Raw genomic sequence first — 72,089 nt, forward strand, 5'->3', positions numbered from 1 at the left:
TCTGACTCGAATTAAGTAAATGATTATTTCTGTTGCATCGGTCTTCCTGTGCCATTTAAGTATACAGGGTAGTCCATTGCTAGTGACCGAGCCAAATATCTCACGAAATAAGCATCAAACGAAAAAACTACAAAGAACGAAACTGGTCTAGTTTGAAGGGGGAAACCGGATGGCGCTATGGTTGGCCCGCTTGATGGCGCTGCCATAGGTCAAATGGATATCAACTGCGTTTTTTAAATCGGAACCCCCATTTATATTACATATTCGTGTATTACGTAAACAAACATGAATGTTTTAGTTGCACCACTTTTTTCGTTTTGTGATAGATGGCGCTGTAATAGTCACAAACGTATAAGTACGTCGTATCACGTAACATTCCGCCAGTGCGGACGGTATTTGCTTCGCGATACATTACCCGAGTTAAAATGGACCGTTTACCAATTGCGGAAAAGGTCGATACCGTGTTGATGTATGGCTATTGTGATCAAAATGCCCAACGGGCGTGTGCTATGTATACTGCTCGGTATCCTGGACGACATCATCCAAGTGTCCGGACGTTCGCCGGATAGTTACGTTATTTAAGGAAACAGGAACTGTTCAGCCACATGTGAAACGTCAACCACGACCTGCAACAAATGATGAGGCCCAAGCAGGTGTTTTAGCTCCTGTCGCGCTTAATCCGCACATCACTAGCTGGCAAAGTGCGAGAAAATCTGGAATCTCAAAAACGTCGGTGTTGAGAATGCTACGTCGACATCGATTAAACTCGCACCACATTTCTATGCACCAGCAAATGCGTGCTGACGACTCTGAACGTCGTGTACAGTTCTGCCATTGCGCACAAAAGAAATTACGGGACGATGACAGATCTTTTGCATGCGTTCTATTTAGCAACGAACCGTCATTCACCAACAGCGGTAACGTAAACTCGCATAATATGCACTATTGCGCAACGGAAAATCCACGATGGCTGCGACAAGTGGAACATCAGCGACCTTGGCGGGTTAATGTTGTTGTTGTGGTCTTCAGTACTGAGACTGGTTTGATGCAGCTCTCCATGCTACTCTATCCTGTCCAAGCTTCTTCATCTCCCAGTACCTACTGCAGCCTACATCCTTCTGAATCTGCTTAGTGTATTCATCCCTTGGTCTCCCCCTACGATTTTTACCCTCCACGCTGCCCTCCAATACTAAATTGGTGATCCCTCGATGTCTCAGAACATGTCCTACCAACCGATCTCTTCTTCTAGTCAAGTTGTGCCACAAGCTCCTCTTCTCCCCAGTTCTATTCAATACCTCCTCATTAGTTATTTGATCTACCCATCTAATCTTCAGCATTCTTCTGTACCACCACATTTCCAATGCTTCTATTCTCTTCTTGTCTAAACTATTTATCGTCCATGTTTCACTTCCACACATGGCTACACTCCATACAAATACTTTCAGAAACGACTTCCTGACATTTAAATCTATACTCGATGCTAACAAATTTCTCTTCTTCACAAACGCTTTCCTTGCTATTGCCAGTCTACATTTTATATCTTCTCTACTTCGACCATCATCAGTTATTTTGCTCCCCAAATAGCAAAACTCCTTTACTACTTTAAGTGTCTCATGTCCTAATCTAAATCCCTCAGCATCACCCGACTTAATTCGACTACATTCCATTATCTTCGTTTTGCTTTTGTTGATACACACCTTATACCCTCCTTTCAAGACACTGTCCATTCCGTTCAACTGCTCTTCCAAGTCCTTTGCTGTCTCTGACAGAATTACAATGTCATCGGCGAACCTCAAAGATTTTATTTCTTCTCCATGGATTTAAATACCTACTCCGAATTTTTCTTTTATTTTCATTACTGCTTGCTAAATATACAGATTGAATAACATCGGGGATAGGCTACAACCCTGTCTCACTCTCTTCCCAACCACTGCTTCCCTTTCATATCCCTAGACTCTTATAACTGCCATCTGCTTTCTGTACAAATTGTAAATAGCCTTTCGCTCCCTGTATTTTACCCCTGCCACCTTCAGTATTTGAAAGAGAGGATTCCAATCAACATTGTCAAAAGCTTTCTCTAAGTCTACAAATGCTAGAAAGGAAGGTTTGCTTTTCCTTAATCTACTTTCTAAGATAAGTCGTAGGGTCAGTATCACATCGCGTGTTCCAACATTTCTACGGAATCCAAACTGATCTTCCCCGATGTCGGCTGCTATGAGCTTTTCCATTCGTTTGCAAAGAATTCGCGTTAGTATTTTGCAGCCGTGGTTTATTAAACTGATAGTTCGGTAATTTTCACATCTGTCAACACCTGCTTTCTTTGAGATTGGAATTATTATATTTTTCTTGAAGTCTGAGGGTATTTCGCCTGTCTCATACATCTTGCTCACCAGATGGTAGAGTTTTGTCAGTACTGGCTCTCCCACGGCTGTCAGTAGTTTTAATGGAATGTTGTCTACTCCCGGGGCCTTGTTTCGACTCAGGTCTTTCAGTGCTCTGTCAAACTCTTCACGCAGTATCATATCTCCCATTTCATCTTCATCTGCATCCTCTTCCATTTCCATAACATTGTCCTCAAGTACATCGCCCTTGTATAGACCCTCTACATACTCCTTCCACCTTTCTGCTTTCCCTTCTTTGCTTGGAACTGGGTTTCCATCTGAGCTCTTGATACTCATGCAAGTGATTCTCCTTTCTCCAAAGGTCTCTTTAATTTTCCTGTAGGCAGTATCTATCTTACCCCTAGTGAGATAAGCCTCTACATCCTTACATTTGTCCTCTAGCCATCCCTGCTTAGCCATTTTGCACTTCCTGTCGATCTCATTTTTGAGACGTTTGTATTCCTTTTTGCCTGCTTCACTTACTGCATTTTTGTATTTTCTCCTTTCATCAATTACATTCAGTATCTCTTCTGTTACCCAAGAGTTTCTACTAGCCCTCGTCTTTTTACCTATTTGATCATCTGCTGCCTTCACTATTTCATCCCTCAAAGCTACCCATTCTTCTTCTACTGTACTTCTTTCCCCCATTCCTGTCAATTGTTCCCTTATGCTCTCCCTGAAACCCTGTACAGGGTTTCAGTTTATCCAGCCCCCATCTCCTCAAACTCCCACCTTTTTGCAGTTTCTTCACTTTTAATCTACAGGTCATAACCAATAGATTGTGGTCAGAGTCTACATCTGCCCCTGGAAATGTCTTACAATTTAAAAACTGGTTCCTAAATCTCTGTCTTACCATTATATAATCTATCTGATATCTTCTAGTATCTCCAGAATTTTTCCATGTATACAACATTCTTTCATGATTCTTGAACCAAGTGTTAGCTATGATTATGTTATGCTCTGCGCAAAATTCTACCAGGCGGCTTACTCTTTCATTTCTTAGCCCCAATCCAATCCATATGTTTCCTTCTCTCCCTTTTCCTACTCTCGAATTCCAGTCACCCCTGACTATTAAATTTTCGTCTCCCTTCACTACCTGAATAATTTCTTTTATCTCATCATACATTTCTTCAATTTCTTCGTCATCTGCAGAGCTAGTTAGCATATAAACTTGTATTACTGTAGTAGGCGTGGGCTTCGTGTCTATCTTGGCCACAATAATGCGTTCACTATGCTGTTTGTAGTAACTTACCCGTACTCCACTTTTTTATTCATTATTAAACCTACTCCTGCATTACCCCTATTTTATTTTGTATTTATAACCCTGTATTCACCCGACCAAAAGTCTTGTTCCTCCTGCCACCGAACTTCACTATTTCCCACCGTATCTAACTTTAACCTATCCATTTCCCTTTTTAAATTTTCTAACCTACCTGCCCGATTAAGGGATCTAACATTCCATGCTCCGATCCGTAGAGCGCCAGTTTTCTTTCTCCTGATAAGGATTTCCTCTGGAGTAGTCCCCGCCCGGAGATCCGAATGGGGGACTATTTTACCTCCGGAATATTTTACCCAAGAGGACGCCATCATCATTTAATGATACAGTAAAATTGCATGCCCTCGGGAAAAATTACGGCTGTAGTTTCCCTTGCGTTCAGCCATTCGCAGTACCAGAACAGCAAGGCCATTTGGTAAGTGTTACAAGGCCAGATCAGTCAATCATCCAGACTGTTGCCCCTGTAACTACTGAAAGGGCTGCTGCCCCTCTTCAGGTCTTCAGGAACCATACGTTTGTCTGGCCTCTCAACAGATACCCCTCCGTTGTGGTTGCACCTACAGTACGGCCATCTGTATCGCTGAGGCAAGCAAGCCTCCCCACCAACGGCAAGGTCCATGGTTCATGGGGGGGGGGGGGGGGGTAATGTATGGTGCGGCATTACGGGAGGAAGGCCCCCATTTTATCAAATGGCTCTGAGCACTATGGGACTCAACTGCTGAGGTCATTAGTCCCCCAGAACTTAGAGCTAGTTAAACCTAACTAACCTAAGGACATCGCAAACTTCCATGCCCGAGGCAGGATTCGAACCTGCGACCGTAGCGGTCTTGCGGTTCCAGACTGCAGCGCCTTTAACCGCACGGCCACTTCGGCCGGCCCCATTTTATCGATGGCAATCTAAATGGTGCAATGTATGCTGATTTTCTACGTAATGCTCTACCGATGCTACTACAAGATGCTTGACTGCGTGACAGAATGGCGATGTACTTCCAACATGAAGGATGTCCGGCACATAGCTCGCGTGCGGTTGAAGAGGTATTGAATAGCATATTTCATGACAGGTGGATTGGTCGTCGAAGCACCATATGATGGCCCGGACGTTCACCGGATCTGATGTCCCCGGATTTCTTTCTGTGGGGAAAGCTGAAGGATATTTGCTATCGTGATCCACCGACAACGCCTGACACCATGCGTCAGCCCATTGTCAATGCATGTGCGAACATTACGGAAGGCGAACTACTCGCTGTTGAGAGGTATGTAGTTACACGTATTGCCAAATGCATTGAGGTTGACGGACATCATTTTGAGCATTTATTGCATTAATGTGGTTTTTACAGGTAATCACGCTGTAACAGCATGAGTTCTCAGAAATGATAAATCTACAAAGGTACATATATCACATTGGAACAGCCGAAATTAAATGTTCAAACGTACCTACGTTCTGTATTTTATTTTGAAAATCCTACCTGTTACCAAGTGTTCGTCTAAAATTGTGAGCCATATATTTGTGACTATTACAGCGCCATCTATCACAAAGCGAAAAATTGGTCCAACTAAAACATTCATATTTCTTTATGTACTACACGAATATGTAATAAAAGTGGGGGTTCCTGTTTAAAAAACGCAGTTGATATCCGTTTGACCTATGGCAGCGCCACCTAGCGGGCCAACCATAACGCCATCTGGTTTCCCCTTTCAAGCTAGACAAGTTTCGTTCTTTGTAGTTCTTTCGTTTGACGCTTATTTCGTGACATATTTGGCCCGGTCGCGATCAATGGACCACCCTGTATATACTGGTGATGTTTTTCAGAAGTTTTTCAGAACGTTGCACGAAGACTATGCAAATTATCTGCTGACAAACGAGAAGAAATTCATCTGAGAAACAACGTGCGGCGCTTGACACGGAATTCGAAATTCCGTCCTTAATTTCTACTCTGACTGAAAGCAATCGCAACAACAAAACATAATTAATGTAGAGTAATGAAATTTCGTAAATACATTTATCCAGGTAACGCGTTTAAGTTATTAACATTGCAAGATCGCAGGTAAATTTAAGACTGATATAAGCCACTGCAAATGTGAGATGCTGGTACATTAATATCATGTGCAACAACCAGACTATCGAATCCAAGTACGCAAACGTGCATGCATTGTGTTGCACAGGTGCCGGATGGCAGTTTCTGGGCTGGAGTTCCATGCACGTTGCACTTTGTCGGTCGATGCAGCGACGGTTAATGCTGGTTGTCGATGACGCTGGAACTATCGTCCGATGACATCCCATACGTGCTCAGTTGGAGATAAATCTGATGATCGAGCAGGCCGCGTCAACGTGTCGACATTCTGAACAGCATGTTGGGTTAGAAAAGCGGTATGTGGACGAACGTCATCCTGTTGGAAAACAGAGTGGCAGAACAACACGTCAAACCAGCAGATGCACGTACAATTTAGAGTCAGGGTGCGCAGGATGGCCAACCGAGTGCTCCTGCTGCCACACGAAATCGCATTGTAGACCGTAACTCCAGTTTAAGTCCAGTGTGTCTAGCAGGCCGACTGATTGGTTTCAGGCGCTCAACTGGCCTACTTTTAATCAACAGTCGGCCATCTGTGGCACAGAGGCTGAACCGTCTTTCATCAGACAACAGACGTCCACCCCGTCCGCAATTGAGCTCTCATTGGACACCACTGAAGTCGCAAATGGCGATAGTTGGTCAGTGGAATGCACGATACAAGGTTTGTAGCAGTTCTTTGTCTCGTCGTGACGCCAACTGCTGCTCAAACTGCTGCTGCAGATGCAGTGCGATGCACCAGAGTCCCTGTCGGTAAAGCCACGTGGCCGTCCGGAGCCCGGTCTGGCAACCACACATTTCAGCGACCACCGCTGCCAGCAGTCATGTACAGTGGCTACAATCCTGCCAGGTCTTTCTGCAGTATCATACAAGGAACATCCAGAACATCGAGAAGCTCTGTTACACGACCTCCTTCCAGTTCAGTAAGGTGCTGATGATGTCTTTGTCGTGTTAAAGGCATTGTCGACTGACGTCAGCTGACCACGGCCAATAACAAAGGCAACTAGCGCTCGCGACCGTTACGGCGTGTATTTAAAGTAAAGCTGATCTGCATCCTCATAGTGACGCTTACGCGATTGCCGCGAAATTTGAATAGACGTCGTCTTCCAGATGTGAAACCCGCACATCGACTTTCGTTGTATGTCGCTCAACTTCTTCTTGGTGTTGCAATTTTTTTCCGTCACTGTATCCTAACAGATTACTGAAACAGAACTGAAACACTATTTTTTGACTCACGTGAGAAGTATATTGACTGCGGATCACGATTGTAAAAGTGGTTTATAAAATCAGTTTCCATGCAGTTTTAGCAAATAGTTCAGTTGCCTCTACAATCTGAAATCTGTTAACTAATCCCCATTCATTAATGAGAACTACACACATCAAAAAACTTTTTGCATTACCTCGGTTCCGAGAGTTCCGGAACCAGTACAGAAAATTGGAATAGACATCAACATAAACATCATTTCCGCCCTTTTTATCGTTCATGAAAACCACACATTGCATGTTGTACCACCATTCAGCGAGACCTTCAGAGATGGTGGTCCAGATTGCTGTACACACCGGTACCTCTAACACCCAGTAGCACGTCCTCTTGCATTGATTGGAATGAAAGTAAATCTAATCTAATCTGTATTCGTCGAGGCATACTGTCCGCAAGTTCATCAGGGCACTCTTGGCCCAGATTGTTCCACTCCCCAACGGCGATTCGGCGTAGATCCCTCAGAGTGGTTGGTGGTTCACATCGTCCATAAACAGACCTTTTCAATCTATCCCAGACATGTACGATAGGGTTCATGTCTGGAGGACATGCTGGCTACTGTAGTCGAGCGAGGTCGCTATCCTGAAATAAGTCATTCACAAGATGTGCACGATGGGGGAGCGAATTGTCGTCCATTAAGACGAATGCCTGGCCAATATGCTGCCGATATGGTTGCACTATCGGTCGTAGGATGACGTTCACGTATCGTACAGCCGTTACGGCGCCTTCCATGACCACCGGCGGCATACGTCGGCCCCATACAATACCACCTCAAAGGAGCAGGGAACCTCCACCTTGCTGCACTCGCTTCACAGTGTGTCTAAGGCGTTCAGCCTGACAGGGTTGCCTCCAAACACGTCTCCGACGATTGTCTGGTTGAAGGCATATGCGACACTCATCGATGAAGAGAACGTGATGACGATCCTGAGCGGAGATCGACCTCGCCATGGACGTCGGGAGTGAAGTTGCGCATCATGCAGCCCATTGTGCACAGTTTCAGTTGTAACACGACGTCCTGTGGCTCCACGAAAAGCATTATTCAAAATGGTGGCGTGGCTGTCAGGGTTTCTCAGAGCCATAATCCGTAGGTAGCGATCATTCACTGCAGTAGTAGCCCTTGGGCGGCCTGAACGAGGCATGTCATCGACAGTTCCTGTCTGTCTGTATCTCCTGAATGTCCGAACAGCATCGCTTTGATTCACTTCGAGACACCGGACACTTCCTTTGTCGAGATCCCTTCCAGGCACAAAGTAACAATGCGGACGCAATCGAACCGCGGTATTGACCGTCTAGGCATGGCTGAACTACACACAACACGAGCTGTGTACCTCCTTCCTGGTGGAATGACTGGAACTGATCGGCTGTCGGACCCCCTCCGTCTAATAGGCGCTGCTCATACACGGTTGTTTACATCTTTGAGCGAGTTTAGTGACATCTCTGAACAGTCAACGACAAGGTGTCTGTGATATGATATTCACATTCAACGTCTATTTTCAGGAGCCGGGGTGATGCAATTTTTTTTTTATGTGTGTATATCAACATGTCCTCATTACCATTGTCCTGTCCATTAATTACATAACGATTCGCGGTTTGACTCGCCATTGTTATACAAATATGAAAATCAGAGTAACTATTCACTGTCTATATCCCTTTTCCGCTTTTAAAATTGATTGAAAAATCGAGGAGTAGCTGAAAATTCTAAATTCACTAGCTAGCAAGACAAAAAAAAAAAAAAAAGACGGACAACGAAGGAATTATCCGAATGGAACGGTAGTTGTTAGATGTGATTTACGTGTACAGATTAAAATTACAGAAAATTTGCATGCTTTATTCAACAGAAAGAACTTCACAAATTGCGCAAGTCCATAACGCGTTGGTCTATGTCTGCCCCTAATGCCAGAAATTATTGTGCTTGGTACTGACTTTTTGGATGTCCTCCTGACGGATATCGTGCCGAATTCTGTCCGACTGGCACGTCAAATCGTCAAAAATGTCGAGGTGATACGAGGGCCCTGCCCATAATGTTCCGAACATTTCTCAATTTAGGAGAGATCCGGCGACCTTGCTGGCATAGGTGGGCTTTGGCAGGGCGCAAAGACAAGCAGTAGAAACTCTCGCTGTGTCCGGGTGGGCATTATGTTGCTGAAACGGGAGCCCGGGATAGCTTGGCATGAAGGGCAACAAAATGGGGCGTAGAGAATAATCGACATACTGTCGTACTGGAAGGGAGCCGCTGGTGACAACGTAAGGAATCCTGCTATGAAGAGAAACGGCGCCCCAGACCGGCAGTCCTGGCTGTTGTGTCGTACGGCGGGTTACAGTCGGGTTGGTGTCCCACCACTGTCCGGCTCGTCTCCAGTCATGCTTATTCCTAAAGCTGGAACTTTTTTTAGAAAGAATGACGGGTTGGACTACGAACAGTTTTCAGCGAATCACAAACTGTTCGTTTTACTATCGAAATTATTAGTCGTTTCAAGACTTAAAACATACTCAGCTGTTGGAACATGCCTTGTGCCACCAAACGACGTTAATCATTTCATATCGGAACCTTAACACCGCCGGAAAGCGGCACGGATAATTATAACGGAAACCTACTCGTGAGGACCTCCGATGACAAGTGCTCGACTCTGCTAACCCAGAGGTAGTTGCATTGACGTAATACGTAGTCTGCAATGAAGCAGATCTGAAAGTTTACGATCAACGTCACAAAGAATGACAAATATATGGAATTTGGAGTATACAGGATACTCACATAGCGGTTCTTGGCTGTACTACATCTCAAAGCATTCATTGTGGCACCTTCAGGTTCTCTGCAGCTCGTATCCACCTTGTTTTGTTGGAAAATTGTACATGTCCGGCGGGCCAGACTACCAAACCGAACATTAAACTATGCGTCAAGCGACCTGACAGGCCGACATGGCTCTGCATGTAGACAGGCTTCACTCATTTCAGGCAAAGATAAGACTTCTTTAGCTGACGAAGACATGGGCTATAAGGTGTCAGTCACCCCAGTGGTTCACAATTCGGACAGTGATACATAATGTGAAATACGTCTATAACTGACGGCTTTCAGTTTCGAAGGTGGACAAAATATTGGGTAAAACGAGCGTGACGTGAACTACAGTGATGGAGAACACAATGACAGGCCGACAATCATGTACAGTGTAGCATCAAGCCACTCGAAATGCTGTCAAAAGAAAAACAGAATCTTAAGTACAAAATCGTTCGCTCGTGCAGACTGCGTGTTTCAGTAAATGTCTTCTAGGTGTCTGGTCTGTCATTGTACGAGGTTTGGCCACTGCTTTATGATTCTTTGTGAGGATGGCAGTGATCATCATCATCTTTAAAAATGATTGGAACAATGCCACAATTAAACATTTGCATACACCCGAAAATTTTAGGTGAGTCTTGAATGTTATCTTTAACACACTTCCTACATTCACTTTCTGGGATTGAAATGGACACAGGTCTAATAAAAGGAGATGATTTGTCACCACCAGTAGATAATCTAAAAACCGACCTGCTTCCCATTCCTCTCTCAAATACGTGCTATACAACTGTGGTAAATTCCAAAAATAAACAGAGATAATGACACATAATTGAGTAGTGGTTCAACTAAATCCAATTTTTTCTTGGAGGAGATAGTAGCGTTAACTCTATCTGTGACACACAGGGTGTGTAAAAAATAGACGCAGATTGAATAAACTGTGCATTTAAATTGTGTGATGTACTGTTTAAAAGATTAGAGAAAATTTTTAAGAATAGATTTTATTATACTAGAAAATATAGTGATAGCTTTCACCAAATCAGAAACTAATTGTGTCGTATGTAGGAACTGAAAACTAAATTCACCGTGTCTTATATGTGCGATAAAACATGACAGTAGGTACGCCCACTTGATTCTCACCTGACAAAAGGGCACTTTCCAGCAGCAAAATAGAAAAACGAGACAATACCTTTGCAAATAAAAAAGGAGACAGATATTCACTTTTTGGGACAAAAATTTTGATAAAATTTCCTCTCATCTATCTTGCCACATCCAGTTTAAATTTGATCTCAGGCTTTTGACTACTTCCTTCACCACCGCAAGAGTAGATGGTCACAACTGATGTAGTACTAATATTTTATAAGCTAGCGATGACCGTATTACGACCTACAGGAAATTCATTAGGAGTTGCGAATATGGACAACTGTCAGCTGCATTACGGATTGACGACAGTGAAAATTTGAGCCTGACGGCTACTCGAAACCCGGACTTCCGCTTATCGCGAGCGGCCGTCTTGCCACAAGGCTACCCGAGCCAGCCTCAGGGCCAGATCCAAACTTCCGTAAGTCGTCAACCAAGTGTCTACAACTGTACTGCCTGCATCGATTATGTATACGCCGTACAGGTGAGTCGTTTTACTCGAAAGTCGCTTGCCTGGTGTCAGCGGATAAATACCATATTGCAGTGTCAGAGTTATTTCGAATTACGATACAATGTTCCTTCGGACATGCATGCATGTAGACACAGGGCTGACGGCGTATGGAAGTCACTGTCTGGCCGTCACATGTACTCGGATAGCCTACTGGCAGGGCGGCCGCTAGCGACAAGCGGGGAAACCGGGTTCGAGTCCCGTTCTGGCACAAATTTCCACTGTCGTCAATCCATTAAAAAGCTGATGTTTCTACATATTCGCAACTTGAATACATTTCCTGTATTTCATAACGACTGCAGTCGCCGCAGTGCCTGTTCCTTCGGAAATGCATGACAACCTGCATCGGCCAACGAATTTTAATATGCTATCAGAAATTAAGCAGGCCATACAATAAAAAATCAGTCACGGCCAGGATAAATTGCGCTAACACTGTGTCAGGCCAAGTCTAGACTTTATTACTGTCTCAAGTTTCACCCGGCGATCCAAATGTTCACAGTCATAGTCTATGACATTAAATATCGTGTGCTTCAGCGGGCCAGCCTAGGTGCGTTATGGCTACTGAGCATTCGGCAAATCAGAAAAGTATGCCTGGAGCTTTGTGTACAAGGCTGTTGTAATCTTCGAAGACGGGAATACCCATATCATGAAGACGCAGAAGAGAGCGCAAAATCTGCCCGTCAAAAATGTTTAAATAACCATTCTGCTACACTTCACGGTCACCTCTGAAAGTGGGCCCAAGTCATGGCACAGAACGAAGTCCGTCCTAAACTATCCTCTCGTATTTAACGCCCACTGGGCTCTCTGAGCACTCGATCTCCTGTATCGTTTGGAAAGAGGTAAACTAACCACTCGTTAGGCCACAGTAAACGCTGTTAGCTACTGTCTAGTTTCTGCGTCGTTTCACCCACTGAAGACGTACAGCCCTATGAGTGGCTTTGAGCAGTAGCGTTCTGGGAAGTACCCCATTGCAGATTCCCGTTCCACGCTACGCTCTTCACAATGTTGGGTTGGAAACTGGTTGAGATGAACCCGCATTTCCGGTTTGAAAACCTTTTTCAGTTTCAAGGCGTGGCACTAGTATCTGGTCCCTATTAGTCACGACTTTTTTACAGCCACTGTGTTTCCCAGTGCTACATGGATATGAGTGGTACAGCATTCGTTGTAGACACAGTGGGCAGACCCTGTTGACCCAAATTAGGCAGTTTGATTTACGGTGTTGTTGAGGGTCCTCAGAAACACCGATAGCTGCCTTCTACTATTCTGTCGCATCCCCTCGTCGAACAGTCTTGGTGCTAAGTTACGCCAGCGATAGCGGGTCGCGTCTCGTCACTGTCTGGTCATCATCTACAGGGTGACAGTTATTGAACTATATGAAATAAAATTGTCATCATCTCTGAACGGTTTGCGTTAGGACGTTCAAATTGCACGGTTTGCCATGGGACATAATGGGAATTAGTATGCGCATGCATGGTTTGGTTTAGCGACGAAGACCACTTTCACTTGGATGGGTTCGTCAATCAGCAAAATTGGCGCATTTTGGGGACTCAGAATCTGCATTACGCGATCGAGAACTCTCTTCACCCTCAATAGATGACTGTGTGGTGTTCAGTGTCCAGTCACGGAATAATCGGTGCCATATTCCTTGATGGCACGGAGATCACGGAACGGTACGTCAAGGTTTTGGAAGACGATTTCGTCCCTGTTCTCCAAAGTGACCCTGATTTCGACAAGATGTGCTTCATGCAAGATGGGGCTCGAACCCATCGAAGCAGGAGAGTGTTTGATGTCCTGGAGGAGGAGCACTTTGGGGACACCATACTCGCTCTGGGGTACCCAAAGACCACTGGCATGGGCCTCGATTGGTCGCCAAGTTCTCCGGATTTGGACAGATGCTACTCCTTTCTGTGGGGCTGTATTAAAGACAAGGTGTACAGCAATAACCCCAAAACCATTGCTGAGCTGAAAACAGCCATTCAGGAGTTCATCGACAGCATCGATGTTCCGACACTTTAGCTGGTCATGCAGAAGTTCTCTATTCGTCTCCACCACATCATCGCCAACGATGGCAGGCATATCGAACATGTCACAACCTACGTCCGAATATCTGTGCTCACGTTTACACCTTGAATAACGTCTGTGCACACCGTAGTTTGTAACTAATTTACTTTTTTTCCTATAATTCAATAATGACCAGTCTGCTCTTTTAAATCGGTGACTAATATTTTGTTTGCTGAGCTCACGTCCCTGAATATACAGTACTTAAAAATGTTGGAGAAAAACAGACGATATTTCGAAAAAGACAGCGCCGCATCAAGCTACTTGCTGTATTTCTTCATTGAACACCCAACTGTTGGAAATGTTATTTCTGAAACTGGATGACTGTGCAGCCACAAAAGCAACTAAATCAACATTTAGGGCGACCGAAAAATATGCAAGACAGTTCTGATGGGCACACAATTTACTTTTTTTTACGACGACGTGTTTAAACTCTGCTGCCAATGTTCTAGCAATCGCATTAATTTATTTGAGAGCTCCATTTAAGCGAACACACCAGCTGTGGTCTAGAACATCAGTTCGCAGAAAAAAGTAATTCGGCACATGACTTGCGTAACTGGAAGTGACGCGAAAGGATTTGCGGAAGCGCCTCGGGTTAGTGCTACACGGCCCGCGTGTCGGCGCGTGCGCGTCGCCGCAGAAGGAGGTGTGACGCCAGGCAGCCTTCGCAGAACAGAACGAGGGTTGCCGGGCACGGATCGCAGTGCGTAGCGCAGCATACGCACACCGGCACAATTCCGTCACGACCTGCCAACGAGCGCAACACGTGTCCCCCTGCAGCAGCGCGACGCGTCCAAATGACCCCATCTGCCGCCTGAGCGGCGCACCCGCGCCCTACCTGGGAACCGCTGACGTCACAGCAGGTACTTGCGATGCACCCGCTGCCGTCTACCCACAACATCCGTACAATAAACATTCTCCGCTACCTGTAGGTAAGCCGACCGAGGAAGTCATCCAGTTCTAATTCCTACGCCTCTGATCAAATATTCAGAATCACTGGAAAGCACGTCCCGCACTAAGAACTTGACCCTGGCCGTCATAAACAGTAATACTGAAAAGTATGCAAGCGCATAAATATACAATGACGTAGTTCAAAAGTGTTACACCATGAACGCCTTAGCCGTTCACTACCACATGTATCGTCCAGGATTTAGATAATTGTGCAATACGGTGGTTTAAGATTAACCTTTACGCGACCTTATTTTGAGGATAGAAAAGAGCTATCCATAAAGGTAAAGAGTGGCGGGAGTGCGGGACATCTCCTTTGTTGTCTCTAAAGCTGTTGGAACTTTCTGGGTGCAGGTGGAAACACAGCACGCACAGAGGACGTGCACGTGTGTGTATGTTGCCACTATCTTCGGTGTTTCAGAAAGGTTGAATGATTAACACGGGGGACATGAGCGTAGGACAAACTGTGGTAACGACACCAGTCCAGAAGGACTACACCTCGCCTGGCTCTAATGGACGGTCCGCAACAGCTGAAACCTTGGTAGACATCCAGATCTAGATACATACATTATACCACTGTGAGTGTGGGATTGATCTGAGATGAACCCTTTACCCTGTGGCTCCTGCAAGATGCAATTTCCACCCCCACACTACTACAGAAGTCAGACAGACGCTCCTAACGTTCTAAAGAGAAATGCCTGAAAAACTTTCATCAATAAATATCTTCTGGAGTCGTCCACTGTAAGGAAATGACACAAAAATTCACAATATTTCTTATGTAACTAGTGGGATACTTGGGTACTGGAGTAGTGCTAGTTACTGTAAGAAAAACATAAAACTCACGAAAGTTATTATTTATTTTTGCAAAAATTCCGAGAAATCACAATGGCACATTTAGTTACGAACTTAACACGTTATTTCCTGGTTCTTTTCGGAATGTGAAGTTACCTCTTAAGGAAAGGATTCGCTAATGAAATTTCTATACAAAGTTTAAGATTGTTATTGACTTGGCAGAATGGTTGAGAGCCGCGCCTACTCAACTTGAATAATTATCTGTTAGGATGTTGCTAGGTACAGTCGAGGCTGTCGCGTGTGAAATGCAGTGAAGGGTACTGTTGTGGAGGAAATATGGGGCTCGTAGGAGCTGTAGCACACAATACCGTGAGCTACAATGACTGCTGTCTGTGCCACTCGCTGCTGACAGATAACTCTCGTTCTATCTGGATTGACCTTCGCCAATCAAACTCTCCCTACGCCTTGATGAAGTCAAGGACTCCTATTCACCCCTCGACTAACTATTGGCGTGGTACACCGGCCAGATAACCAGTCCACTGTGATGCCACTCAAAAATTCGTTCGCAGGCGTTTAACTATGACTCTGTCCGTTCACACCGCACAATAAGTGTAGCGGCCAACACAGTGAATAACATTTAATCTCAAGGACTCAATATAGAGTCGCACTACGATTCACTCTCGACAGATGTGCTCTCCCAGTGAAGTACTGAGGAGAGACTTGTTCCTCGCTCTTTGAGTACACGTACGAGCGCGCACGCTCTCGTTATGTGTTCTCGCTCCAAGAACGACAATGGAACAACCCCTCTACACGCCAGACATGAAGGGGTATATCTTTCGGTCTCTTCCATTACTCTTTCAGCTCAAGGCGTCAGAAATATCGTCTGCCAAGCAGCATTGCTCTTCTAAAACGGGAGAATGACGTTTCGTTTAAGGCGACCAATCTGGAAATCTGTAGTATCGGCGTTTGGCGTTTGCTGTCTCCCTGTGAAAAACTCTGAAACTGCGTGCTATGTGTAAAGAACACGTAGGCTGGCCGCTCCCACACAATGTAGCAGAATTTGCTTTTAAGCCGAACATGGGGTCGTTCCTCCTTTCCCTTGGGCAAACGCTGTCTGCTCCACGGGCGTCCGCCGGCCGACGTAGACGGCTTGGGACTGGCCTCCTGGTGTGCGGTTGCTCTCCCGAAGTAAAAGCTTTTGTGACCGTCGTGTCTTGAATGTGTGTGTGTGTGTGTACGCCAGCCTCGAGTATTTCAACAACGGTGCGCACTTGCGATTTATTAGTTATTTGCATATTGCTTACATGAATTCATACAACATTGACTTTATCTTATCAAGTTTGGGTTCGAATGAAGCGTCTTGATGTGTGGAATATGATTGTGAGGGCGGAATATGTAAGCAATGAAGGTCAGGAGACCACGACGTCTTACACCACTACTAGTCATTTCTGTTTCCACTCACAAATAAAGCGAGGCAAAAGCGATTGACTGCACACTTCTGTACGAGCCCTAATTTCTCGTATCTAGTTTTCCCGGCCCTTACACAAAATGCACGTTGACGGCAGCAGAATCGTCCTGCAACCTGCAATGCTGGTTGTCTAAATTTTCTAAACAGTTTTTCTCGAAAACATCCCTACAGGGATTCCCATTTCAGTTCACGGAGCATTTCCGCAATACTCACGTGTTGATCAAATCTACCGGTAACAAATCTAGCAGCACATCTCTGAATTGTTTTCATGTCTTTTTTTAACCCTACCTCATGGCAATGTCAAACACTCGAACAGTATTCCAGAATGGATCAAGCTAGTGTTTTACATGCGGTATCCTTTGTAGATGAACTACACTTTCCTAGAATCTCCTAAGTAAACCAAAGTCCACCATTCGCCACCATTACACCCTGCCGTAAGTGCTCGTTCTATTTAATATCGCTTTGCAATGTTATGCTTAGATATCTAATCGATGCGAATGTGTAAAGCAGCACGCCATTAACGCTGTATTGTAACATTACAGAATTGATTGCCTACTCATTTGCATGAAATTTCATTTTTTTCAGATTTAGAAAAAGCTGCCTGTCATCACACAAATCATTACAGCAAACATAAATTTTATCCAAGTCATCTTGTATTCTCCTACAGTCATCCCGAGACGACATTTCTCTGTAAACTACAGCATCATCAGCAAAGAGCTGCAGACTGCTGCCCACCATATTCGTCAGATCGTTTATGTATATATATCACAACAACATCCATAATATACGTCCCTGCAGCACTCCTGATGATAATCCTTGTCGCTGATGAACGCTGGCTTACTGGATTCTATTGCTTAAGAAGTCTTTGAACCGCTCGCGTGTCTGCGACCCTAACTCATACACACGGACAATCGTTAACAGTTTGTACTAGGGTACAGTGCCAAACACTTTTCGCAAATCTACGAAAATGAAATCTTCCTATTCCCTTTCGTACATTGTAGGCAGGATATCTTGCGAGAAAACTGCAAGCTGTGTTTTCCACGATCGTTGCTGTCTAAATCCCAGCTGATATGTGGACAAAAGTTTTTCTTTCTCAAAGATATTTATTATATTAGAATTTAGTATATTTTCAGTAATTCTGAAGAAAATCTAAGAATACTGGCATTTAATTTTGCAGGTCGGCAAACACATTAGTAGAACGTGATTTTTCCCACGCATCGTTTACCATTTACATCACATCAGAGACAATCGACACTTGCATGGTGTGGACTAGGCGTCAAATAGGACACTGAGTGCTATTGTGTGGTGTTCAGTGATAAATACATCTGGCTATGGCTGTGAGATCGGCGTTAACGTGCCATAGACAAGCTGCTGAAAAGCCAGAGGAAGATGTGGATCTACAGACCCATAGGTCCCAGCCGGCCGGTGTGGCCGTGCGGTTCTAGGCGCTTCAGTCTGGAACCGCGTGGCCGCTACGGTCGCAGGTTCGAATCCTGCCTCGGGCATGGATGTGTGTGATGTCCTTAGGTTAGTTAGGTTTAAGTAGTTCTAAGTTCTACGGGACTGATGACCTCAGATGTTAAGTCCCATAGTGCTCAGAGCCATTTGAACCATAGGTCCCTCACTCCTGGAATCCCGATACGAAGAGCTATTGGATATGTCAACAGAACTAATTTGGCAATTGTTTAAGGGAGGCTGAAAGTTCCCTGGGATGTGGGAACAGTCGTAAACCCTGTCGTCTTATTGAGAACGGATGTTCTGCGGAAGTTTCACGGAATGCCTAATGAAGACATCGATTTACGGCGCCGATATATCGTATCTGGAAGAGGCGAACCACAACCAGAACACCCGATCTCAACTAGATCACAACGAATCGCCAGGAAAGTCTAAGAAATTACATGCTAAACCCTGTTGTCATAATCTTCATGGTCAGGGCACCAGAGAGCATATTCCAACAGAATAATCAACGATTCCTCACTGCAGTTCACACGATAGACAACTTGAAGAATGTATGAATCATTGCCTGACCTCTCCGCTCCCCTGGTTCCTCACCTGTAGAGAATGCCTGGGATGGAAAGACGTATACTTTCATTCCAACCTCCAGCTAGCAATCTTCCGCGTCAAAACAGCGTGTGTTTCAGACATGCCAAGAAATTCCTCAAGAGGACATTAAGGGCATGTTTCCATGCTGCAAAGTATGCAAAAGCGTTTTAGTGCTCAAGGGAATTATGCGTCATATTGTTGCTGATGACAGACTACGGATTGGAATGAAAGTTTAATGATTCAGTGGCCTGTTGTATGATGAACGTATCGCTAAGGCTTGGTGAATACCGGACCGGCGTTTCATGATGTAACGCTTTCAGTTTCCATTAGTGAAAATTGAAAATGAAATATTTCTCCGATGCTACATTTTTGTGAGTAACCCAATTATACTAAAAAATGTTTTGCTATTTTCATGTGCCTCGGAATCCACATATTCTTGATTGTGATCTCTGCGAGTGTGTGGTTCTCCACTGCCATAATGTGCGATATGAACTGCTACACCACTGAGATTCTTCCGCTATGGAGCTACTGTACCTATTCTGCCTAACTGAGCGGTCATACCGATAGCCCTTAATTCGTTTTTTCCTACGTTTCTGTCACATATTTTTCTGTATTAATTACCATTCTTTTCCACCAGTGATGATTTGATAACACACAGTTTGTCATCCAAAACTGGAGTTATTAGAGAAGTATATAAATTTTGTTTAATATTTCGCTGCATCTTATCGATCAGTGAAATTTGAATTTAAACTGTTTACGTATTGCAGAGAGCGCAGAATGAATGTATCTTCTTACTAATAATCTACGGAATTCCACCATCTATATTCCTAATACTTGTCTTGCTTATTCTTCTCTCGCACTTTACCTGTATGTAGTATCCCTCTCTGGTCTGACATCTTTTTGATACAGCAGCAGTGGATGTTAGTCATTTATTAGTTTATCGGTATTTGCAGTTTTTAAAAAAAATCAGGATCAACAATGCACTGTATCATAAAAGTAATTATTAATAACACGAACTATTACGTGGGTTAAACGATTAAAATCACTAATGAGTGTATCGTGAGTTTCAGTTTATTGTATATTACAGTATATAATCGATGGATGATACCGTTTGTGAATTGATTCCACTATCTTGAAACCTATTCGATTGTCTGGTACCTACAGCAGTTTAGATCAAAACTGAAAACACAAAACAAGCTGCATCACAGTTTCTCTTCATGACGTGTATCTGAAAAGGTAAGGTCCGTAATGCGGGAACTGCCTACACCTTCAAACGTTGCTCTAGTGGATACTGTGAAGAAGAGGTTTGCTTAATTACAGCACACATGTGCAGACACACTGCACACAGAAATCTTTTTCGCTCGTGTCGTTGGTGAAATAAAAAGCAGATCACATCAGCGCCTAAATCAAGGAGAAGCATCTGCCGTGGTCCACACGATACTTGAAATTCATAGGTGGACGTGAAAGTATGTAAATAAGTCCAATCAGTAATAAGAGTCAACGCGCACAGCTTACTTTGTTGCCAATAGGATGGATATCTTTGTCTATTGTAATCATTTCCCTTTACCTTCTAAATATGCATGAAGGTTACTCACACCAAGTAATTAAATGGAGACCTGCTCCTTTCTGTAAACATGAATAAAACGCCGGAAGAGAGCTGTAACTATTTCACTCACTTCCTTCTACGAAGACAATAATAATGAACATACAAATAGCTTCGTATTTTTATTTACGAAGCTGCCTTCCGGAGTCGTTGTCAATAGGACGCTGCTGGGAGGCGCTGAGCAATGTGCGGTATTTGTTTATCCTGAAAATAGCTCGTTCCAACACAATGGAAGGAAGTGCTCCTTTACGCATGGAGCGCCCGAGGCGCCTGGAGAGTATGCAGCCGGGTGACACAAGTGTCGCGACCTTGGATCGCTGCCCGACCGAGTCCGCTCTCGCATTGTCGTTCGGTCACCGCTGTTGCGTAGAGAAACGTCTAAAGAGCAGTCCCATCTGCTACTAAATGATCCACTGCACACTTCTAAGAGCGACTGCAGTTTCCTGTAGCTAAATTTCGATCAGAGTTGATATCCAATCGTTTTAACATGTCCAGAAAACGGCGAAAGGCTGCCTGCTATGGTTAAGGGAATACGGAATCGGTTATCCCCGTAAGGTTAAAATATGCCTACTATAGGGAACACTTTCTCCCAAACTACTGGAGACAGTGAGATAAAATTTTACTGTACTTTTACAGTACTGAAACAACAGTTTATTCTCAAAGTATTTTCTTACAGAGATACTTTACTTTTTTATATTTTACTTAAAAAAGAAAATTTTTCCATCCCTTTTTAGATTATCACCCTTAAGTCTTTTATAAATCAAGTAATTAAAAAATCGTTGTTTCAGTGTGTAAAAGAAACCCATGTGACTAAGTCATAAAAATTTCAGACTTCTGGGTTCACCAGTACCTAAGATAATGTTTCTAGAAGAAGTAAGAAGCAAACTTACGGGAAACGCAGAAAGAAGACTAAAACATTCATGATTCATAGTTAATACACCCTTCACAGTCTTCATAATCATCTTCAAGTCTTCTTTTGGCACCCATCTGCACCTGTCTTGCTTTTTTCAGTATTGTCTTGATTATATTGTCAGCATGCCTTAGTCTATACCAGGGACTCCCAAAGTGGTCGATATCGACTCCTTGGGGTCGATATCGGTTTCCTAGGGATCGACATAAACGAAAACATTTTGAGGGTCGACGAGGTCTAAAAATCGACCCCTATTACCCCTATTAAATTAACACAAGTTCTTATTTAAAACTTTCAAGATAGGTAGGTACTGTATTGTTTATGTTGTGTTACGTGTACTACGAATAATTAATATTTTTGTAGGAAATAGCACTGTTGTAGTAATGTTAAGTCTAAAGTTCGTACAAGATTAAAAACTCCGGAAGTCTGTGTGGACAACTTTGTGCAGGATAATGAGTTCGAGTGTACGTCTTTCAGGCGCGTTTGGACTTGCTCTCTATTTGACGCTTACGCGATTTAACACGAAAGAATTCATGATCAAGTCCAAACATGTTCCTGATATTTTACTATTTAACGAGCTTGCACTTAGGTTGTAAGTTCATTTGCGTTTTGAAATTCGTTGAAGCTTGAACGATAATAACTCATATAAGCACTCATTTATTTCAAGAGATTACAAAGTTATTACATAGCTAAATTAAGTGAAGTAAAGTGACTGAAAAAGTGGTAAACACAACATACAACATACACTCCTGGAAATGGAAAAAAGAACACATTGACACCGGTGTGTCAGACCCACCATACTTGCTCCGGACACTGCGAGAGGGCTGTACAAGCAATGATCACACGCACGGCACAGCGGACACACCAGGAACCGCGGTGTTGGCCGTCGAATGGCGCTAGCTGCGCAGCATTTGTGCACCGCCGCCGTCAGTGTCAGCCAGTTTGCCGTGGCATACGGAGCTCCATCGCAGTCTTTAACACTGGTAGCATGCCGCGACAGCGTGGACGTGAACCGTATGTGCAGTTGACGGACTTTGAGCGAGGGCGTATAGTGGGCATGCGGGAGGCCGGGTGGACGTACCGCCGAATTGCTCAACACGTGGGGCGTGAGGTCTCCACAGTACATCGATGTTGTCGCCAGTGGTCGGCGGAAGGTGCACGTGCCCGTCGACCTGGGACCGGACCGCAGCGACGCACGGATGCACGCCAAGACCGTAGGATCCTACGCAGTGCCGTAGGGGACCGCACCGCCACTTCCCAGCAAATTAGGGACACTGTTGCTCCTGGGGTATGGGCGAGGACCATTCGCAACCGTCTCCATGAAGCTGGGCTACGGTCCCGCACACCGTTAGGCCGTCTTCCGCTCACGCCCCAACATCGTGCACCCCGCCTCCAGTGGTGTCGCGGCAGGCGTGAATGGAGGGACGAATGGAGACGTGTCGTCTTCAGCGATGAGAGTCGCTTCTGCCTTGGTGCCAATGATGGTCGTATGCGTGTTTGGCGCCGTGCAGGTGAGCGCCACAATCAGGACTGCATACGACCGAGGCACACAGGGCCAACACCCGGCATCATGGTGTGGGCAGCGATCTCCTGCACTGGCCGTACACCACTGGTGATCGTCGAGGGGGCACTGAATAGTGCACGGTACATCCAAACCGTCATCGAACCCATCGTTCTACCATTCCTAGACCGGCAAGGGAACTTACTGTTCCAACAGGACAATGCACGTCCGCATGTATCCCGTGCCACCCAACGTGCTCTAGAAGGTGTAAGTCAACTACCCTGGCCAGCAAGATCTCCGGATCTGTCCCCCATTGAGCATGTTTGGGACTGGATGAAGCGTCGTCTCACGCGGTCTGCACGTCCAGCACGAACGCTGGTCCAACTGAGGCGCCAGGTGGAAATGGCATGGCAAGCCGTTCCACAGGACTACATCCAGCATCTCTACGATCGTCTCCATGGGAGAATAGCAGCCTGCATTGCTGCGAAAGGTGGATATACACTGTACTAGTGCCGACGTTGTGCATGCTCTGTTGCCTGTGTCTATGTGCCTGTGGTTCTGTCATTGTGATCATGTGATGTATCTGACCCCAGGAATGTGTCAATAAAGTTTCGCCTTCCTGGGACAATGAATTCACGGTGTTCTTATTTCAATTTCCAGGAGTGTATTTTAAATAGGTAGGTATAAAAGTATTTGTAAAAATTACTTACACTTAAGTTGTTAAGTAGGTAGGTACCTAAACTTTGAAGTGTTCAGTTTGCTTTGGTTTTCGTTCTTATGCTGATAGGTACCTACTTACCTAATACGAATGTTCTATACCTAATTACCTACTATAGTTACTTACCTAATATAGGTATCCAAGTTTATCAATGCGTAAGTCAGTTATACCTAACAAGAATCCATTACCTGGATGTGATAAAAATAAGATAGTGTGTAAATTTAACAGTTTATTATTGTTTTTATTTAGGTAGTTTTTTATTTGCAGGATTACTGAGAGTTTTATGATGGCGTACACGAAACAAAATGCAGACAATACAGTTTGGACTACTTGAAGTTCGGATTTATTACATCTCCATCAAATCAACATTTGCTGATGTATCTCATATGTGAAAAAGTATTCAGTAACGATGCCATGAAGCCTTCAAAAATGGATGACCACTTAGCAAGAGTACATACAGACAAAAAAAGTAAGCCCTTGTATAGACTCTATACTGATCTAAAGTCAGCATAGCACGTACTGTGCGGGAACCAACACGCAAACCCAACTTTTGAAGGACCTTACATTTAGTTATACTCCCAAGATTGAAGGTTGCCACAGCATCATACACACCAAAATGTAGTGTATTAATTCCTACAAACACAGTTTTTGGGAGACGATGTCATATCACACTATTCAAGCGCTCGTTGGGGTTCTGCGTTTTTCCATGAAGATATTTCATCTGAAGACTTCTGTCAGCCAGATCTCTGAAAATGGGCTTTATTTCTTCCATAATGGCTAATGGTAGACTGTGGTTGTGAATGTATCTCTCTCCAGTTCTTAGTCCCCTATTGTATTTACACCAGCTCTTTTCACCTTTGGGGCACAAACCATGTTCTGGATGCTCATCTGTGGATGCGATGTGGAAATACAAAGCCCATATAGCTTTCCTTATTTCTTAAGATTACCTGTATTTTGCCTGATTGCAAGGCCATAGCAATTCTGAATGTGGTCTATTATGGAATCAGTCAATCTTCATTTGCCATGCAAGGTTTTCACATCATCTAGTTTTTCCCTTTCATAACTGATTTTAACCTTCTCAGCCTGGCACCCATTCTCATCAGCACATGTCCTATACATTCAAGTTTGCTTATATTTACACTGTTCCCATATGGTTTGCTTTCTAAAACTTCTTTGAATGTTTGAGTCACCATCTCCCAGATACTTGACATAGCGAACATTATACCACTCTGAAGAGCGATGAAACCTCCATGCCACCACTACTACCATAAGAATTAGCCACACGGTCATCACTATGTTCATTTTTCAGCCTGTCTATGTATCTACAGTATTCAGACATTATTACAACATCAATAACCTTGCCAGTGTCAACACTAGTTTCTGTTACAACACCATTGTTGGAGGTGTGCCCCCTTTTTTGCCACGTGCCATTAAAAGCTACTGTGAAGTCACGACTGCTATCATTTTCTTTCACTGCTTCTTCCACAGCTACCTGCATTGACTTCTGTACTACATCTTCAACTGCAGATCCTAGTACATAGCTGTAAGCATTAAACTTTGAAGCTACACTTGAATGATTTAGAACACCACATAGCATATCACCAGCTGCTTTTCCCTTACCAGTTTCTCTCAATCCATGAACTAACCTAATATTTACACTATAAAGTTCAGTTTTCTTGTATCCATTATTTACAGTTACTGAAACAGAACTTGAAACTTACAGCTGTACTTACAAACACTGCATATTAAATTAAACTGGTAGCCAGGCCAAGATGGGGTTCTACTTTTAGCGAAACGTTTCCTTAACATTTTTTGCAGCACACACTGTTTTCAAGAGCTTCGCACAATTTACTCGCATCAGTGAGTTCAAAAACTAATTTCCCTTTATCAAATAAATTATATTTCTAGTCCAAATCTCTTAGTTTTTTATGAGAAGCACTATTTTTTTATTTGCAGTAAATTCGTTCGCCAAATCAGTAGTAAGTGGACTCACATTTTCCAACAGTGATGACGAAGAAATGCTTTGCTTTGCTAATGAATCATCATTTCTTTTCTTTTGCCAGTTCACACGTTTTTAAACCCTTGTGCTCCAGCTCTAGACATTTTCACTGTGAAAAATGAAGCACTAAGTACGAAATAACTCGACAACAACAACTTTCGTATGGCACACTGTTTACAAACAATCCCGTCACAAAGTCAAAGAGTAACTTGAGGAAACCAGAAGGGAAACATTTTCCGACAAATAGAGTATAAAGAGTCGCGGGAAAGCGGGATATTTGAATTCAAGTCACAAAAATGTACTGCCAAAAAGTTTATGGTCAGCCATGAGAGACGTGTATAACTAAAGCGCAATACCCGATCTCAGATATCTATAAAAATAAAATAGTTATAATTCTAGTAGAGCTATGTATGATACGTCATTTTAAAGAGGAAACGTGGAGGAATATAATACGTCAATAAAACGAAAAGCGATTTTATAACCCAAATTCCGATTCCATATCCCCTTAATGAAGTAGGTAAGGGCAGATGACAACGAACGATGAAGACGGCGAGGAACGACACTGATGAATGGACTCTGGTCGTATCTTCATATAGAATGGGACAGGAATTAATATCTTGTATATTGTAATGTAGATGAGGACCTGATAAAGGAAGTAAATTTTCAAGGTTTGATTAAATAGCCTGATATAAATATTAACAGGAATTTATAGTCGATACTACTAAATGGTTAAGTGACTAGTCATAGCTTCGGAAGCAGTTAGTTAGGAGTAATGTTCAAAGTTTTAGATAAGCCTATATTCTCTTTCAGGGACTCTAGAAGGTAAGAGTGATACGTCACTGACATTAAGATTCTTAAAGGCGTGTCTGAAACATAAGGAATTGGCCGTGTCCTTTTCTGGAATGCTACAAATTTCCCGAAGCAATAGGAAATACAATATTAAATAGGAAACAATTCCTAATGTTCTGAAAAATGCTAAAGAAACATGCTAAAGAACATACCAAACAGAAACATCATCTTAATGTCACTATCCTAAGCACAGGATCAAAGAATCAATATTGTACACCTCCTCCTGCTTAGGCAAATAGAGTAAATCATTTGGTTCTTTCAGCATTTGATGTGGTTAAGTATGGGCCTTGAGGGGCTTATGAAGGCATCATTATTGCATTGACGGTTCCTTATAAAACCCAAAAAAAGCTTCTTACTGTTTTTTCGTACCAGGACCGAGACGCTGATTAGTTTTGCATTTGTTTTGCGCTACTTCAATTTCACGTAAGTGATCTATCAAAATTTTACTGGCATCTAAAGTTCTTTTCATCTGAGTGATATGCTCTACTGTGGCAGGAAATAGAAGTAAACCAGCGGAAAAATCTTCCTATCGGAGAACAAAAGAGGTGGAATATGCCCCTGTGACTGAAAAGTGGGGCACCACGTACATTCTTCTACCTTCCTCAGCACCTTTAAAAATTTTCCTAAAAATTTTGGCATGCGAACGTAATAGTGATTTTTTATACTGAGAAAGAAGAAGACACTGGTACTGGAAGAAAAACGGAAAAGTAATAAATGAAGATAGTAGCAAGTGGCTATGGTACTGAAAGAGCGAAGGACGCAATGGCACTGTGAGAGGAAGAGAGGGACACAGTGGTAGTGGAATATGATTGACAGATCTGTGCTGCGAAAAGAATGAGGGGACAGTGCCAGTAGGCAGGAATGAAGAGAGGGGAAACTGCAAGTGGATGAGAGCCAGTGACAATGAGAGACAGAGATGGACAATGACAACGAGAAAGAAAGTGACAGTGGCAGTGAAAAGCGACAGCAGCAATTGGAAGGAATGAAGGTGATAGTAGCTGTAAGAGAGAGCAAGAGGGAGATAGTGAAAGTGAAAAGAGACAGTAGTAGCAGGACAGAACGAAGGAGACAGTGGCTGTGGCAGTGAGAGGTGTGTTGTATGTTAAAAAGACCGCGAATATGTTCGCATGCCAAGATTTTTGTAAAAAGTTTTGAAGGTGCTGCTGAAGATAGAATGAGGCAGCTGGTACCCCAGTTTTCAGTCAGTCTTTTAAAAAGGAGCATATTCGCCTTTTTTATGATCCAATAGGAGCATTATTTAGCCGGATATACTCGTATTTATTTGAACCGACTTCTGGCTTCTTAGGAACCGAAAGCAGGTTGACGACCAAATAAATATACTTTTTCAGAACATTAGGAGGTTTTTCCATTTAATATTATCATCATGTCGTGCCAAGCATCAACGAAAAATTTAGTTCATGTTAATAGGAAATATATTTGCTGTTTGCTATAACACAAATCCATTGTACTTGTGCAGTGAAATCCTGTGTATTGTGTATATGATCCAGAAAGCGATCATTGTACTAAGCCTCATTGTCACATGCAAAGTATACCAAGGTTCCAAAGCAAACCTCTTCAATCCCAACAAACACAAACAGTGGCACAATAACAATTCGACATGATATCCAACGGTAATCAAATCCAGGTGAATATACTCTTACAGAGACGTGGTTAAAGATACAATTGGTCACCTCCACTGTAGGTGCGATCTCTTCCGCATGGACTGGCTGTGGAATTCACCCTCATAACACTAATGGCGGCGCCACAGATTAATGCAAGAGGCTTTTGAAGGCTGCGCCACCTTCAAGTGTGCCAACGGTATCTTCATCTGGCAGGATGTCTAAATCCAGTCATCTCACAGAGGCACCAGAAAGTAAATTATGATATCTGAACTGAGATTTAGATACTAACCTCACAAATTGAAATGTAGTGAAAACTGGTCCATCGGGCTAAATCATAGAGCGAAAGAAAATATTTCATATAGTGCATAAATTTTAGGTAGTGTTAATATATTCCTAACAGGACATAGGACTTTTCCTGCTTTTTATCCCAACTTACTCATATTTTCGTCCCATTCTTTTTAACTGATAGTTCTCAATGACACCTCATTCTTTACAGTTTCAGTAAAGTGTCAGAATTCCTTAAAGTTCTCACGTACAGTCACATGTTTCATTCCATACGCATGAAATTTGTGCAGTATGTTGTGGAACTTGGCTGCTTTCAGCCAGATATCGCAGTGCTTTATAAGTGGCGCAGAGGGGTTTCCCAGTTGGGACTGTTTCGAAGGGGATTTCCAGTTCTGGCAGTCGTCTGATGACCAAGAGAAACCTCACGAAAACCATGATCGGAACCGTAAGACAGGACGAATCCTTAGTTAATCTCTAGGACAATATTATCCATTGTTGTTGTTGTTGTCGTGGTCTTCAGTCCAGGGACTGGTTTCATGCAGTTATCCATGCTACTCTATCCTGCGCAAGTTTCTTCATCTCCCAGTACCTACTGCAACAACCTACATCTTTCTGAATCAGCTTAGTGTATTCATTCTTGGTCTCCCTCTACTTTTCGTAACTGGCATTCACAGTCATGTTAAATTTTTTGAAAGACATCATGCTTACGTCAGTGACTGGTAAACTTTTTATTTCCTCTATTGCAATTTCAGTCTTAGGCCATTATCAAGTGCAGCTGAAATACAAAATGTTTATAAAATATTTTATAAAATTCGTTGTGTATTTTGACATTCGGATGATTACACTTTTTTTTTTTTTACCTAGCTTCGATACGAATGTATATAACAGCAAATGGCAACGACGTATAAATGTGTAGCCTGTATAAAGTTGACATGGCTTAAACCCAAAACATTTCCTAATCTAATTACCTAAGCACACCTATTTAATGTGAATACAATCCATTATCCTCGTTTTCTTTTTGTTGATGTTCATCTTATATCCTCTTTTCAAGACACTATCCATTGCGTTCAACTGCTCTTCTAAGTCCTTTGCTGTCATCGGAAGACCCCAAAGTTTTTACTTCTTCTCCGTGGATTTTAATTCCTACTCCAAATTTTTCTTTTGTTTCCTTTATTGCTTGCTCAATATATACATTGAATAACATCGGGGATAGGCTACAACCCTGTCTCACTCCCTTCCCAACCGTTGCTTCCCTTTCATGCCCCTCGACTCTTATAACTGCCATCTGGATTCTGTACAAATTGTAAATAGCCTTTCGCTCCCTGTATTTTACGCCTGCCACCTTCAGAACTTGAAAGAGAGTATTCGAGTCAACACTGTCAAAAGCTTTCTCTAAATCTACAAACGCCAGAAACATAGGTATGCCTTTCTTTAATCTAAGATAAGTAATAGGGTCAGTATTGCCTCACGTGTTCCAACATTTCTACGGAATCCAAACTGATCTTCCCCAAGGTCGGCTTCTACCAGTTTTTCCATTCGTCTGTAAAGAATTCGTGTTAGTATCTTTCAACCGTGAGTTATTAAACTGATAGCTCGGTAATTTGCACACCTGTCAAAACCTGCTTTTTTTGGGATTGGGATTATCGCATTCTTCTTGAAGTCTGAGGGTATTTCGCCTGTCTCATACATCTTGCTCACCAGATGGTAGAGTTTTGTCATGGCTATCAATAGGTCTAATGGAATTTTGTCTACTCCCGGGGCCTTGTTTCGACTTAGGTCTTTCATTGCTCCGTCAAACTCTTCACGCAGTATCATATCTCCCACTTCATCCTCATCTACATCCTCTTCCATTTCCATAATATTGTCCTCAAGAACATCGCTCTTGTATAGACCCTCTATATACTCCTTCTACCTTTCAACTTTCCCTTCTTTGCTTAGAACTGGGTTTCCATCTGAGCTCTTGATATTCAAGCAAGTGGTTCTCTTTTCTCCAAAGGTCTCTTTAATTTTCCTGTAGGCAGTATCTATCTTACCACTAGTGATATATGCCTCTACATCCTTATATTTATCACCTAGCCATCCCTGCTTAGCCATTTTGCACTTCCTGTCGATCTCATTTTTGAGACGTTTGTATTCTTTTTTGCCTGCTTCATTTACTGCACTTCTATATTTTCCCCTTTCATTAGTTAAATTCAATACCTCTTCTGTTATCCAAGGATTTCTACTAGACCTCGTCTTTTTACCTACTCGACCCTCTGCTGCCTTCACTATTTCATCTCTCAAAGCTGCCCATTCTTTTCCTACTGTATTTCTTTCCCACGTTCTTGCCAATTTTTCACTAATGCTCTCTCTGAAACTCTCTACACCCTCTGGTTCTTTCAGTTTATCCAGGCCCATCTACTTAAATTCCCACCTTTTTGCAGTTTCTTGTTTCAATCTACAGTTCATAACCAATACATAGTGGTCAGAGTCCACACCTGCCCCTGAAAATGTCTTACAATTTACAACCTGGTTCCTAAATCTCTGTCTTACCATTATATAATCTATGTGAAACATTCCAGTGTCTCCGGGCCTCTTCCACATATACGACCTTCTTTCATGATTCTTAAACCAAGTGTTAGCTATGATTAGGTTATGCTCTGTGCAAAATTCTACCAGGCGCCTTCCTCTTTCATTCCTCACCCCCAATCCATATTCACCTACTATGTTTCCTTCTCTTCCTTTTCCTACTATCGAAATCCAATCTCCCATGGCTATTAAATTTTTGTCTCCCTTCACTATCTGAATAATTTCTTTTACCTCATCATATATTTCTTCAATCTCTTCGTCAACTGCGGAGCTAGTTGGCATATATACTTGTACTACTGTGGTAGGCGTGGGCTTTGTTTCTATCGTGGCTACAATTATGCGTTCAGTATGCTGGTTGTAGTAGCTTACCCGCACTCCTATTTTTTTATTCATTATTAAACCTACTCCTGCATTACCCCTATTTGATTTTGTATTCATAACCCTGTATTCACCTGACCAGAAGTCTTGTTCCTCCTGCCACCGAGCTTCACTAATTCCCACTATATTTAACTTTAATCTACCCATTTCCCTTTTTAAATTTTCTAACCGTCCTGCCCGTTTTAGGAAGCTGACATTCCACTCTCCGATCCGTAGAACGCCAGTTTACTTTCTACTGATAACGACGTCCTCCTGAGTAGTCCCTGGCCGGAGATCCGAAGGGGGGACTATTTTATGTCCGGACTATTTTAGCCAAGAGGACGCCATCATCATTTAACAATACAGTAAAGCTGCACGTCCTCGGGAAAAATTACGGCTGTAGCTTCCCCTTGCTTTCAGCTGTTCGCAGTACCAGCACAGCAAGGTTTAATGTTATAAGGCCAGATGATTCAATCGTCTAGATGGTTGCCCCTGCAACTACTGAAAAGGCTGCTGCCCCTCTTCAGGAACCACGCGTTTGTCTGGCCTCTCAACAGATACCCCTCTGTTGTGGTTGCACCTACGGTACGGCTATCTGTATCGCTGAGGCACGCAAGCCTCCCCACCAACGGCAAAGTCCATGGTTCATGGGGAGGCGGTTGTTATCCATTGTCGCAAAAAATAAAATAAAAATAAAAAGTAAAGGGTCTATGTCTGTGTATGTGTGTGCGTGGATGTGTATTTGTGTTTATGTATGTGTTATGTGTGGTGTGGTTGAGAGAGAGAGAGAGAGAAAGATTCTTCTAAACGTATTTCAAAGCTGTTCTTGGCAAGCCGGCCGGTGTGGCCGTGCGATTCTAGGCGCTTCAGTCTGGAACCGCTTGACCGCTACGGTCGCAGGTTCGAATCCTGCCTCGGGCATGGATGTGTGTGATATCCTTAGGTTTAATTAGTTCTAAGTTCTAGGCAACTGCTGACCTCAGAAGTTAAGTCGCATAGTGCTCAGAGCCATTTGAACCATTTTGTCCTTGGAAATTTACCCTTAATAACAGAAAGCAACTGTGAGCAATATGGCTACGCTGATGAAGGGTACATTGCTGTATTATGTAGTCTGTTTATGTTGCTTGTGATATACACCGTTAGTATAAATTCTGTACTTAATCTAAAAAATATGGAAGCACTTTACATACTGGAAAACAGACATACATAAAAAATTATGTGGGTAAATAAAGTCGCATCAGGTTACCGAGATATGGTAGGGTGGTGACGATGATGTGCAGAGCTGTTATTTCGCGATTCTGCGTTCAAAATAATGTCTACAGATCCGTTACACGTGTGTTGCAGGTAATGGTAAGACTCCTGCACAGTAGCAGCTGTCGTCTTGAGCTTGATGTTTGTGGGGTAGCAGGTACAGAGTGTGCACAATTTTAAATATGTGGCAGTAACGTGTTTACGGAGTGGCCTACACGTTCAGTTCAATGATTGATGCGGTACAAGGTGTATTCAAATCAAAGCACAGTCCTCGATATTTTGCAGGGATTTACTATGGATACGCATTGTTTCACTAGTGACCCATAGGTCTGCGTCCACTGCTCACGCGAAAACAGTCTCAGTTCATCCAAGCAGGAAAGCTCAAGGCACAGTTTACAGTGGATACGGTTAAGATGGGCATGTTGATTCAAACGCTTTGCTCGTGTCTGTACGCCCGGAAACGCAGGCACCAGCCATGCCGCCACGGCAGTAACCACCGTTTCGCTGTCGCAGCCCTTTCAATCAGTTGGACTTCAATAATCGAAAACAAACTGTCTCACATCAAATATATAGTAAGAACAGAAATCTTCTCCGGCCGCTGTGGCCGAGCAGTTCTAGGCACTTCATTCCGGAACCGTGCTGCTGCTGCGGTCGCAGGTTCGAATCCTGCCTCGGGTATGGATATGTGTGATGTCTTTAGGTTAGTTAGGTTTAAGAACTTCTACGTCTAGGGACTGATGACCTCAGATGTTAAGTCCCGTAATGCTTAGAGCCATAAGAACCATAAATCTTTCAATGTATCTCTATATACATTTGAATTTATTGACATTTATTGCTAAACACAGTGAAAAAATAAAAATCACGAAGGAAAGAAGTACACTCTTGGAAATGGAAAAAAGAACACATTGACACCGGTGTGTCAGACCCACCATACTTGCTCCGGACACTGCGAGAGGGCTGTACAAGCAATGATCACACGCACGGCACAGCGGACACACCAGGAACCGCGGTGTTGGCCGTCGAATGGCGCTAACTGCGCAGCATTTGTGCACCGCCGCCGTCAGTGTCAGCCAGTTTGCCGTGGCATACGGAGCTCCATCGCAGTCTTTAACACTGGTAGCATGCCGCGACAGCGTGGACGTGAACCGTATGTGCAGTTGACGGACTTTGAGCGAGGGCGTATAGTGGGCATGCGGGAGGACGGGTTGACGTACCGCCGAATTGCTCAACACGTGGGGCGTGAGGTCTCCACAGTACATCGATGTTGTCGCCAGTGGTCGGCGGAAGGTGCACGTGCCCGTCGACCTGGGACCGGACCGCAGTGACGCACGGATGCACGCCAAGACCGTAGGATCCTACGCAGTGCCGTAGGGGACCGCACCGCCACTTCCCAGCAAATTAGGGACACTGTTGCTCCTGGGGTATCGGCGAGGACCATTCGCAACCGTCTCCATGAAGCTGGGCTACAGTCCCGCACACCGTTAGGCCGTCTTCCGCTCACGCCCCAACATCGTGCAGCCCGCCTCCAGTGGTGTCGCGACAGGCGTGAATGGAGGGACGAATGGAGACGTGTCGTCTTCAGCGATGAGAGTCGCTTCTGCCTTGGTGCCAATGATGGTCGTATGCGTGTTTGGCACCGTGCAGGTGAGCGCCACAATCAGGACTGCATACGACCGAGGCACACAGGGCCAACACCCGGCATCATGGTGTGGGGAGCGATCTCCTACACTGGCCGTACACCACTGGTGATCGTCGAGGGGACACTGAATAGTGCACGGTACATCCAAACCGTCATCGAACCCATCGTTCTACCATTCCTAGACCGGCAAGGGAACTTGCTGTTCCAACAGGACAATGCACGTCCGCATGTATCCCGTGCCACCCAACGTGCTCTAGAAGGTGTAAGTCAACTACCCTGGCCAGCAAGATCTCCGGATCTGTCCCCCATTGAGCATGTTTGGGACTGGATGAAGCGTCGTCTCACGCGGTCTGCGCGTCCAGCACGAACGCTGGTCCAACTGAGGCGCCAGGTGGAAATGGCATGGCAAGCCGTTCCACAGGACTACATCCAGCATCTCTACAATCGTCTCCATGGGAGAATAGCAGCCTGCATTGCTGCGAAAGGTGGATATACACTGTACTAGTACCGACATTGTGCATGCTCTGTTGCCTGTGTCTATGTGCCTGTGGTTCTGTCAGTGTGATCATGTGATGTATCTGACCCCAGGAATGTGTCAATAAAGTTTCCCCTTCCTGGGACAATGAATTCACGGTGTTCTTATTTCAATTTCCAGTAGTGTATATAGCCCCGTCAGAGCTATACCTCACAGCACCCACAAGGCGAATTAAAGGTGGGCCGACAGTTGTGTGCTAGTTAGCTAGGTCGGCTGTCGAGCCTATTGAGTTTTGCTAATGTAAGAAGCGGCATGGCTGCGAGGAAAGTAGAGACAGTTTGTTATTATTATATTTAAGAAAACGCACAAAGCATCGTGTCAGGCAGATCTCAGGAAGTTGGCCTGCTGAAGAACTAGGCAAGGATAACACCATCCGCTATCAAAGTGATTAACAGACGCTGACATACAACCAGAATGTTAGGAAAAGCTGTAGAAGAGTCAGGGAGAACATATCTACAAAAGAAACTGGCACAAAAGTACTGAAAAGCCAATATACTTTGTCAACGATCAGTGCTGGGGTCGAGGAAAGTGATTTCCACGTAGCAGCAAGGGGCAGTAGAAGTGCAGAGTCACTGGGAATACTTTGATGCTGGTACAATAAAAGCTATAAGACGTGTATACACATTCTAGGGAGGATGGTTCAAATGGCTCTGAGCACTATAGGACTTAACTTCTAAGGTCATCAGTCCCCTAGAACTTAGAACTACTTAAACCTAACTAACCTAAGGACATCACACACATCCATGCCCGAGGCAGGATTCCAACCTGCGACCGTACCGGTCCCGCGGTTCCACCCCGGCGGCTCGAGGGAGGACAACTGAGTTTTCGATAAGTATGTAGCAACAGTTATTATCTTAAAGTTTTCCCCTTTTAGTAAAGAACAAGCTCTGTAGAATTTGTCTCTGGCAGCAACTGTGAGTAATAGTTGATATTTTCTGTGTATCGGAGCATCAGGAAGAACAAGCGGTGTCTCACATGTCTACCGTCGTGGTTAAAGTGTTTGATGGTGTAGAGTCAGAACAAGTTGCAAGCAGGGCGCTCGTCTGTGACAGCGAAACTCAGGAACCGGGAGTTGCAGGGAGTGACTAACATATAGGGTGGTATGGTGTACTGATTGTTTTGCCTAGATACAAAACCATTGTAAAACACATCTCACATCTCTGAATAAAGTTGAGCTATTGGGAAATAAATTGTTCTTAAAGTGAATCTTTAAGCGTTCACACTCTTGTTCACTTCCTGCGAAGCCACCAAGTTCCCCACTCCGTTTCCAAATCACCTGTGCTAAGCATCCTACTAGAGTTCCTCCCTCTGTTGAAAGTATCTCAGTAGACTTCGGCCCACCTCGTCGTCAACGTGCTGATGGTGCAGTACAGCCGTTACCTCCGTCCGAAGCTGGTGACTGGACCTGTGAAGGGACGCGCCGTGGTGCAACCCTGCATATTCTGAGACTGACCTGAAGAATGTACACAAACCGCACGGTCCGCATCGCGACTGCAGACACAGTGCGATGCGTTCAGAACGCCATTACTCGGGTAATTGTGGTTAAAACAATGTTGACAAATTATGTACTTCATGAGGGCGATGTAAAACTTTTTCAAAGCACTATGTGTGTAGAGAATAAATTGCATTCTGCACATCAGGCTAGGCAGCTTTTACACTAAAGTAAAAAACAAACATTTAATCTCAGTACTCACAGTAATTGTTGAGAGGTGGAGTGTTTCCAAGTTTATAGAACTTAAAATGTTACGTATGATGATGCGCAGATGGAGCTACCATACGCGGAAATAAACTCTCCAATCGAGTGTGGAAGTACGACACCGGCTGGAGCCGCTAAAAGATGGAACTTTTAACGTGCTGGCCTATAAGGCAGTGCGTAACTTGAAATTTACGTGATTGTCGTCTCTGATCTGGAGGGCAGTGTGCCTTTAACGTCCGTTATTATATGACGATGCTACGAAAATGTTGTTGTCTATTATGTTTGAACAAGTTCGTTAGCCAAAATATCATGAAACAACACACAGCAAAGTTATAATCCCAGGGGAAATCGACACAACAGTCCCTGGTCAATAAACAAATCTATACTCATACAAGGCAAGCAACTGCTGTGTTCGTTACCTTCACTCAATGATAATAAGTTATAGTTGAGTTCGGCCACTGTACACAATGATAACTCCGTCGCAGTAAGCTCTGTAATCTTAGGTTTGTAATAGGTCACATTTGTCATCAATGGTTCACTTAACCACGGAAAAGTTGTAGAACAGTTAAAGGACAAGAAAATTAAGTCAAGTATGCTTATAACATTTGCTCTAATTCTTGATTACAACTCAAAAGAAGTTGACAGATACCTAAGTTCTGTAAAATAGCGTTTGAATTTACAGAAAACCATGGTAACGCTGTCTGAAAATACCACATTACATGGAAGACTTAATGGAGAAACGCAACATGTTCTTGCATGTACCGCTCACGAATTCAAAGTTGATGAGACAAAAATCACAAAGTAAAAGTCAATTTGACAACTTAAGTGTATTCAAGAACAAGCAGCGAGCTGCACAGAACATGAATCGCCCTACCTACACTAATATTTCCCACAAATCAGCAAAACATGCACTCATCAGTGCTACAAGGTGGTCGGGATCCGAATACCCACAAACGTTAGTTCTTACTGTCTAAAGACAGCTCTTATTGTCTAAAATATTTGTAAAATGGGCGTTATGCTGATGCAATACGGGTTTATCGCGCCATACGCTTGTGAGACGGAAATTTAGCCATACACTCACATTCAATAAAAAAAAGAAAAAAATTACGAGGCGTGTCTAGCTCCAACGGCCCTACACAAAATTTTACCCCCGATCCACCCCGAAAGAGGCACACACACACACACACATATATTCCTCTATCAACACACCTCGTTGCTGTAGTATATATATTTATACATCCAACGGCCCTACACAAAATTACCTGTGATTTACCCCCAGCAAACAGAAGTGTCGATACAGAAATTACACAAAATGTTCCTGCTAAACATAAGAACCTATCACCAATTTTAATAGCTATGACGCAACCCACTGCTTGTTCAGTATTGCCATCCCAGCCAACATGTCACCCCTGACTTCATCACACTTTATCACATTCAGAGTGTAGATGTTGCCCCCACTTCCACTCGTTTTATGCTCATTATTTAATCCAGTTGGTAGATTACAGTCTCGAGCTGGATTTTATATTTCAACTACACTCCTGGAAATGGAAAAAAGAACACATTGACACCGGTGTGTCAGACCCACCATACTTGTTCCGGACACTGCGAGAGGGCTGTACAAGCAATGATCACACGCACGGCACAGCGGACACACCAGGAACCGCGGTGTTGGCCGTCGAATGGCGCTAGCTGCGCAGCATTTGTGCACCGCCGCCGTCAGTGTCAGCCAGTTTGCCGTGGCATACGGAGCTCCATCGCAGTCTTTAAGACTGGTAGCATGCCGCGACAGCGTGGACGTGAACCGTATGTGCAGTTGACGGACTTTGAGCGAGGGCGTATAGTGGGCATGCGAGAGGCCGGGTGGACGTACCGCCGAATTGCTCAACACGTGGGGCGTGAGGTCTCCACAGTACATCGATGTTGTCGCCAGTGGTCGGCGGAAGGTGCACGTGCCCGTCGACCTGGGACCGGACCGCAGCGACGCACGGATGCACGCCAAGACCGTAGGATCCTACGCAGTGCCGTAGGGGACCGCACCGCCACTTCCCAGCAAATTAGGGACACTGTTGCTCCTGGGGTATTGGCGAGGACCATTCGCGACCGTCTCCATGAAGCTGGGCTACGGTCCCGCACACCGTTAGGCCGTCTTCCGCTCACGCCCCAACATCGTGCAGCCCGCCTCCAGTGGTGTCGCGACAGGCGTGAATGGAGGGACGAATGGAGACGTGTCGTCTTCAGCGATGAGAGTCGCTTCTGCCTTGGTGCCAATGATGGTCGTATGCGTGTTTGGCACCGTGCAGGTGAGCGCCACAATCAGGACTGCATACGACCGAGGCACACAGGGCCAACACCCGGCATCATGGTGTGGGGAGCGATCTCCTACACTGGCCGTACACCACTGGTGATCGTCGAGGGGACACTGAATAGTGCACGGTACATCCAAACCGTCATCGAACCCATCGTTCTACCATTCCTAGACCGGCAAGGGAACTTGCTGTTCCAACAGGACAATGCACGTCCGCATGTATCCCGTGCCACCCAACGTGCTCTAGAAGGTGTAAGTCAACTACCCTGGCCAGCAAGATCTCCGGATCTGTCCCCCATTGAGCATGTTTGGGACTGGATGAAGCGTCGTCTCACGCGGTCTGCACGTCCAGCACGAACGCTGGTCCAACTGAGGCGCCAGGTGGAAATGGCATGGCAAGCCGTTCCACAGGACTACAGCCAGCATCTCTACGATCGTCTCCATGGGAGAATAGCAGCCTGCATTGCTGCGAAAGGTGGATATACACTGTACTGGTGCCGACATTGTGCATGCTCTGTTGCCTGTGTCTATGTGCCTGTGGTTCTGTCAGTGTGATCATGTGATGTATCTGACCCCAGGAATGTGTCAATAAAGTTTCCCCTTCCTGGGACAATGAATTCACGGTGTTCTTATTTCAATTTCCAGGAGTGTATTTCCGCTGCCCCATTCTCCTGCTCCTTGCATGCCGTTTCCTAGATGATATCCCATCTCGTAATACAAGGGTCTCTTAATTCGCTAATTATTCCTGTAATTTTGCGACCTTGCTACTTTCATCTATACTGCCATTCTTGCACTGGTTTTCCTGTGGGTGTGTATTCATACCTTTCCGTTGCAGAACTCACTCTCCTGTCTTCCTGGGTGTACTTATGGAGATCTTTCAGTATTAACTTAACTGCTTCCAGTTCATTCTTTTCAACACAGAGTAGGGATCTCCTATGTTATGTTGGCATCATGTTAACGGAAACCTGAATGAGCTCGCTGCTACTGTATGGCCGGATGAGCTCTTCCATACTGCTTGGGTGATGGAGATGTTGATCCGTTTTTGCATTTCATCGAAATATTTTGGGTAAGATTGAAAGTGTGATGCTGCCACTGGTGAGGCTTTTATGATGCTTAGTCACACTCTATGCTGTTCCGCAGTAGACCAGCACAGCTCCATAATTTCGGATGCACATTCTATGAAAGTTGTACAGTCTACTGCATGTGGTACAACTGTTACGTTACGATTACATTCCCCGCGCAAGTAGCTACCAGGGAACTCCAGCTTTTTCCGAACTGGTGAAGAGTCCGTCAGACTGTCCTTAAACTGCCCAGTCCACGTCTTAATGTGTAGGCTGCGTCTGGTGTAGGTGAGGAATTTCCTCAGCGAGAAAAAGTGCTTACCGTCAAAGTTCTTCCTGTTGATGGACACATATCCCGACGACCCACGCGATTAGCTCGCAACGGCCCTGGCGTGTGTAGTTAATGGCCCGCCACTAGCGTCCGAGCTCTCACCAACATACCGCTCGTTATTCCTGACTCTCAGACTAGCCTCTGTTTGGAGCATTAATGGCTCCACGACTCACTGTCAGTCTGCATCACGTCTGAGTGAGACAGATTCCTCAGTTTCTAAGAACTGAACAGGTTTTGTAGCTTCAAATTCAGTGCGCCCCTCAACATTCTTCAAATTCAGCTCAATCTGGGCCAGCCTGATCACGTTGTTTTCTATTGTTTTGCAAACATCGGCCAGCTTTTTGTAGCTAGATTTGCATCAGGCATCGAATTCTCAGTATAGCACTGCTATCTCTTACCTAAGTGGTTTCCTCCCTCCTCAATTCGGCCGGCCGCGGTGGCCGAGTGGTTCTAGGCGCTTCAGTCCGGAACTGCGCGACTGCTACGGCCGCAGGTTCGAATCCTGCCTCGGGTATGGATGGATGTGATGTCCGTAGGTTAGTTTTAAGTACTTCCAAGTTCTAGGGGATTGATGACCTCACATGTTAAGTCCCATTGTGCTCAGAGCCATCTGAACCATCATCAGCCCTCCTCAGTTCGGGTTCCATGGTGAAGCCGCCGTGCTACGCTAGCGAGTTTGTTGATAGACGGCTTATTTAACAATGGAATAGTTAGGCGCAAGACAGTTACTAGAATAATGGAACCACCTTCTCCGAAAAAAAGCAAAGATTTCTGATAGTTCATTTAAACCGGACTTGGAATTTACTCTCTCTCTCTCTCTCTCTCTCTCTCTCTCTCTCTCTCTGTCTGTCTCTCTCTCTCGCCCTCTGTCTTTTAGTTTTGACGATAAAGCTAAATGTCTAATTCTGCGGTACAGAAACTACGCGTCTAACAAAATCGTCTATTGAAAGACTCTACTGTAAACTGCATTCAGGAAACTGTAGTGATATCATAGCGGGTGCCAGAGAGGAAGAATTATGAAAGCTGCAAACTCTTGCAGAAGGGAGTTCTGTATCCACAAATCCAGTACTTTTAGCATGTTTATTTTGGTTAATGGATGTGCGAAACGAAATGAAGTTTGTTTATATTAGTCTGAAATGTGTTCTTGTTTTCTTTTTTGTGTGATTCCTACCACAACATTTATTCTCTAATGTAGTGTGAAAAAGATCAAGGGTACTGCGAAAAGTTTCTTAAAGCTAGTTATAAAGTTACTCTACACGTAGCAAGAATACTTTTCCATTTAGCAAAAGCATTTTGTTTTACGTAGTAGCGACAGTGAATCCCACGTTAGCTTCTGCATACAGCAGAATAACACTTTCCAATATGACAATATCTCGGCGAATTAATGACATTGCCGGGAATTTGCATGAACAGTTGGCAGCATGCAGTCGAAATGGCAGTTAAAGGAAAAGGATTCACTTGGTAAAATCTTCTGTAACCACAGACGGGGCATCAACAATGAGCGTGAAGCAAAAGAGTTTACTGACCTACTGCGGAAAAAGCTTAACATGCCGAATTTGACCTTCGCTTCACATCAAAAGGCTCTTCGTACAAAAGTTAGTGATCTTCAAGACGTAGTGAACGTATTGGTTCGTATAGTGAACTATATTTGTTCTCACTGGCTCATCCATCGTCAGGTCAAAGAATTTTTGATTTCATTTGAAGAGAAGTATCCAGATATCCCCTACCACGCTGGACTACGCTGGTTGTGCAAGGAAAGTCATATCTCGAGATTTGCGACTACGCTACGCTGTCGCTCGAGTTTTGGAGAACTCTGAACGGGTACCTCATTCAGCACACACATTTTTCTTTCTAAAATTGCTTGCTTCCAATGATACTATGGTTCGGATTGACAGCACCTTTGCGGGAAGAAGCGTAATTTGAAAAATATGTCGAGGTGCTAAATCCTTCGAAAATGAGTATAGCGACCGATTCCTGGTAATGTACCGTTATATCACTAACAGCGAAATAAAGCAGATATTTATTGAAATACACGACGTTTTACCTTTTCAGAGCAAATGTTAAAGTCACATTTGCATGCTGGGCTTTTATTAGCTGAAAACGTAATTGTAAGTAATGAAATAAATAAAAAATTTGAGCCATAGATATAGTCCACGGCTGTATAAATACTGTATGCAGCCGCTGGAAACATTTAAAGGTTTCTGATCATCATATCATTGGCGGAATAAGAGGCACCTTTTGTAGGTCTTGTCCAGTTCGGACTTATTTTGGTACACCGCCATTAATACTACATCATTTTATTAATACATTCACGAGATGCAACCAAACGGCACTCGTAATTGCTTAATTCAAGGCTCAATGTAAGTGTCGAAATTTAATTTTGTTTTATTTCAGAATATACTGTTATTACCAACCTATGCATGTTTTATTTTGTATCTTTAGTAATTGTAAGATTGTTGGGTGACTTGGCATACCGAAAGGCTCCGTACTTCTAAGCAAAAAGTCGTCCAGGTCGATCTACCGTCGTCTTCGGGTGCTATCTTATTACGAAGTCCGATTCTAGTAAAACGCAAAGAGAAAAAACACCGTTAAAAACTACATGAACAGACCTTTAACAAAAAAAGCCATGCTCAACGCCGAGAGTTTGTATGATATTTAATATTCATTACTGCAATGCATTGTATTGTATCGATCCTGGTACGAACGAGTTAAAATTAAAAACTTCGTATATTACTTTCATTTATTAACATTTGGTTATATTTTTGTTGCAGGAAATTAATAACTTGCACCAGTACTTGATGTGTTTGAAAAGTCCTTTTCGGTAGCAATTGAAAGTGCACCTCCCGATTAACATTTCGGAATAATCGATTTCCAAACTGATGGTCACGGAAAGATTTATGTTACAGTACCAAAAGTTTGCTCGAATCCTATCGCAATTTGCCGAAAGAAGAATTTTCTTATCTGCACAGAGAAGCAGCGAAGATTACTTCTATGTTGGGTTCCACATGTATATGTGAAAGATTTTTTTCTGATTTCTCTTTTCAGAACTAGATTTCACGCAAAAATTTCTGATTGTTAGTTAAAAATGCACTAAGAATCGCTGTAAGCCGGTCCCTTGTTCCAGATCCTTATAGCATAATTGCAAATAAAAATAGGAGTAAATAGAAGATATAATTTTTCGTTGGAACTAACTACAAAGTTATTATTGGTTGGTTGATTTGGGGAGAGGACCAAACAGCGAGGTCATCGGTCCCATCGGATTAGGGAAGGATGGGGAAGGAAGTGGGCGTGCCCTTTCAAAGGAACCATTTCCGACATTTGCTTGAAGAGATTTAGGGAAATCTTAGAAAACCTAAATCAGGATGGCCCGACTCGGGATTGAACAGTCGTCCACCCGGATGTAACTCCAGTGTGGTAACCATTCTACCACCTCGCTCATTGTTATTATTATTAATATTATTATTATTATGTAAGTCTGTTTTGCATCGGTAATCGTGTCCCACCAAACTAGGCTCTCCGCCCACTGCCCCAAAACATTTGGCAATGACGAAAGAAACAGACATGAAGTTCTGGAAAAGATCGAGAAGTGCTGAGCAAGCGAGACATTGTCCAAAGTCGAGGTGTTGGTGTTCGCACCGTTGTCGACAGAGCGAAGCCGTATTCTGCATCCTGCACTGCACGACGCACCGGTGCAAACACGCTGAGAGGCCTTGTTGTAGGAGATCCGATCCACGAAGTACAGGGCAGTGCAAAGCCTGACATCGGACAGTTCGTGTGTGCGTGGACTTAAAAGATATACTTCAGGATAAGTGGGTGGTGCTTTTCAACATAAAAGCTTTGTAGCCTGACGCGTAAATTAAAATCCATTCCAGGTTTCTAAAATTTGCAAATTTGTGGGGAAGATCTTATGGGACCAAACTGCTTAGGTCATCGGTCCCTAAGCTTACACACTAACGTAAACCAATTTACGCCCATGCCCGAGGGAGGACTCGAACCTCCGACGAGGGAAGCCGCGCGGATCGTGACAAGACGGCCAAACCCGCGCAGCTACCCCGTGCAGCTCCAGGTTCCTCGTCGATGAATATTTTTTAACCACTTTGTATTGCGAAACACTGTCTAAAATAGTGTCTCATTTCAGTCAGTTTGTCACGGAGAACGACTTCTTGTTGGACTTCTGTGGAATACTATGTGAGCGTGCTGAAAAGTGATGCCTCAGATCTTTTTGTGTGAAAACTTCTTTAAATAAAATTTTATTAGCATTCTACCTACTTATTCCTCACGTCAATATACTTATTTTTGAACACACTCGCACTGAAAACGATTACATTTCTCCAAAAGAGAGACCAGTTTGTTGTTACTGTCACTCTAGAACTTTTGACTTTGTTGACGGAGCCACAATCTCACCTCTGCTTGAACCGCTTCATTACTATCAAAAGTCAACCCCCCCTCCCTCCCCACCGCAAAGGAGTTCTTTACGTTTCGGAAACAAGTTGTGGCTAGTTCCCTTCATTACGAGCACGAATAACTCAACGCCGCAGAAACCATCTCCGCATGCAGCTTTTACTCTTCTTTGGGTTTCAGTTGGAGATACGTTTTCACCAATTAGAAACTCGATTACGGCTCGCTTTTTCTCACGCACCGACATAGTTACGTCACACACCGCCATCTTACAAGCTACACTTCGGCAATCTCTTGTTGGTAGAGGGTTGAATCTTGCGACAGAGAAGCAGGGAAGTCGACCGAATAATATGCGTAACACGTAGTACCATAACAGATATTCAAAACCAAATTTAAAAAATCGAATGCATTTCATCTCAGCACGTCCTCGTAACAGTGTAAAAGCATATAAATTCTAATGGTGTGGCTTGGACAAGTTTTTAATCCAAATGACTAAGGAAGTCAGTTAACATAAAAGCAATGTATAACAATATACGGGGTGTGCAAAAAGTCTCTCCGCAGTGCTGTATGATTGTTAGCCGCGCGTGCCGTATGGTTGTTCGTCTGCCTGGGTTACTTCCCTTACAGTGGACTCTCCCAACATTCCACTGTTTCGTTTACATCAGCCAGCGTCAGTAGTGTCTTAGGTCTGGGTCGCTACGTGTTGACGTGAACGTTTAAGTTTAGTTCCTTTGTTCGTTTGTTTCGTTTTTCTCAGTGTTAAAATGCTAACCATTGAAGAGCTTGTGTTTTTAGTCGAACAAGTGTCTAAAGCTGGTGGTAAATACACAGTTTCAGTTCGTCAAACATTTAATTCAGTTTTCCCGGAGACAACACTCCCACATCGCGATACTGTGCGACAGTTGATTAACAAATTTCGAAGTACGGGTTCAGCGACAGACGCACCGAGAAGTGGTCGTCCTAGCGTATTCAACAACAGGGGCGACACTTTAAAAATTTAATGTGAAAATTTGTAAGTGAAAATGAATATTCAGTAAATTAATAACTTGTATTTCACTGAGTTTCATTTCGGTATATTCACTGCGGCATACGGCACGCGCGGCTAACAGTCATACGGCACTGCGGATAAACTTTTTGAACACCCCGTATATTGGAGTACAATATAATAATATTGGAATCGCTAGAATAATCACTGGGGCAATGAATTCGGTCACAGAGACGATGGAAAATGGTTTGGGCAATTATGGGTACTGTCTAAGAAACAAATAAATGAATATCCAGAATAAGCCCAGACATAAGTAAAGGGGTTAGTTGAGCCTGAATGTGCTTACTAGATTTATTAGCGTCCTATTTTTACTAACTAGAATAGTAGAAGGAAAATCAAGAATGAAAATGAGTAATTTCACGAAAGGATATGAAGTGAGATCAAATTGGAGGGACAGAATAACAGAGAAACAGACAAAGTACAAATTATTTGAACAACATGTTTGTAGATACTGAGTCTTACTGGAGAGGAAGAAGAACGACAAGAAAGTGAGGAGGGAAGAAGCTCGCAGGAACCTGTCAGTATACCGATAGGGATAAACAGCTGTAAAGCGAAAAAGCTAGGTTGCCGTAAGTAAGAGGTGTTGTTGTTGTAGTAGTATTGAAAGTACCAAAGAAAATCAAGAAAGTGAAGAGGTAATGCAGTTTCAGTAAACCTAAAAGAAAGTAAAGGAAGTAAAAAAGAGAGATAGAAAATAAGTTTTAGGTCCCAAAGAAGACGATGTGGAGCGTAAGATAAGCGCCATACGCAAAGCTATTAGGAATTTAAGAAGGTAAGTGGTACACGTCGTTCCACGCTAAGAAAATTGCGTAGGAAGAGTGCCGCATTACCAAGGATAATGGGTGCACCACACATGCCAGTGAAATGATGCGGAAGCTAGAAACGTACACCACAGCTGAAGTGCGTGCATCACTTCGATTCTTGTAGGCAAAACGTCTAAATTGCACACGGATTCTGGTATTATACGGACCAAATGCAATGTCGCGGCCAGCCGTAGCGGAATGGCGTCAGCTATTTGACCGAGCTGCACAGACGTAGATGATGCCGATCGGGAAGGAAAGCCTTCTACGTCTACAGCAGAGGTCAATGTTCAGACAATCGAGGAGCAACATCAGCGAGGGCAGAGGTTTTCCTAACGATGAGAACCATCACACGGCAATTCGTGACGATTTCTGTCTTCCAGGACTTCATCCATTGCGAGAACGTTCCAGCTGTCGTTTGCAGACATTTGATGATTATGTTGAAAAACAGTGTCCTGTTTGTGTGACTTTGAATAGTACTAAAAAATTCAATAAAAATTACTTGGCCTGCCATTACAACGGGTAACTTACTTTTTGAGGTTTCCTACTTAAGAGCTTCTGAAAAAATCTTGAAACATCAGTTTTTAGGGTTAAGCTCTTGCAGTATACTGAAAAGCTATGAAAACCACTGAAAAGTAAGTTTTCATAGCTCTTCAAATGGTACGAAAGCCGGTTATAGACGAGTCTCTAGTAATACCAAGAGACAGGATTTTATTTGTTAGGAAGAGGAGAGGGGTGTCTGGACTTGATTGATTATGTGCACTGATTTTTACAGAGGTTATTAAGAACTACTGCACAGTATTACATCGTCCCTGCAGCAGTTTACCTCATGGATAAGATAAGACTTGAAAAATCAAGAATGAAAATGAGTAATTTCATGAAAGGATATGAAGTGATATCAAATTGGAGGGACAGAATAACAGAGAAACAGGGAAAAGTACAAATTATTTGAACAACATGTTTGTAGATACTGAGTCTTACTGGAGAGGAAGAAGAACGACAAGAAAGTGAGGAGGGAAGAAGCTCGCAGGAACCTGTCAGTCTTGAGCAGAATAATAATTTTACAGTTTAAATATTATTATTTAATATTTATGTATATTACTAATTGTTAATGAAAACAATAAATAGAAATCCCATTCAGTACGCAATGATCGCTCATGAAATTATGATTTTCTTCCCAACGTTAGCCTTAAACTCTCTCGGAAGAAGCGTTGCTGGTAGCTATATGACAGCTGGTGATAACACCTGACACAGAATATACGTGACTGTCACGGTGGAGGCCTATCACAGCCGCCGATACTTGCAGGCGGACCGCCAATTGAGAACTTGGGCCCCGGGGTCATCTGCAGTGATGGACACCACGGCCAGGCCAGGCGGCTGTTGCGTGGTCCAACTAGAGACCCCAGAGTTTGCGGCCACGGCGTGTGTCCTTCCTTATAGTGCAGTGCAGGGGCAGCCCCGCCCACTAAGTAGGCATACAGTATATATTATTATTATGTATCGTAGAAAATAGGTTGGTGATGAGAGAGAATTAAAAGTTTACTATGGAAAATTATAGAAAATAGGTTTATGAAGTCACAGAAAATGCACCGTCATAAATCCTCAACGTCTTAAGTGCTCAAAATTTCCGACTTTCAGCATTTACAACTTCCTGTTGTCTCTTTGTATATTCAAGCACACTCTGATGCAGAGTTGTGGTGTCACCGCCAGACACCACACTTGCTAGGCAGTAGCCTTTAAATCGGCCGCGGTCCATTAGTATATACCGGACCCGCGTGTCGCCACTGTCAGTGATTGCAGACCGAGCGCCACCACACGGCAGGTCTAGAGAGACTTCCTAGCACTCGCCCCAGTTGTACAGCCGACTTTGCTAGCGATCCTACACTGACAAATACGCTCTCATTTGCCGAGACGATAGTTAGCATTGCCTTCAGCTCCTTCAGCTACGTCATTTGCTACGACCTAGCAAGGCGCCATAGCATTTGATATTTATCTTATGAAGCATGTACAATCAAGAGCGATGTTCTACAATTATGGATTAAAGTTAAGTATTACATCAACTACGTACTTTATTTGCTACTATTAATTCCTTTACCTTGTTCCAGACCTCACGCCAATCTGCGTTAGCTTAAAAGCGTGCATTTCGGCCTCCTTTAGCAACACGGTGTTGGCACTTATGCCAACACTTCAAGAGTTCTATATTATATGCGAGTGCAGGTTTTCTCGGCGAATTTCATACATGAAACATCTAATGGACACCTTCAAGAAAAATGGATACAGTGAGACAAAAATAAGGGAGCTCTGAAGACCGACCACAAGAAGAGAGAAGAGAGACCGGATGAAGACGAAGCAATGGGCTGTGCGTTCTTGCCATACGCGGGTCCTCCGACGTCCAAGATCGTGAGAATTCTCAAGAAACATAAAGTGAAGACTGTTTTCCGCGCAGCAGGAAAAATCAAAGACCTTCTCGGTTCAACCAAGGACCCACTAGGTGTGACGGTACCAGGTGTGTACAAGATCAGATGCGAACGTGGGATGCAATATGTAGGACAGACGCAGCGTTGCATCTCACAGCGCCGCACTGAACACATTAGGCATGTACGCTCGGGTCAGACCAACAAATCTGCTGTGGCGGAACATAGCACTGACGAGAAGCACACCTTCGATATCGAGGACACAAAGAAAATATGCAGTACAAACGGATTTTGGGACTCAGTAATCAAAGAGTCCATAGAAATACGGTTACACGACAACCTAACCAACAGCGACAGTGGCTACTATCTCAGCACAGCCTGGGAGCCTGCAATCAGGAAAATCAGAGAAGAACGTTCCGTTCCACCAAGGGCCGCGGACGGAGCTGACAGAGACGGACGCCGGGACTCGAACCCCGCGCACGCGTCCCCCTCTCCCGCCCCCACCACCACCACCACCGGCCGATCCAGGCGCTTCGGGCGAATGATTGGCCGGTCGCGGGAAGCGGGGAGCGGTCCAGCACAGATATAAGCCCGCGATCGACGTTGTCCCGACACTTCGCCTGAAGATGATGGAGACGAATTCCATCGAAACGTTGCTACGAGACGACGATGCTACTCGGCTCACAACCCGTGAAGACTTCATATAAGAGATCTATATTGTTCTGAATGTCTTGGTTTGCTTCTTTTATGAACTGATGCATGTCGTCAACAGTGCTAGGTTTTCTTCCAAAGATTTTATCTTTTATAGCACGCCAGCAGAATAAGTCCATTGGAGTAAGGTCTGGTGATCGTGGTGGCCATTCAATTGCCCCTTGTTTCCCTGTCCTCCTGTTGGGCAATTCGTTGTCAAGAAAGCCACTCATTTTTAAAGCGTGATGGGGAGGAGCTCCATCTTGCTCGTATTAGAACTCTTCATTACTGTGGACGTGATTGTGGAATACCAGTATCCCGCAGCCTATTAAGACAGGCATCGTGTGTACCAGTTGTATGGAAAAAACGGACACAGTGATCCTTTGATATGAAAGGCAACCCCAAATTGTAGCCAATTAACGGCGTCTGGTAGCTTAAAATTCGCTCCTTCAGACCAACAAATTTTTCTAATTACGTCATCATCTCTCATTTGTTCAACGGAAAGAATCTCGGGGGCTTGTAAACGGAGATCTGGCTCACCCTTAGTGATCCATGATTGACCTTGGACAATACAGTTGCAAAACCTAAACGTTGCATTAGACGATTCAGCGGCCTACGAGAAATATTAGACTCAACACTGGCTTTCCTTTCGGTTTCCTTTGGCCGTTGGATAAATGCGCGCGCAGCTACCATTTCATTTTCGTGGGTAGTAACACTCACTGGTCGACCACTCTATGGGGCGTCACAGACAGACTCAGTTCGATCTTATTTGTCCATCAGTCTGTAAACTGACAGCCTACTTTGTCGAGGTGTACAGAAGTTTTCTGCCCATTTCTGTCGATCCTCTTCACCATTCTGTGTCTTCCAGTACTGTTTAATTATCCACTTCCATTGCTCATCGCTTAAATTACCAGCCATTAATCATCGAAATACCCGTTAAAAAAAGAAAAACGGTCTTAGAACAGGTAAAAATACAGTATACCTAGTTACGCATCCCCCCCCCCCCCCTATACCATGGCCAAAACTGCCTCCGGGAAACTCCGATTCCATGCCAGCATCCACCGGTACCGTTGGAAGGTGGTTATAAGAGCAAAACAAAGTGCAGAAACATCTTCATGAAAATCAAGCGTAACACTACCGTGATGTTATTCAAATTTCATGAAGTGTCCATGAAGGAAGAGGTAACTTTGTAATTATTAAATACGAGGGTTGGAACTTTAATAGTGGCAACTATTTATTTACATCTCGTTCAAAACATATATAAGTTTCAAAGTTTTTCTGGCCTTCAGAGTAGTCACCAGCATTGTGTATAACCCGTTGCCAGCGATGAGTAAGTCGTACGATACTCTTAGCAGTGCCAGTTGTGTTGACAGTTCGAGAGGCGCGGTCTATTGCCCGACGAATGCCGTGAAGTGTGTCCTTCAGTTTAGAAACCGAATTAAACTAACGCTGTTCATTTTTGGAACACAAGCTATGGCCAGCTTAGAGACAGAAGTGATGACATTTTCTGCAGGACCTGACCATCATTTTGCAGGACAATGCTCAAGCACGTACAGTGCAAGCTGTTACTGATTTGCTTGACTGATGAAGCTGCTAAGTGCTACATCACCTACTGCACTCCCATGACTTAAGGCCTCGTGAGTTCGATTTCTAAACTGAAGGGAACGCTCCACGGCATTCGCTTCAGAACTGCTACAAATTCGTCGGGGAATAGACCGCGCCGCTCGAACTGGCCCCACAAGCCCTACAATTAAAAGAATATCAACCAGGGATTATTTTCCAGCAAGATGGAGCACCCCTCCACTAGGCTTTGATAGTGCGTGATTTCCTGGATGAAACATTTCGGGATCGATGGACTGGAAGGAATGGTCCAGCACCCTGGCCACCCCACTCTCCAGACATTACGCCCCTTGACTTCTTTCTCTGGGACACCAGATGCTGACGTCGACGAACTGAAGGCTAGGATACAAGCTGCTGTGGGTACTGTGGCAGAACATATTTTACGAAACATCTGGCGGGAACTGGAACACCGGCTCGACATTCTCTTAGCTACCAAGGGAGCACACGTTAAGGTCTTAAAAAACAACTTGTAACACTAACCTATGTAACGGCATCAAATGTAAATTATTATGTCAAGCGGTTATTCTGTAATAAATTGTTATAATCAGGGCAAGACTTCGTGCTCACCCTAGAGCCAAGTTTGATTGCAGAATTATGAAGTAAAGTTCACTGATCGGACTACTGCAAAAATCTGAAACTGTTTTGGCTGACCTGTCTTCGGTGCCAAAAAATTTGGTTCAGTGGAATCCAGAAATTAAGAATTCTCTCCACTGCGGTCATTAAAGACAGACATGTTGTTTTTGAGTGAGATAAAAGAATCTGATGATTGAAATCAACGTATAAGTAAAACTCTTTCAGCTTCTCTGTCCTTACCGTGTATACTGAAAAACAATTAAATATTTTCTTGTCCATTATTTCAGTGTCGACAGTTAAGACTCCAACAGCGCTTGATATAGTATTGTGGATATTATGGGCCGGGCGTTCAATACGTTCTACATTTTTTCCTAGTTCTCCTTACTTTCGTAGAATACATTCCGCTGGCCGCTTCAGTGAAGCCCTGCCAAATTGGTATTGGTATTGTCTCCACAAAAAGCGATTAACCCATTAGCGCCGGAATTAATTTTTTCGTGATTTTTTAAAAAAATTGCGTTATTATGTCTGTAAAAGGCATAAATTACACAACAGAGTTGTTTTGACGGAAGTCATTACCGCCATTAGCGAGATATTTGATGTTGCCATATGGCAACGCTAGGCGTTTTCACTACATAAATTTATATGGATTACAACTTCAACTAAAATAAGTAGATTATTGAAATTTCTTATTACATATACAGGTTTTGTACAAATTTATTATTCAGTCTTCATCATACAATTGATACTTTATAACACAGTACAATTAATAATTAAAAATCAAACCTTGAACTCAGCATTATTTTACATGAAATGGAATGAAACAGTCAATACACAATCCCACATTACACTTTGAACACATTGTTCTCACAATAGATTTACAGTCCTTGTGTGCACACCTTTTCTTCTTCTTTCCTTCTGTGTGCTGGACGAGGTGGTCAGACTTATCAAACCTAATTAAATCTGATATGCGGCTGTCGGAACATGCCCTTGATGCAGATGGTCTCCCGGCTCCTTTTGGTAAAGCTTGGTGTCTTTGCAAGTACACTGTTGCTACTTCTCTCTTGAAATCAAGCTGAGAAATAGTTTGGTTTCCTGCTTTATTATACAAAATCCAACAGTTTTGCATGGCAACATCTAACATCCATGTAAAGAGACACCAGTACCATTTCTTGCTTCTTATTGCAACGCGATAGCAGGCTAGATTCTGATCCATCTGATCAGTACCTCCCATATATGTATTATATTTGGCTACCAGTTTTGGTCTGGGAATCATTATGTTTCGCTTTTTTGGTTGTGAGAATCTCTTGACTTGGCCAACTTCTTGTGCACCACATGAAGAAGAGATCATTGTGACAACTAAGTTATCCAGCCACCGCACATACAATAATCCATCATTCTTCTCTATTGCTGTCTCAAAATATCCCCGATCTTTCTTGGAAAATAATTTTTGGTTTTCCAGTGGACATTCCTTAGGAAGTCTGTTTTCTCTGATGGTACCGATGGCAGAATATCCACAGTACCTGAGAAATGAAAATAGAGATGCCCCTGTAAATAGATTGTCCATGTAGAAGTTGTAGGAAAGTTTTCTCTTCACTTCAGGAATTTCATCCAATAAAACAAGTAAGGGACTTGCCGCCTTGCCAAACAACTGCTCATAGACTGCTTTTCCCTTAGGACCTTTTCCCTGATACAGTTCATAATTCACCAAATATCCATCTTTAGTATTTAGGCTCCAAATTTTATAGCCGAATCTAATTGGCTTACCACGAATGAATTGTTTGCATCCATGGCGGCCGTAGTACTTCACCATATATTCGTCATATGACAGGTGTTCTTCAGGTACAAAATTCCCAATGCAGCGCTTCTTCAACATCTCCATAACTGGACGAATTTTCCATGCCTTGTCATTTTCATCGATCTTAGTGTTATCTGCACAGTGCAGAAATCTACATATTTGTAGAAATCTGTCTCTTCTCATAGACTGAGACACAGCCAAGTTTTTCATGTCATTTTTTGAGTCCCAATAATTTCGTTTAGAAGGTAACTTATTGTAGCCACTAACATACAAAATGGAGATGAAACACCGTATTTCGTCTGCTGTAATCTTTGGGTCCTGACAATTGAGAAATAGTGCATAAAGCTTTTTTCTTTCACTAAATGTTCAATAAGTTCCTGGTCCATGAAAAGTTCAAATATGTCAATGTTCGACACGTTTTCATACTTTGAGTAGTCAGGTTATGGAAATGTACAGGTAATTTGACTGTCAAAGTCGGCTCCTTTCTCCCACCACCTCCTACACATATCTTTTTCAGAAACCCAATTCACGATATTGTCCGATAATAAGGTAGATCTTACCTCAGATACAGATGGCTCTGGTATATTTGGACGTTGTGTAGCTGTTTCAGGTACAATTGGATCTTGTGCAGTACATATTGATGGTGGCGGCGGATTACACTGCTCATAATCAACACCGATCCTTTCGTTATTTGACATCCTTATTTCAGCATTAGCTCGTAGTTGACGAGGGCACAGGTTGTCTAATAATCTGTAAAAATAAAAAATGAAACAGCAAATCATAATAAAATCGGCATCAGCATAAAAACAATTACGAACCCATGACAGGCATACTTACCCACCAACATGTTCATCTCCCGAATCTTCATCTGTGTCTACATTCGGATCTGGGGCTTCGACAAACACATCACCTTCAATATCGTCATTATAAAGAATCTCCAGCGCCTCAGCAAGCGAGAAACCTCTTCTAAAACAAAAAAGAGAAAATTCGTCTTTTTACTGAGTACAAGCGCCTAGCGTTGCCATATGGAAACACCGAGGTTCAAACGGCCTAAATGAACGTAGTTTATTTCACAGCAAGCAGTAACCTCCAAATAATATATATTTGAGAATTTACAGCACAACCATACTAAAAAACCAAATTATATATCGTAAGTTACTGTGTAAAACATACTTACAGGAACTTATACTCCATTTTTCTCCGTCATTCAGCAAACAACGCCTTCCAACACTGCTTACGCCGCAGAATTTAAATGTATTGTTAAAAACGTTGCATTGTAGTGATCGCTACAGTCTTGCGGAACGGAATCCAGTGCTGCCAACACTCTCGCTTCATTGATGTCGTGGAATCAACGATTTTAAAAAAGTGTTACAAACGTTGCCATATGGCAACGCACGGCGCTAATGGGTTAATTTATCTAATGGAATTTTCAGTTGTCTTAAAGTGTCTACACAAAACCTTGCAATTGTCGGCGATTTTTGGTTATTCAGTGAATCAAACTTCAACAGCTTCTGTTGGATTCTGTCAGTTTGGATAAAATACTGAACCACTAAAGGAAACATCTTTTCAGCCTCGTGGTTCGATGCGTTGGTCCACATTGCGTAAAATGAAACTTCTTGCAATTGTTTTATGCATTCGGACACAGTGTCTGGTGCGAGACTATTTTTAACAATCGCTGTAGCTTTGGTCCCGGCTGTAGACAGATCGCGGCATTCAGTCCTGCGGCACATTGAAGAGAAATGAAGGACTGATGGTGCTTGATAACTTCATAAGCTGCTGTTAGTTGTGCAGCAGCAACGAGCAATTCTTCCTGTATATCTTCACTAATCATGAATATGGAAATAGGATTTGATGCCGATGCTACGGCGAATGTATTTGTACGATTCTTCGTAAAAGTGTGATGCCTTACATCTGCCTTATGTACGAGAGTTACTGAAATGAAACAGCTACAAACCTCATACAAAGCTTCCTGATCCATACGTTCTTTTTTGACAAAAGACCAGTCTTTAGTATAATCATCCGAAAAATGATACTTTCCCTTTCCATCCTAGGCATTTTCGTGAGCTATGATAAGTTTATTAGACGATAAGTAGTCGACAATAACACTTCAGTCATCGAAGTTCGCGTACTATACACTTCACGCCCTTTATACTCGCAGTATACACTTCAGACATTACTAACGTGCTGTTGTTGTTCTTATTACGTTTAGAAATAATCGTCATATCAAGTCACCACGCAAATGGGAACTGGCTGACTCTTCCGCGTGCCACTGCTTAAATAGTTCCAGCCCCATACTACTGGAAGAGTCTGGTATTTTCTCGAATGACGCCGCTAGATCTAGAAGGTGCTTTGCATCCTCAATACAGGATACGCAACAAGCAACGTCATCTGTGAGGCGACCTTGTCTAAAACTAATAGAGGCTGCATTTACATGTTGCGCTAACAGATGGCGTTACTTCATTACTTGAACCAAGCTGTCGAGATATCGGGACAAGAAAGTCCATAATTGTGACAGTCTCGATGTACTGGGACGGATGGCAACCCTAGTAATGCCTCAACACCTGATAGCAACTGTTGTAAAGCTTATAAGAAAGCAAGTTGTTAGTACCCCGAAAGCTAATTGTGAAATTTCTTCTTCGCTTTTTTAACAGTTTCTTAGGAAATAACGTGTACTGGTTTAGTACGAGGGGCTCTGTGAAAACTACTTCGTGCAACCTTCAACCGTAATGTCATAGTTCTGCGTTCTGCGTAAAGGATTCGCCCCGAACCTTGTCTGGTGCGTGATTCTACAGACTGACAAACGAATACGCTACGAAGCGTACATGAAGGCATTCGGTTCCTGTACTTATGCAGTGCATGAAAAATTCTTTGGAGCGGAAAAGGGACAACAGCACAGCGGCCAAGTAAATTCAGTAAAACGAGTTGAGATGCGCTATCAGGGACGGAGTGGGGGTCCGTCGCTCGCCGACAGACGCGGCATGTAAATGGAGGGCGGAACTTCAAACGGTCGGCCGCAGGAAGCAGACGTCTTCATTGTCAAGTCAGTCTCGAGGAGGGCCGCTGGAGACAATAACCTCCTGCAGTGGTAGGGGGGGAGGGCGGCCAGAAGCGGCGAGGGCGAGGCTCTGCCCGCGTCCGTAAAGGCCTCCAAAGGGAGGGCACAGCAGCACTCGTGGGATTTATCATATGTTATTACCCACCGACGAAAGGCGCAATTTAGAGGAAGTAGTATCACTCCCATGGAACCCGAGCGGCTCTAGGCGCTACAGTTTGGAACCGCGCGACCGCTACAGTCGCAGGTTCGAATCCTGCCTCGGGCATGGATGTGTGTGATGTCCTTAGGTTAGTCAGGTCTAAGTAGTTCTAAGTTCTAGGGGACTGATGACCTCAGAAGTTAAGTCCCATAGTGCTCAGAGCCATTTGATACCACGGAACAGTAAAACATTATATTTGTTGTCATTTTTCAATTAACGCCTTGAAACATCCCCTTAGAAAAAATTATGAATTACTGTGCAGGTAAACCTCTTACGTTATTTGATTTTCAAACAGCTGAGCTGAACTGAACGTACTCAGACATTTCTCTCTTTACTTATTCTGATAATCACTAAACTGGCACACAATGTTTTTAGCGCAACGCAGTCTGACTTTCAATAATCCCTACAAAAGAATGGGCGTGACTAACAACAATCTATACCTTTCATCAATCACTTACCTCACAAAAATCTTCGTTAGTCGAACTGCTGCAATACAGCGAACGCCAATACTGGCAGCTAAATAATTCTAAATACTGAAGGCACTAACTGCTGATAGGCATTGTTAGCAAATGAAAGATTTTGATAGAGAACAAACAATGTATTTACCTTAATAGTGTCCAAAAGTCATTTTATATATATATATATATATATATATATATATATATATATATATATATATATATATATATATATATATATATCGGTTCATGACATCCAGTCATATATATATCAGTTCATGACATCCAGTCTTAGAAATTTCTTCTGACGGACAGACGTCCAGATCGTCCGCTCTCAAAACTCTGCCATCTCCCTTCCCACAACCACCACTGCTGGCGGCTCACCTCCAACTGCGCAACGCTACGCGCTGTTCACATCCAGCTGCCCAACACAACAATAGCAAATATTCCAACAATGCAAATCAGCCACAGACTGCACACAGCACAGCCAGTGATTTTCATATAGAGCGCTACGTGGCGTTACCAACATAAAAACCTAAACAGCCTACTTACAACCTTCAGTAGGCCATACGGGCGCGCTTGTATGGGCCATGAGGGCGACACCCTTCTCCAGTACGGAAGCAGCTTTTTCCATTCGCTGAAACGCATTTTCTTGCGTGCTACGCGACTGCTGGTTGCAGGACAGCCATAGTATACTCTTGTTCAGAAAAAAAAAAACAGACCAGCTTGAACAACTAGAGATAAAACGTTGTCAGTCACAGCACATGTACGTTAGTATGTTCTGCAGAAACGATTAGCCCCAGCGTGACTTGAGCAGACGTACAGGATGCCTCGCAGACGTATGTGCGAACCGTACCGTCAAATCAGTGAGTTTGAAGGAGGGGACGTTATTGGCATAAGAAAATAGGATGCATCCAGCCGGATGGTTGGTTGATTCGGGGAAGGGGACCAAATAGTGAGATCATTGATTCTATGGAATTAGGGAAGGGTGAGGAAGGAAGTCGGCCGTGCCCTTTCAAAGGATTCATATCAGAATTTGTCTGAAGCGATGAAGGGAAATCACGGTAAACCTAAATCAGGATGGCCGGACGCGGGTTTGAACTGTCGTCCTCCCAAATGCGAGTCCAGTGTGCTCAGCACTGTGCCACCTCGCTCGGTCCATCCATCCGGGAAATTACTGCACATCTGAGACGGAGTGTTTCGGCAGTGCAACGGGTGTGTGTTGAATGGTTCACGGAAGGCTATAGAATACGACGAGATGGGTCAGGTCGCACCACCCAAACCAGCCCCCGACAAGATCGACATGTCATCCGAATAGTATCGCAGGACATATCTGCGTCCTCCGCGGCTCTTCCGCAACATTGGAACATTGGAACACGTCGTAACCATCAGACGTGACAGTCTGTCCCCGTTTATTACGGCGTGGGTTACGTGCGCGTCGTCCACTTCTAGGCCTACCTCTGAGGAATGTGCAGAAACATGCTAGACAGCAATGGTGTACGGAACGACGTCAGTGGGGACAGAAAATGGCGTCAGAGAGAGTTTTCAGACGTACCAAGGCTCTGTTTGTCTGAAAAAGAGAGCCGCATTTTGTTTCGCCACAGACAGGGGGAGAGGCATCACCGTGACTGATTTTGCACAAGACGTAGAGCGCCAACTCGAGGCCGTATGGTGTGGGCTGCTATTGGGTACAACCACAAATCACTGTTGGTGCGTGTGCAGGGCACTGTGACCAGTGTGACCTACGTAAATGGTATCCTGCGACCCGTAACCATGCACTTTCTGCACAACAATCCAGACGGCACTTTTCAGCAAGACAAAGCACGAACACACATTGTAAGACCAGAGCTCTAAGGTTCTATTAATTTATTTTGCCTTTTTGTTTTATTTAACATTCTGTAGTTAAACTGCTGTAAATATCATTTGATGTATCGATACCATAAGAGTGTTTGCTTTTTTCCTTTGTAAAACTTGGATGTGACGGTTTGATCCTATGCAAAGTAGTGTCTCCATCAGTTAAAGTCTTTGCCTCATTTGGAGGGAGACAAAACTTACTGTATATTGTAACTAAACTGTTACTACGGGTTATTACGTTATTATTGGGAATGGAAATACTTATTACTTATGAAATTAACGTAAGATGAGGGTCGCCACCGACTCTAACCATACAACTAAGGTCGAGTCGGAAAATAAATTAATTTGATCACAGACAAGAAACTCACAAAAATGCATACGTTCTGATGTCGCTCATAGGGGATACGATGTAATTAATAGTATTCCCCGTGCACTGTTCACGACAATCAAACATTTAAAATAAAATAACACATGCAAGAATACTGTGCAGAAGATCAGCTCCGAGCAACACACCTGAAAATAAGACTTAATCTAAGGCATTTGTCTTAAAATAAAGGGAAACTAATCACGCGTAAGGAAACGCGTTGGATGTGCTAACAGGAAAGCTACGAGGTAAGTGGCTTAGGTGCAAAAACGTAACCTCGGAATACAAGAGGAAATTGTGGATAAAATCATTTATTCGTAAGACATGGATGTGAAGCATGTACACAATTCCTGGTAACATTGAAGAAGAGTGTCGATACATTTACCGTTATAATCCTCACGTAAAATCATTGGTGTGAATCATTCATACAACTGCTGTTGCCTGATAACTGATCGCAATAACTCGTGAAACGGTACACGTTTCGCAGTACACCCGCATGCCCACGTGCTTTGTGGAAACACAATTTCTAGGTATAGTGGCCAAATTGCAACAATATCACATCACACAATCATGTTAACATTATCTAAAACAAACATGCGATCGGACAGTTAATGATGCCGGTAGCCCAACAAACTATAATGTTCTACCACGTGGTTGGCTCCCCACGGAGGAAAGACACATAAAGCAAGGAAAATTTACCAGAAGGCAAAGCTATAAATATTTAGAAATATGAAAGCTTACACATGCACAGTTGAAGGCAAACAGACATTCATGCAGAAGCGAGTGCTCACTTCTTATCGACACCTTTGTGTGGCGCTCTTCCGGCGGATCCAAGTCTGCTACAGAAATTTGCTAAAAGAAAAATCTGCCAAAGTTTTGCATTCCTTGCTGCGACAAGGCAAAGCAATCTTCCAGATTTGAAAAGCGAGACCAAAAGCTAACAGCTCTCCCCTCGCCAAGTAACGACGCGCGACGCGGTCAGTCTAACTCACCCTTCTTCGACTGGAGCACAGCTGTGGACGCTTGCCGTACCGGCGGCAGACTGCCTCCCTTTTTCCTCTCCAGCCTCCTCCACGCTCCGCGTGGCCCGGAAAACCCAAAGATGCCATTTCCGCCACCAACCTAACGCAGGTGGATTTCTCACAAGTAGCGCAAAACCTCTTTGCCTACTTAACCACTAGGAGAGTTGGCTATTCTGTGCAACTGCTGCTGAATCTGTATGACTATCGCAGACTTTCTGCAGCAGACTACGCCACCGTCTAGCAACGTGACACACAACGACATTCATTCAATCACACCACTATGAGTTATGAGAAAAGATAAACAAGGAAAGAAAGAGAAATACTAGTGAAAATGGGCTACCGGACTAATGAAAGTTGGCTACAGGACCCTTTCAATATAATTGTGAATTTTGTGTGAATAATTTTTTGTAGAAATGTCAATATGTGTAATTGATCTGTTTTGTTCAAAATGTTTGTTTGTTACTCTGTATATAGTGATCCTCACTTAGGGCTCTTAGTTCTTTATATGTATAAAAGGTGGTGTGGTTCCCCTCGGGAACGAAATCACGCAGCGCGCGCAAAATGTGGTTGGCATGAAGGAAGAGGTGGACAACGAGCTAGTCGGGGACGCGCTACCAAACTGCCAACAGCTTATGTAAAAGTCGTGTATTGTGCTGGTGCCGAGAGAGGCTTTTTGTACCGTTTTCCAATGTGCCAAAGCCTCGGATGGATGGATTGATAAGCTAGCTCTGTTTTGGAAATGGTATCTATTATCGCCACCAAGAAATGACAGAGCTTTATCATTATCAACTGCTGATCCACGTGCCAGGACGTACTCACTACCACATTGCGCAGTCACTGCAGCGGAAATAAGGAGTTGTAGAAATGTAAAGTGAAGGATCAGTTTATGTGGATGTTTCATTTGCGTCAAATAATAAGGTAAACCAAAAATTATATTTTGAAATCTTACCTTGAATTATCCCCAGTCACATAACACTTAGGATCCTTTCCATGCTAGATATGCTTACCGAGTGTCCATGCTGCGAAAATATTAAATCCCAGTTGTTAACTAAGTAACTGCAATTAAATGTAGTAAGAAGAAAGTAATTAAATTCAAAGTTAATGTGACAAAAGTGTATGAGATAGTAAATTATGTTTTCTGAAGGTACTTTTGCAATTGAAACTGCTTATTTTAATGTTTGTGGGCTTTCAAAAAGGATAAAGTGAATAACTGATTTTAAAGTGATGAAATAGTAAAAACAGATATTAAGACAATTTGCTGTCAGTTTCATAAGTAAGTGTTCTCAAAACTGTGGCTATAGTGTTTTAAATAGTAAACAATCATAGTGCAGCCCGCAGAAAAATGCAAAAAGGTGAGTCATTGTCTTATAATTATGTCAATTTCTGACCCAGTGCAGTAAAAGTTAAAAACTACCACTGTTGAAAGTTATACATTCATATTTGCTACATTCTTGCCCCTATGTATGTTAAAGAATATACTGCCAGTTTAACAGGATCCACATTGTCTCTTTTCTGCTCACTGATAGAAAATTATTAACAGAAAGAGCTTTACCTATAAAAATAGTAACTTCTTTTCTTCAGAGAACTGTGCGAAAATGTTTGCTAGTGAACTCTACTTAATTTTCATGTCAGGTAGAAAAGTATTTGGTAAAGAGGGACTAAATTCATGACCAAGTTTATAATTCTGCACTAAACTTTAATAGTGATGTTATTGAAACTATTCGGTTTGACTAAGCCCTGAATGCAAAAGTGTGTGTCATTATGTGTTGTGCTTATGCAAATAAGTTTGTTCTGCTATAACTGTCAGCACTCTCTTTAACGTTAACATATACTTGTGGCTGGGTTCATTGCACTGTCGTGTGGGAAAGTATAGGCTGTGTCTATCCATTGAAGTTACTTAAATCTATTTTTAGAACAGGAATGTTACACATTCTTATGCCTAATTAGGATGACGACCGTTTTCCTTTTTCATTTCAATAGTTTAAACAGGTAAAATATCATCTGTTACTTGTTGTTTAATTACGTAATTCTGTGTTTCACGCCCGATAGGCAACCTCTTTTAGGTATATAACGGTCAAAACAATAAAATTACTTTCAGAGGGTAACATTGCACTGCTTCTAAATGCCGTAATTGGTCATCACCAGTATAATTTTAGAACGTAAATAAAGAGCACTGTAACGTTATAACGTGCCTTTTTGGTGCCATATAACATCAGCCGCACACCCTGGCCCGCCAGATCACCATGTTTGTCACCAATCGAAAATGTGTGGGATTTCTAATTTCCCTCTCCTTTTCCCAATCTGTGAGTTTGTAATAGGCTGATGGTCTTAGGAGTCTCATTTCCGCTGTTTAAATGCTCCTCCGTTGAGTGGTGGTTAGGATCCAACTCATTAGAACTGGATGCAAATCCTTCTGTAAACAGGCCCACAGACTGACTGGAAGGTACATGACGTGGGCGTGGGATCCTGCACAACCGACCTCACCGTACGTCTGCCCTCTCAAGCGCTAGTCAGTTGCGGCCATTGCCCTCTCCCACGGTGAGCAGCCAGTCCCGCTGCTGTGCAGTTCAGACACGTGCTCGTAGAAGCTTCTTCTTACACAAAGCATAGCAGTATTTTCCCACAGACAGACTACATTCAGATACGATTACTGAAGGAGAAACTGCTGAGTAGTCTCTCCACGTATTCTCCTGTCTACTGTACTTTAAGCAGTTGCGCTGTAACGCTAATCATATCCAGATCCAAGTATCTGATACACTTCATAGCAGCTTGGCATCTGTCCAGCATTGCTTTTTTAAATTGTGATTTTGATGACCAGCATTGTACTTATACAGGGCAATTCCGTGGTAGTGTTACAAACTTTCACAGATGATGAAGAAGGTGAAATGTATCAACTGGAGGTAAGAAAACGTGGTTCGGAAACGACCAAGTCGAATGTTAAGAGGGAACTGTGGACTTCTTCTACTGCAAGCTCTTTGCGTTCCATATTTTAAGAGGAGGTATCATGGACCAAACAAGAAGAATTTTCTGATAAATATGGGCTCTAAAGTGCATAGCCTAAGAGCTATAGGTACTTGTTCGCCTTTTCTACTGCGAAACACATCTCTTCTCTGAACATGTGCTCACAGCTCTTAAAGGTACGCGTTGTAGAACCGATATTTACTTGACAGTTTTTTTCTTGTTTTGGTCCATACTACCTTCTCCCAAAACGATGGAAAACAAAGTGCGTACGGTACAAGAGGTCCGCTGTCAGAGGCATCAGAACGATTTTAGCTTCCGACTTTGTCGTTGCCGGACCAGCGCCCCTTACCTCAAACTGATACATTTACCCTTATACATCATCCTTGGTAGTTTGAAAGTTTGTAACACTATCACGGAATCACCCTGTCTAGCAGAACTGCAAAGTCGTGGGATCAGGGAGTTATACAGGGTGTCCACAATGAGACTCCAAGATTTTAATATCCTATATCTTTCTCATTTCAGATGATTGGACCTGTGAATCCCGAAGGGGCAGACGGAGCAACTCAACACGTTTGTGGTGTGCAAATTTAATACGCCAAGTGGGCGCAGTGGAGCTGCAATCAATTGTTTTAGCAAAATGGAGGACATGAAGGGGCGTGCACAAGTGGTCTGGTGGTATGCAGAGACAAAATCGGCGACCCAAGTGCAAAGAACCTTTCGTTGAGTTTACAACAAAGCGCCCTCGTCGTTCAAGACTATAAAGAAGTGGTGTGATCACTTTTTTGCTACTGGGAGTGTTGCGAAAGGGCATGGTGGTGGTAAGCCTGGGATCAGCGAACATCATGTGGAACAAGTGCGGCGGTCATTCGAACAAAGTCCCCAGAAGTCAGTGCGACAGGCAGCACGAGAACTTCTACATCTACATCTACATCCATCGCAAGCCACCTGACGGTGTGTGGCGGTGGGTACTTTGAGTACCTCTATCGGTTCTCCCTTCTATTCCAGTCTCGTATTGTTAGTGGAAAGAAAGATTGTCGGTATGCCTCTGTGTGGACTTCGTATGAAACGTTCAACAGTGCACAAAGTGCTTCATCAGCGATTACGTTTATACGCATATGAAGTGCAGGTTGTGTAAAGAAATCAAGTCTGATGATCGACCAAAGCGAGAAGAATTTGCACGTGTCATGTTAGATCGCATTGCCGCGGACGAGACATTTTCATCTCGCGTGATGTTTACTGACGAGGCAAAACCTTTCACGTGTCAGGGGCTGTCAATCGTCACAATGTGCGCATCTGGGAGTCCGAAAATCCACATGCACCTGGGGAAAACATGCGTGACAGTCCGAAAGTTAATGTGTGGTGTGGTTTGATGATAAATCGCATTGTTGGGCCGTTTTTCTTTCAGGAGCCGACTGTGAATGGAGCCATCTACCTGGACATGCTGGAACAATTTTCTGTGCCACAGATAACAGACCTGCAGCCAAATGTGATGTTTCAACAGGACGGTGCACCACCACACTGGAGCCTTGATGTCCGAAAATTTTTAAATGACATTCCCGGAACGATGGATTGGCCATGGAAGTCCAATTCCTTGGCTGCCACGTTCGCCCGACATAGCTCCCCTCGATTTTTTCTTGTGGGTTTATGTAAAAGACCGGGTATACGCTACACCAGTAAAGGACCTGCAAGACACATAAGAATTGTCACAGAACAGATGCTCCGCAACACATGGCACGAAATCGATTATAGACTTGATATTATTCGCAGTGGTTGGGAAGGGAGTGAGACAGGGTTGTAGCCTCTCCCCGATGTTATTCAATCTGTATACTGAGCAAGCTGTAAAGGAAACAAAAGAAAAATTCGGAGTAGGTATTAAAATCCATGGAGAAGAAATAAAAACTTTGAGGTTTGCCGATGACGTAATTCTGTCAGAGACAGCAAAGGACTTGGAAGAGTAGTTGAGCGGAATGGACAGTGTCTTGAAGGGAGGATATAAGATGAACATCAACAAAAGCAAAACGAGGATAATGGAATGTAGTCGATGCTGAGGGAATTAGATTAGGAGATGAGACGCTTAAGGTAGTGAAGGAGTTTTGGTATTTGGGGAGCAAAGTAACTGATGATGGTCGAAGTAGAGAGGATATAAAATGTAGACTGGCAATGGCAAGGAAAGCGTTTCTGAAGAAGAGAAATGTGTTAACATCGAGTATAGATTTAAATGTCAGGAAGTCGTTTCTGAAAATATTTGTTTGGAGTGTAGCTATGTATGGAAGTGAAACATGGACGATAAATAGTTTGGACAAGAAGAGAATAGAAGCCTTTGAAATGTGGTGCTACAGAAGAATGCTGAATATTAGATGGGTAGATCACGTAACTAATGAGGAAGTATTGAATAGGATTGGGGAGGAGTTTGTGGCACAACTTGACAAGAAGAAGAGACCGGTTGGTAGGACATGTTCTGAGGCATCAAGGGATCACCAATTTAGTATTAGAGGGCAGCGTGGAGGGTAAAAATCGTAGAGGGAGACCAAGAGATGAATACACTAAACAGATTCAGAAGGATGTAGGCTGCAGTACGTATTGCGAGATGAAGAAGCTTTCACAGGATAGAGTAGCATGGAGAGCTGCATCAAACCAGTCTCAGGACTGAAGACCACAACAACAACAACAACAACATTCTTCGCGCTACCCGTGGCGCCCATGTTCAAGTGTACTGAACCGTCCACCAGTGAGTGAAAACTTGATGAGCTACTGTATGATTTCCCTGTATTTGTTCGTCAATAAGTTGCGTTTCCTCTCAGATTTTATGAGCTCAAATGTTGGAGTCTCATTGTGGACACCCTGTATCTCTCAAGCACTGACAGGTGCGGTACATGTAACCCATAGAGACAGTACCGCACGTTTACACAGAAAAACAACCGCTATATTACGCCTTGTAGAGCTGAGGGATGATACCGGACTAGATTGCGGCAAACAGTAGTAACAGAAGCGTGTATTCATTCCCGCCAACGAAGGTGAGCACTGGTAGCTGGTAACTGGTAGCTGGTAACCGGCACCCCACCTGAGAGACCACGACGCCCTGGCGCGGCACCTGCGGCTACTAGGCCAGGGACGGTGTTTTATGGGCGCGGGGTTAGAGGTTAAACAACGAGAGAGCGCGGCCGGCCGGCGAGGGTACACAAGGCAGCGTGCGTGCTGCGTAGTGCGTGCTGCGTGCACGGCGCTGGCGGCGTGGGCGGGCGGGCGGCGGCAAACAGCGGCGCCGTAAATCTGGCGTCGTCTACCACCAGCAGGGGGGGGGGGGGGGGAGACCGGACCCAGACACGGGCGGCGGGCACACTTGACACACGTCTAGTGGCCGACTTCATTCTCCTAGTCAACAGCTGCTGCGCTGGCTTACGAAAGGGCAGCGATTTCTTTAATAATCCACGAACTTAATGGGGTGTCCATAAATGGCAGTTCACGAATCCAAATGGCTCTAAACACTATGGGACTTAACATCTGAGGTCATCAGTCCCCTAGACTAGAACTACTTAAACCTAATTAACCTCAGGACATCACACACATCCATGCCCGACGCTGGATTCGAATCTGCGACTGTAGCAGCAGTGCGGTTCCGGACTGAAGCGGCTAGAACTGCTCGGCCACAGCGGCCGGCAGTTCACGAAATACAGAAATGTGTAATTTATTACAAAATGAAATATATATACGGTAATTATAAACTCAACCAAAAAATCGGTTCATATAAATGGCCAAGAACAAAGGAAAGTCGTCGACACACGGACTGTTCATTCGAACGTCGAGCGTTGAGTGTGCCGAGTTTTTGACATCACAGCGTGGAACAGCACGTTGGGGAGTCTCTGAACGTGCAAATCGATATCTAGCATGTCAGATATTCCGAGCGTGCGTTTAAACGTTGACCAATTAGACGGCAGAATACCACCGCGTCACATTCACGCCACCTACTTTCAGTACATAATCACGAGGCGCCATTTTGGCTTTCAGTTGAAACCCGTGTGTACACATGACGTTTCTGAGCACCAGAAAATTGATCATCTCTCAAATCCACAATTTTTGTATTATTTTTTTTACTAATTCTGTTTTCTGGAGTTCTCATCAGATGTCCAAAGAATGAGATGCGTTTCTTCCTGATCGTGCTCATGGCTGGTTCTATTCGTATAATAAGTTTACGGATATTGAAGTTTTTCTTTATGTATACTACAGACGGAACAACCTGACTAGCATATGGGCAAGGGAGGAAATGTACGTTTTAGTAGAGCAGGTACAGGAATTTTACGCCAGTCCATTACGTAAACAGTGTGATTTATGAGCCAGATACAGCCGACAATTGCCGCTGGAGCGCTTTGCTATCGCATATACCGGACGTTATTTGTATGATTCGTTGTAATAAAATGACGAGCAACGTCATATTCGTGGTTAAAGAATTATTGTCACTTGCTTGCCGTATTATGAGAGTATGCTGTTTGAAGGCGACAGCACATTGAGCATCCACCAGAAACGCATTGTTCTTGGTGCAAGTTGTCATAATTATGTTTCAGTTGGTAACATGGCTACGATCTGTTGCCTGGATCACGGGGTCCATCACATTGTCATAATGAAACATGGGAAGAGTTGGTAATTCACGTTCCACTATTTTTATTACTATTTTTGTTACTAACATTCACGTTTTTAGTAGAGTCTGATACTTTCTTATTAGTTTAATATAGTATATATTGTAATATTTCATGTTATGTAAATATAAGTGCGCTCTTTTTGAGGAGAGAGTTTTTCGATTGGTTTAATCAAAAATGGCTCTGACAACTGTGGGACTTAACATCTGAGGTCATCAGTCCCCTAGAATTTAGAACTACTTAAACCCAACTAACCTAAGGACATCACACACAACCATGCCCACTGCAGGATTCGAACCTGCGACCGTATCAGCAGCGCGGTTCCTGACTGAAGCGCTTAGAGCCGCTCGGCCTCTCCGGCCAGCGATTGGTTTAATCCCCAGGGCAGCTTGGACTTCTTACTATAAAGTAATTTGCCCTTTCTTCTTTCAAGTTTTCTATTTGATATGTTGTAAATATTCTGCTACTGAACAGAAACAGTGATCAAGTAAGAATGACCTTCGGGTTTTACTAGAATGTGAGAAGGATGAAATACTTTTTACCTCATGTGGAGAACTACTGTAAATTTGGATCGCACTATTAGTAATGGAACTTTCGTATGCCAATATCCTTGTTGACTGGAGATGGTACTTTCCTTTTTGCCGTATTTTTTTATTATTTTTATTGTTTATTATATGGCCTTCATTGGATCACTCTAGTCAAAAATACAAAGTTGTAAACAAGTTGTTACACAGGGAAACAATATGGCTCAACAATAACTTAATATGATATTTAGGTAATATAATTATTAGAGTCTATTCTTATATGAAAGGTGTTTTGCTCTTCTGTCTGCCCAATATTTCTTCATTCTTTCAGATATTATCTTTCTTTCTTCATCTGAGACCACTCTTCCTGCACTCCTTTTATTCATTTTCATTTGTAGTCTGGTTTGCGGGTCTTGCAGTATTCTGGTTTTCTCTGTCTTGTTTTTTTAGGTCATCTACTGTAATTTGGAGTTATTTCATATCTTCCTTAATTTCTGTGATCTATTTAATGTCGCTCTTGCTATTCCACAATTTTTGTATTATTTTTTTACTAATTCTGTTTTCTGGACTTCTCATCAGATGTCCAAAGATTGAGATGCGTTTCTTCCTGATCGTGCTCATGGCTGGTTCTATTCGTATAATAAGTTTACGGATATTGAAGTTTTTCTTTATGTATACTACAGACGGAACAACCTGACTAGCATATGGGCAAGGGAGGAAATGTACGTTTTAGTAGAGCAGGTACAGGAATTTTACGCCAGTCCATTACGTAAACAGTGTGATTTATGAGCCAGATACAGCCGACAATTGCCGCTGGAGCGCTTTGCGATCGCATATACCACGTTGCGGCTCACGTGCCGTGTGCCCAAGTCGCATCGTATTCTGAGCGCTCAGCAGCACGTTCAACTCGGCACACTCAGCGTAGACTTTTGAAAGCACGGTCCGTGTGCCGGCGGATGAACAAATGATACAATGTTTGATAGGCGAACACTCAGAGCCTTTTCATAATGTCTATAAATGTGTCCACCTTTCGCCACACAGCACACATCTAGCACAGTTCTGCCCATTCCCGACCCAGCACCTCAGGAGTAACGGTAAGAACGGCCGTTGCTATGAGGTGTGACAAGTCTTCAAGGTTCTGCGGTAGCGGTGAAACGTAAACACTATCCTTGATTTAGTTCAAAAATGGCTCTGAGCACTATGCGACTTAACTTCTGAGGTCATCAGTCGCCTAGAACTTAGAACTACTTAAACCTAACCTAACCTAAGGACATCACACACAACCATGCCCGAGGCAGGATTCGAACCTGCGACCGTAGCCCTTGATTTAGTGTGTAGCTTCAAATTCCTCGCGGACACGAAGCACGTCAAGACATTTATAGATTCCTTGCCACGTTCACAGTAGCAGACCCTCATCACTGATGACAAACGGTATCAATAACCCTCTGCTTGATACCGGTGATGTCCTATACTTCTCTTCACCGCTCGATATCTTTTAAATAACACTATAGTGGTTTATGGTGAACGAGGAGACTAGAGTTTTGCCACCGCTTCCACTCCATCGGTTTCGAAATGTTTAATTGAGAAATTAACGATCATGCAGTCCCAAATATATTTGTATGCTGTGTTATTGGAAAATGAAGATCGAAGGTCGTGTTGTTGTGGTGCCACATACTCTGTAGAATGCTCCAGATAAACATCTGCAATTACTGAAATTAATTCTAGGAGAACGATCGTATGTTCCTCTTATGTGATAGATGTTTTCCCCAGATGTTCTTCGTCTTCTTCTACACCCCCCCCTCCCCTTTATCCAATGTATTGTCTCTATAAATTTTGTGAGTCATAAACGGGTTGATGAATGTGAAGGTGGATGTCTTCCATATATAGTCCTGATATTTCGTCAAGTCTTCAGGTCTGATTTTGTTTCGATAAACCACGATACACGCAGTGCCTTCTGTTGAAAAGTGTACCACATTTGCCTTACCCCCTTGAATTTATTAATATTAACACTAAGCAGAATAAGACGTAGACTCCTCTGAAACTTCGGTCTCAAATAAGCACAGTAGTTTACACAGATATAACAAACATGCACTATGGTAGAACGAAATACCTGGACTCACATTCACTTTGGCTGAAGACGACGAATAGGACAACAACGCGGCACCGCTATCCAGCTCATAACCCGAGAAGATTTCATCAGTACTTCATCACGCTTCTTTTTTTTTTCTTTAATTCTACAGTGCTACTGTTTGCATTTCTTCCAAATCACATTACACCAGTTTTGTGCTACCGTGCCCACTTTTCCTCTTCTTTAATTAGAGGCGTGTGACTGAAAACAACTTGTACCGTATGTAGAATCAAGTTATTCTAATAGCGCACACAAATTCACAAGGAGGACGTTTTCTTTCTTAACAGTATCGTCTGTTCGCCGTTACGACAAAAACGCTCATCCAGAATCAAGCAACTGTGTCAAGTTAAATTGCTCGTGAGTTCATATAAAACAGTAAATAAACATGTGACGATTTTTTGACTTGTTTCAATGTATTAGTTGATGCAGCAGTCCAGCAGGCAGTAGGGCCTACACCTGAGGCTTTTTCGATCAGTAAATTATCACTTTTTATGAGTTTACAACAAAATATCGGGTGCTTGTAGCTATGCTCACTTTTTACGTACTCGAATATTTTTCCTTATGAGAACAGTAGCACTGACGAAATTATTGAACTACTCATTATTTCCAGGAGGAATGTACTTGTGACGAGTCAGCCACATATGTATTACTTAAATATCTTCTGTTTGTCTTGTATTTTTCCCTCACTATGGGAGAATCCAGCTATGGACCCATTGTCTTTCAGTGCCCGGTGCAACGCCAGCGTGAAATTAGAAATTGTTTAATTTGCTGTGTCTACCAGTTGCTATCGTTGTTGCCAGTTAGATCTCTCACCAGACAGCCGAACTGTTAGCTGTACTATCGCCTTTAAATGCTGTTCCATGCAGAACACAGCGATTCAGTGGTAGACCGTTTGATCCGAAAGTTTTTCTCTAGGGACGTAACACTGAAATGTTTCACACGTCACCAATTAAGGCTCATTGAATTCTAGAGGCATCAGCATATCGCCTAAGCATCTTCCTCTGATGCGACTCTCAAGCGGTTTGCCGCCTCCTAGCCGGCCGCGGTGGCCGAGCGGTTCGGCGCTTCAGTCTGGAACCGCGCGACTGGTACGGTCGCAGGTTCGAATCCTCCCTCGGGCACGGATGTGTGTGATGTCCTTAGGTTAGTTAGGTTTAAGTAGTTCTAAGTTCTAGGGGACTGATGACCTCAGATGTTGAGTCCCATAGTGCTCAGAGCCGTTTGAATAGTTTTGAGCCTGCTCCCTATCTGGCAGACCAATGCTCCCTGTTCCAGACATCAAGAGAACGGATGTGACTGTAGTAGACTTTCGACCTCGAGATGTCCATTTGTTCGGGAGAGACTCCAGTTTTTGTTCGCCAAAACACCATTAATTGTTGTACTGATAAAAGATATTGTCATTGTTCGTGGTTGTGGGGCTAAGTATTTGAATTTAATTAGCTGTGAGAAATCTACGGTGTCTACGTGAATTCCTCTGTGTTTTTGCGGGCCATCTGTCGCGTACAATGTCTACTCGAGATGCAGAGCATGCTACATTAGTCGGTCGTTCCGCACTTGTGCTCGGTGATGGAAGCCACTCTGTACTATCAGCATGACGCCGTTGTGTATAATTCTTCAGCCTCT

Source organism: Schistocerca americana, chromosome 4, assembly GCF_021461395.2.
Source record: "Schistocerca americana isolate TAMUIC-IGC-003095 chromosome 4, iqSchAmer2.1, whole genome shotgun sequence".
Classification (NCBI taxonomy): domain Eukaryota; kingdom Metazoa; phylum Arthropoda; class Insecta; order Orthoptera; family Acrididae; genus Schistocerca; species Schistocerca americana.